The sequence below is a fragment of the Arachis stenosperma genome, chromosome 2 (genome assembly GCF_014773155.1).
Source record: "Arachis stenosperma cultivar V10309 chromosome 2, arast.V10309.gnm1.PFL2, whole genome shotgun sequence".
NCBI lineage: Eukaryota > Viridiplantae > Streptophyta > Magnoliopsida > Fabales > Fabaceae > Arachis > Arachis stenosperma.
In genome coordinates this window covers 119,192,449-119,264,537 of record NC_080378.1, presented here as the reverse complement: position 1 = coordinate 119,264,537, position 72,089 = coordinate 119,192,449, and the positions used below count along the sequence as shown (strand labels likewise).

General features: G+C 32.5%; 1 protein-coding gene, 1 long non-coding RNA gene and 1 other non-coding gene across 4 annotated transcripts; 2 read left to right on the top strand and 1 right to left on the bottom strand.

The window, feature by feature from the left end:
* Positions 1 to 24,559: 24,559 nt before the first annotated feature.
* Positions 24,560 to 27,806, bottom strand: LOC130961286 (uncharacterized). Of its 2 annotated transcripts, none has more exons than XM_057887065.1 (2): positions 27,504 to 27,806; positions 24,560 to 24,858 (listed from the first exon to the last, which is right to left on the bottom strand). In XM_057887065.1, exons 1-2 carry the CDS (start codon positions 27,803 to 27,805, stop codon positions 24,591 to 24,593), a joined length of 570 nt encoding a protein of 189 aa, XP_057743048.1. In that variant the 5' UTR covers position 27,806; the 3' UTR covers positions 24,560 to 24,590. The 2 variants fall into 2 exon arrangements, 1 of the variants encoding a protein (XP_057743048.1); XR_009079467.1 differs by lacking the exon at positions 24,560 to 24,858 and adding an exon at positions 26,368 to 26,574.
* A 21,422-nt stretch (positions 27,807 to 49,228) lies between these two features.
* Positions 49,229 to 51,536, top strand: LOC130961289 (uncharacterized). The gene is made up of 3 exons (XR_009079478.1): positions 49,229 to 49,382; positions 49,474 to 49,528; positions 51,261 to 51,536. It is a non-coding gene; the product is annotated as an uncharacterized LOC130961289 (long non-coding RNA).
* A 7,776-nt stretch (positions 51,537 to 59,312) lies between these two features.
* On the top strand, positions 59,313 to 59,420 carry LOC130964323 (small nucleolar RNA R71). Its single transcript, XR_009080423.1, has one exon. It is a non-coding gene; the product is annotated as a small nucleolar RNA R71 (small nucleolar RNA).
* The last annotated feature ends 12,669 nt before the right edge of the window (positions 59,421 to 72,089 follow it).

The following is a 72,089-nucleotide window of genomic DNA, read 5'->3' as shown; positions in this document are numbered from 1 at the left end:
ACATGGCTCCCCCTTAATATATGCTATTTTATTAAGGGAAGCATAAACCTGTAACATTTAAATCAAGCTTCAAGTAACAATGTTATTTAGCAAATTTTATAATGCTAAATTGCTTGATTTATGAGCAGTTTTAATTGATAATCAAAACTCATTTGACATCATAAACTGATTTACTGTTCAAACTATTTTATACAACACAAAGCTATCCAAATATTTTTTCAAAAATTTCCTGTTTAGGACATCAGAGTAAAACAATATGATGAAAAATATTTGAAGAACAAAATAAGGCAGTTTTGATATGTTACACAATTAAAGGAACTGCCAAAAATAAATTTTTAAACCAACAAGTTTATCAATGATGAATCAATCAGCCAGGCATCAAAATAAATCAATCATTATATGCCAAATAAACTAATCATGATAAACAAAATGCAGTTCAAACAGCAATGACCATATTAAAACAAATGCAATAACAACATGCATTCTTTGAGCAAGGGTAATCATGAATTTTCAAAAGTGAAAATTTCAGCCCCTGTTCCCCTGTTTTTCCAGCCCCTGTTTCGTTCCAATTTCAATTTTGGAACTTAAATTTCTTCTCCCTTTTGTCATCAAAGGGGCACCTGCAGAAACCATGATTAACATAGCAAAATATTAAAGTTAAAGTAGCAGAAATGTATCAAAGCATCCTAGGGATAATCCTAAAGCAGTGAGTATCAAGTCATGCTTATACAAAAAAAGATTGAGCCTAATGGAGCCAATATCAAACAGAAAAAAATCACTAATCATCAGAGAATTGCATGTCCTCTTCTTCAGCGCCTCCTTCACTCTCTTCTTCTTCAACTGCGGGTTGTTTGTTCTTTCCTCGGCCTGAGCTCTTGTGAGCAATCACCTTCTTTCTCATGGTGGTTGTTTGTTTGGATGGTGGTGAAGGAGAAGATGATGAGGTTGAATGAATGTGGATATGAGTGTGGGTTTGAGGCGTTGATGGTTTCTGAGAAAGAAGAATTCTCTCACTCTTTCTTGGCGCGGTTTTCTTTTTCATAGTAATGGAGAAATGAGAATATGAAAGGGTGTGGTTGATAACCGAGTGGAGTGGGAGAGAAGCAAGGTGGGTGACGCATTAAATGTGGCTTGGAGAGAGAGAGTGATGGAAATAATGATCATTAGTGGGCGGTTAATGACCATTATGGGCGGTTATTGCCCAAAAGAAATGATTTCCCTTTTAACTTTTGAAATCAAAAACTGAAAAGTGGTTACCTTAAATCAAGGGATTAGATGGAGAGAAGGATTTGATTTGACAATAACCACTTCCAAGAAGATATTATGACACAAGAAGGAAGATTCTTAAGTACATAGAGAGATAACTAACAAAACTGTTAGGGTAGGGTTATGGAAATTTGGTGGGGCCCATTAAATTTGAATTCAGCGTTCCCTCCCCCTAGACCACAGCTCTTCCATTGTGCCATTTATTTTTATCTCGTCCAAACCTACGAGCAAAACAGAACAGAGTCACATATTCACAAAGTTTCAATAAAACTTAAATCAAACATTCCCAAACTTTTTCTCAATAAACAGAATCTGTCTTCACAGAGAGGTTTTGTAAAAATATCAGCAATTTGGTCTTCAGATTTTACAAATTGAATATCAATAGTACCCTTTTGCACATGTTCCCTAATGAAATGATATTTTATCTCAATGTGCTTGGTTCTTGAGTGTAGAACTGGATTTTTTGAAATGTTTATAGCACTCATATTATCACAAAATAAGGGTATACTATTGATTTTTAATTTGTAATCTTCCAATTGTGTTTTTAACCAAATTAATTGTGAGCAACAAGCAGATGCGGAAACATATTCGGCTTCAGCAGTGGATAGAGCCACTGTGGCTTGTTTCTTGCTTGACCACATGTTGAGTGAGCTTCCAAGGAAGCAACACATGCCGGAGGTGCTCCTCCTATCCACCCGATCTCCCGCATAATCTGCATCACAAAACCCTACTGCACAAAAGTCATCAGATTTAGGATACCATAATTCATAATTACAAGTTCCCTTAATGTATCTAATGATGCGTTTAACAGCCGTAAGATGGGATTCTTTTGGATGTGATTGAAACCTTGAACATACACCCACACTTTGGACTATATCCGGTCTAGAGGAGGTAAGGTACATGAGTGAACCTATTATTCCTCTATACCTTGTTTCATCCACATCTTGGCCATCATCATCCTTTTCAAGTTTAGTATTGGGATGCATAGGAGTGCCCATTGATTTGGAATTTTCTAGGCCAAACTTTTTGATAAGTTCTTTTGCATACTTTCCTTGGTGAATAAAAGTACCACTAGGAGTTTGCTTAATTTGGAGGCCAAGAAAGAAAGTAAGCTCTCCCATTAAACTCATCTCAAACTCACTAGTCATGAGTTATCCAAACTCTTCACACAAGGAAACATTGGCCGAACCAAATACAATGTCATCAACATAAACTTGAACAAGAAGAATATCATCATTAGATGCTTTAATGAATAAGGTAGTGTCGGTGGTTCCCCTTTGAAAATTATTTTCCAACAAGAAGGCACTAAGCCTTTCATACCAAGCTCTTGGAGCTTGTCTAAGACCATAAAGAGCCTTAGTTAATTTAAAAACATGATTTGGAAATTCTTTATGTTCAAAACCGGGGGGTTGAGCCACATACACTTCCCTATCAATAAAACCATTAAGGAAAGCACACTTAACATCCATTTGAAACATTTTGAAACCCTTATGGGCAGCATAGGCAAGAAGCAACCTAATTGCTTCCATTCTAGCTACCGGGGCAAAAGACTCATCAAAATCAATACCCTCTTCTTGATCGTAACCTTGGGCCACTAATCTAGCCTTGTTACGAACAACTTGTCCATCCTCACCAAGTTTATTCTTAAAAACCCACTTAGTACCCGTTACCTTCTTACCATCCGGATGAGGTACTAGTGTCCAAACCTTATTCTTGTCAAATTGAGCAAGCTCCTCTTGCATTGCTTTGACCCATGATGGATCCTCAAGAGCTTGTTTGACATTGTTGGGCTCTATTTGTGACAAGAGAGCAAGATTGCTAGGTTCGGTTGGCCTTTTGGTGGATGATCTTGTTGTTACTCCTTGAGAAGGATCACCAATGATGAATTCATGAGGATAACCCTTCATAGACTTCCATTCTCTAGGCTTTCGGACAGGTGTTGAGCTTTGATGAACTTCTGGTGGTCTCACTGTTTCAGTTTCTCGTCCCTGCTCAGGAGACAAATCGGGAGTTTCTCCTTCAATCTGACGAGACAAAACTGGACTGGCAGATTCTTCATTCTGGACAGATTTGGGATTTTCTTTGCTTGTTTCAGCTCCTTCTCCATCTGAATCATTATCTATCACAGTACTGGGAATTAAGTTAGAATCACAAAAAGTAACATGTATGGATTCCTCTATTGTCCTATGTTCTTTGAGATAAATTCTATAGGCCTTGCTTGTGGTGGAATATCCAACAAACATTCCTTCATAGGATTTTGGATCAAACTTTCCAAGATTTTCTTTATTATTAAGCACAAAGCATTTACATCCAAAAACATGAAAATACTTAAGATTTGGAGGGGTTCCTTTCCATAGCTCATAAGGAGTTTTCTTTAACTCTTTTCTAATGATTGTTCTATTCAAAATATAACATGCTGTGTTCACAGCTTCATCCCATAAGAATTTGGGAATTTCATTTTCACATAGCATGGCCCTTGTCATTTCTTGAAGGCTACGATTCCTTCTTTCAACCACCCCATTTTGTTGGGGGGTTCTAGGGCATGAAAAATTGTGAGAAATCCCTAAGTCATCACAGAATTTTTCAAAATCTTGATTTTCAAATTCTCTTCCATGATCACTTCTCAAATGGGCAATTTTCAAATCTTTTTCATTTTGAATTTTCTTACAAAGGGTGGAAAAGGCATAAAATGCATCATTCTTATGAGTAAGGAAAAGTACCCAACCAAATCTAGAGTAATCATCAACCACCACAAGACCATAGTGTTTACCTCCCAAACTTTGAGTTCTAGTAGGACCAAAAAGATCAATATGTAACATTTCCAATGGCCTTTTGGTTGAGATTCCATCTTTTGATTTAAAAGAGGATTTTACTTGTTTGCCCAATTGGCAAGCATCACAAGTAAGATCCTTATCAAACTTGATGTTCGGAATTCCTCTAACCAAATTCTTTTTGACTAGCTTAGAAATTTGGTACATGCTAGCATGTCCCAATTTTCTATGCCAAAGCCATTTTTCAGATTCAAGAGAGGTAAAACATGTTACATTTTGTTCCTTTAAATCCTCAAGAGTTAAACCATACACATTATTGCATCTTTTAGCTTCAAATAAAACATCCCCAGTTTTCTCACAAACAACCAAGCAAACAAACTTCTTAAAGATGACATCATAACCTAAATCACACAGTTGACTAACACTAAGTAAGTTATGTTTCAAACCATTTACAAGAAGCACATCATTTATACAGGAAGAAAAGTTTTTACCAACTTTCCCAACAGCCACTATTTTTCCTTTTGCATCATCACCAAAGGTAACAAGTCCTCCATCATATTCATCAAGCTTTATGAAGAAGGTTGTCTTTCCGGTCATATGCCTAGAGCATCCGCTATCCATGTACCACATATTTTCCTTTTTCTTAGATGCTAGGCAGACCTGCAAAATAAACTCAAGTGACCTTAGGTATCCAAATTTTCTTGGATCCTTTCACGTTAAACCACCTCTTGTGTCCCAAATCATTGTAATCAAAAACAACTTTGTAAACTTTGTCACCAATCATTCTTTCACCAAAGAAGCATTGAACTGGAAAATGACCACTTCGGTTGCACATTCTACAAAATCTTGGAGTTGTAGTTTTGTTAAAGTGAGTTGGGTCTTGATATGTTACATCATTTGAAGATGAGGCAATATTTTCAAAATGTGATTTTTCAGATTTATAAAATCCCAACCCAGCTTTATCATAAAGAGGTTTTTGACTAGCCAAGATTTGGTTCAAATTTTCAGAACTTTGAGTGAACATGGCTAAGTCATCTTTAAGTCTTTTAACCTCTTTGAGCAACTCTTCATTTTGCTTAAAACAGTTTACATATGCAAGAACAGAATGATCACTTTCACAGCTTCTGACTTGGGCTTTTAACTGCTTGTTTTCTTCCACGAGATCACAAGCAGTTTCGGCCTCTCTTAGTTTTTCTTTGAGGAAATCATTTTCTGCTTTAAGAATGAAATTTTGCTGTTCAAGATCTTGATTCTCAGCTAGAAAACATCTAATTTTTTCTGAAAGGTGATCTATCATGAGATGAAGGTCTTCAGTGTTAGAGTTTTGAAATGATACCTGATTTATCTCATTTGCCATGAGACAGTGCTGTGATTTGGTCTCAGACTCTTCATCATCATCATCTGAGTCATTTTCCAAATCTTCCCATGTGGCCATCAGTCCCTTCTTCTTCACTTTTTTCGGCTTTTCTTCCTTCTTCAACTTGGGACAGTCAGATTTGAAATGCCCCATTTCCTTGCAATTGAAACAGGATACCTTGCTAAGATCTTTCTTTGTCCTCCTGGAGCTGCTACCTTTGCTTTTGAGCTTTGCCATTTTCCTGAATTTTTTTGCAAACAACACAAACTCATTTTCAGAAGAGTTATCACTGGATTCATCATCCAGAGGGTTAGTCACAGAAGAAAATGCAATTCCTTTCTTTTTTGAATCCTTTTTCAAATAGGAGTTTTCAAAGGCAAGTAAGTTTCCTCTCAAATCATCAAGTGTCATGGAATCTAAGTTACTACTATCAGAAATGATTAAGGCTTTTGTTTCCCACTCTTTTGTGAGACACCTCAACACTCTTCTCACTAGCACAGATTCTGAATGTGTGATTCCAAGAGCATCTAAGCCAACAGTGATGGCATTGAACCGTTCGAATAGTTCATTGATGGACTCTCCTTCCTTCATTGTAAACATTTCATATTCCCTGTTCAACATATCTGTCCGAGTCTTCTTTACAATGGTAGTTCCTTCATGAGTGATTTGCAACTTGTCCCAGATTTCCTTTGCCGTTGTGCATCGTGATACTCGTCGGTACTCCTCAAAGCTGATAGCACAGTTAAGCAGATTGGTTGCCTTGGCATTTAACTCCACCGTCTTCCTATCTTCCTCGGTCCAGCTTGCTTCTGGTTTAAGAGAGACTACTCCTTGAGCATTTGTGGTAGTTGGAAATTTAGGACCTTCCAAGATGATCTTCCAAAGTCTGTAATCCACGGCTTGAACAAATATCTTCATCCTCTCCTTCCAATAGGTATAATTTTTCCCATTGAAGAGGGGAGGTCTGTTGCTTGATTGACCTTCAGCCAGGTTGTATGATAACACATTTGTGCCACTGTTTTCTGCCATGAGGATCTTTACTCCAAGCTGCAAAGCTTGATCTCTTTGAGACCAAGCTCTGATACCAATTGATGGTTTCAGTGGCTAAGAGAAGGGGGGGTTGAATCTTAGCCCCCTTTTTCGAAGCTACTACTTGCTGATCTTCAGAAGATACTTTTCTGTTTTTGCTCGTCACTTGACACGAGCAACTCAGTTTTGTCTCGTCCCTTGCCACGAGACTTTTTGTTTTGTCTCGTCACTTGGCACGAGATAATTCTGGCTTTTGCTCCTGTGTAATTGAAAACAGAATTGGAGTAGAAGAAGAAGAAGATTGCACCAAGATGTATCCTGGTTCGGCTGCTAAGTGCAGTGCAGCCTACATCCAGTCTCCATCACAAACATGATGGAATTTCACTATAATCAATCTGATTACAACTTGTAAAGTGCTAACCCAACTTACAAGGGGATTCCCACAGAATCATGATACACAACAAAGATGTACAAATGAACTCTAAGACATCAATGGCTTTTCTTTTAATTTTGCACTCTCTGCCTTTTTCCGCTCTATGGCTTTTTCATTACAAACCTCACTGTTTGCCTTTTACCATGAGACTCAAGACATGACAAAATTAAATAGAAAAATACAAAACTGAATACATTGAAGGAGAAGAGAAAACTGTTAGCTCAGGTAGCTCTGAGAACTCTGTGCCTTGCACTCTCAAATTTTTCTCCTTGCTTCCAACAGTGGTTGTTCCCCCTTTTTAAAGAAGAGGAAAGCCTCCACACTTGAAGCCAAAACCGAACCAACTTCTTCCTCCTTCAACTAACACAGAACCGGTTCGGCCACACAGAGAGAGAAGAGATAACCATGCATTAACCAACATGCAATTACCTCTAGTCCTTTCTTGATCATCACCCTTCATCAATCCGGGCTCTCCATTCTTGGCTTGCTCTCCAAGATGGATTTCTGGCCCTTGATGTCTCATGATGATAATGACTTCATCTGCTTCAATCTCTGCCTTCAACCATCACTTCGCCACTCTAGCTACTCCCTGTGGTGGTTGAGCAGAATCAAAGACAAGCCATGCTTCAAGAATCTCCTCTAGCTGGCCGAATCTTCTTCTTCCATTTTTGAGCATGAAAGGCTCAAGATAGCTTCACCAAAACTAACCACATTTGGTAAGCATCTTAGCCACAGCTCATCTTTCTTTTGGTATGTTTTCTTGCCATCATTAGCTTGATGGTCTTGATGCATGCTACTCTTTCCTTTTCTTCGTTGAAGAGCACGGCGTCCATGGTTTACTGGACAAAGACCAAAGAGAAAAGAAGAAAGAGATGAGAGAGAAATAAAGAATCTGAAAGAAAAGCAATACAAAGTGGTTGATCAAATTAATTAGGCATAGCTTGCTTTTACTTCCCTATAGAGTGGCGTGTTTGACATAATAGCCATCAATCACTTCAGCTGAAATTTTCTCTCTCATGTTCCCCATGCATTAATTAACAATGTAATAGATTTTGAAATCCATCACATGGTTGATACTTGGTTCCGTTGGAAGCACTTTGCTTTCATTTCTCTTTTGTTTCGGACCAAGCATGGAACCTATTCTCATTAGTATAATTTGGGCTTGTGACAATATGATCAAAGCTGGCCCATTTGATAAGCATTTGCTTTCCTGATATAATTGTGTAGCGGATCAAGCTTAGGAAGCAAATGTTTGGGCTTGCTACAATTTATTCTGGCCCAATTATAACTAGCTTTGATTACAAACACAAAGCTGAATTAATAATGCAACAGTTGGGCTTTTGTTAATTTTCTTTTGTTTCGGCCCAACAAAAATCTGCACAACAAAATTATTTTAATCAGCACATTAATCAAAATTAGCTTAATAATTTTACTGTTAATAATGTTTGATCATCATCAATTTGGTTTAGAGTTTTCCAAACTCATCAGACTTGATTTATAAAAAGACTTTAATGTTTAATATTTTTCGCATATCCTCTATGTATTTGGCTTATCATGCTTCTATGCATTTTTTATATGCATTTTCATCCTCACGACATTGCTTCCTGCACCATTCTATACACCAATTTAGGATTTTGCAAATCTCTCTGCATCTTTGTCGTATACTTCTTAATTTTTTTGATAATCTGGTGTTATAAGCTTCCTTGCATTTTCTGTAATACAAATTAAGATCGTAGGCATCATCAACACTTGGAATATACATTTTTCTATCATCACGAACAAAGCCATCAAGTTCAACATTAACATAAATCATTTTTCCAATTATCAATATTATTATTAGTGCATAAAATACACCATGTTTAGTCATCTTTCTTTTTGTAATTATAGGTTTATTATAAATGAAACTAGGCTTTATATAATCTAAAATCATTATTGTTAATATTATTAATATTATTATATGCCGTATGATTCTCAAATTAATTATTAAAATATTCTTTAACTGGATTGTGTCCCTTCCCTATCTTAAGAGTAGTAAATAGCTAATGTAAACGAAATAAAAAAGTCTTTACTTTAGTGCGTGGAATATTATTTTAGAATTCTTTATTATTATTTTAATTTTGTTTAACTCCTTTTTGAATTCAATAAATTAATTATAAAGGTCATCAAATTACTTGACCCAAAATATAGTCGAAAAGATTGCGAATTGTAACACCTTTATTATCAGAAGTCACGCTTCCAGCTGCGCTATTCTGATAGCAAAAAATATTACGACTACTTTACATACTAAATATTAAAATAGGAGTCTGTGACTCGATACTGTATCACTGACTTCTCGTAAACCGGAAATAAATACTTCATTTTAAGAAAAATACAAGCAGGCATAGATTCATATACAAGACTCTTTACATAATATCTCACAATATAATATACATATAAAACATACAACTCATATCCCTCTTACAAACTTGTAACAAAAAAGACGAGGAAAGAAAATAATCTAATTAATACAATAATATATAAACCAAACGCAGTATAACTCTCCATAATGCTTTATCCGGTTCCTGAAAAGGTAAAGCTGTAGGGGGTGAGAACCTAACCACATGGTCTCACCACGGAGTTTCAAAGTTGTCATAAGAAGATATTTAATAAGAAAACTGCTTTCAAGTTCAGTGATTATCATTGCCTTATGAATCTTTTAAAAACCAATAGGTAATCGTTCAAAACTTTTTCTAAGAAACAATGTTTAATCTTTCAGAAATCTGAAACCTTTCCTTTCTTATAGGAAAATCTCAATTAGAAACCAATCACGCAATCAAACAACATAATCATTAATCCAACACCAAAGTTCATTCTCAAATGTAGCACGCTAGGACAAACACAAGCAAGTCAAACAAGAAAAGCACAGGTTTAGGTAGCAGTTACAGCAAATAGTTCAAGTAGCAGTTAAGAACAGTTTAGCAATTAGGCAAACCAAAATAAGTTCAAATCCAAGTAAAGCGTACAAATGCATATGATGCATGCCTGTTGGTATGAAATTTGTAACCCATAAACTAACCGGCAAGTGCACCGGGTCGTACCAAGTAATACCTTACGTGAGTAAGGGTCGATCCCACGAGGATTGATGGATTAAGCAACAATAGTGTTTGATAGGATTAGTTAGACAAATAGAAAATAGTGTTTTGGTATTCAAAAAGCATTAAACAGTAAATTAAGAATTTCAGAAAATAAGCAGCAATGAGTTGTGAAATATATATGGGAAAACAGTTAAGGTTTCAGAGTTATCTATTTTTTGGATTGACTTTTCTTATTAACTAATTTTAATCATGTAAGATTTAATTCATGGCAAACTATTTGTGACTAGACCCTAATTCCTTAGACCTTTCTAGTCTCCTCTAAAATTCATCAACTGCCAATTCCTTGGTCAATTAATTCCAATTAGAGGGTGATGATCAAATTCTAGTTTAAATACCACAAGAATCCTAATTATCCAAAAATAAAGGAATTATATGTCACATATCCTGTTAAATACAAACAATTAGAAATTCAGGATAATATGTTTTCAAGCTATTGTTAGAGTAAAGAGCTTTTCCAAATTATACAAGAACTCAATCAGAATATGGATCATACTTCCGTTTCACCCAAATTCATAAAATAAAGAACGGAAACAATTATTGAAATATAAATCAAAACATGAATTAAAATAGAAAAATAATAGTATCAATCCATACAATAGACAGACCTTAACAGTGGAGGTTTAGTTGTTCATGGTTCAGAAAGAAAATAAGGATTCAGGTCAAATGTACTGAGTTCCAATCTCATGGGATTAAGTAGAAATCTCCCTTTTATAACTAATCCTAATAAATTTAAAATCTAATTTTTAAAATTAAAATTAAAATAATATCTTTTCCTAAAATCAGATTGAATATAAATTTGAATTAATTAACAAGTCTTGAGCTGATGGGTGGGGACTACTTGCTTTGTCCATTCTGCAGCTTATAATCTGTGTTTTCTGGGCTGGAAACTGGGTCAAAACAGCCCAGAAATCGCCCCAGCATTTTTCTGTGCTTTTTGCATGTGGGGCATGTCACGCGTACGCATCAGTCATGCGTACGCGTCGATGGTCTTTTTCGCGAGTCACGCGGATGCGTCGGTCATGCGTACGCGTCGCTGTGCAAATCTTCAAATCACGCGTACGCGTCAGTCACGCGCACGCGTCGCCATGGAAAGCTCCAAATCACACGCACGCGTCAGTCACGCGTACGCGTCGCTCCTCGCTGCCATCTCTTTTGATTCTTGTGCTACAGAAACTCTATCAAATCCAGCCGAATGCTACCTAAAATAAACAAAATTGCAAAAGACTCAAAGTAGCATCCATAGTAGCTAAAATATAATTAATTCTTTATTAAACTCAGCAAATTAGATGCAAAATCACTAGGAAAAGATAGGAAAGATGCTCACGCATTACCTGTCCTATGGCGGATGAGGCTCATCTGTCGGTTATCCAGCCAACCCGACAAGTCTGAATTGTCCTTAGACTGTCCCCCAACGTGCATCCCCAAGAGTCTATGCATAGTTTTTTCTCAAATAATCAATATTGCTCAATGGGGGTAACATTCCCGGGAATTTATATAGTGTCCGGTCACACGTGGTGGCAAGCCACGACACTTAATCCAGGGAACCTCGTATCTCAGATATTTCAAATTCATAAGCCATGTGAATAATTCAAAGTTCACGTCTCAACAATCTCAACATCATAATCATTCATCAATCCAAATCTCATTTCCAAGTTCATTTCAAAGCCATATTTCAAAAAAAATCCTCATCATCCTCCTTTTCATTCTGTTCATTAACAATCTCAATTCCAAAACATAATTTTTTCTCTGATAGACAAATCAATCATAAACGTATAATGCTTAAAAACAAATCTTTTTAATTAATTACTTTAAATAAAACTTCCAATTTTATAAAATTTCGTCAGCATCTCCTCTAAAACTCGGACACTGCCACCCTTTTCGGGTCCCATCCAAACATTTCTCAAACCTTTTTTCAACCATTTCCAAATCTCAAACATTTTCTAGAGTTGATCCAGTTCCAATATCAAATTATTTTCAAATCAAACCAATTCTACAATAAAACTCTTTTTAAAATCAAATCAGTTCAAATATTAAATCACTCATAAAATCAAATCAACTCACAATCAAACCGCTCCCAGAATCAATTTATTTTCATATCTCAAATTATTTCCAAAATCGATTCATTTATGTTACCAAGTAAACTCTAAACTGAGAAAATCCACCTTTCTTAATAATAAAGTAAATGACATTTCAAACCGGTTTTTATCCACAACCATTCACCACTTACGCAATCAAGCACCTAATAATTCAATCCAACAAACCATCATATCCATAAGACAAATATAGTCACAGAAATAAATATTTTTGCATCAATATCCATTTATCACAACTCTGTAATGTAAAATAGATTTTAAAAAAACCTACCTCAATTAACCGAGTTCGCACAAATTTATCGTGATAATTCCCTCTCCTTCTAATTCATGGCAGCAGATGCGACTCTCACGCAATTAGAACGGCAATGGCAGCAACCGAAACAGCGGTAGCGGTAATGTTAACCTTCACCGCAGTGGCCATGGTTGCAGCAAAATAAAAGATTCAGATTGGATAGAAATTAATAGCAATTACAACTCTGGGGATTCAAGACAAAGTAAGGACTAGAATTAAAATCAGAATATGAAAACCATAGCAGTGGTAAAATAGAACATACAGATGGACCAAACCTAAGGGAAAGATCAGACCAGCACCAGGATAACAAAATCAGAACTAGTAGCAGCTTCAACAATCCCGCGACAACACTAGCATCAAACCTAATTGTAGCGGAAAATAAAGTAAAAGTAGAGAAGTAGAACGAGTTTAAGGGAGCAAAGGACCTAAAGCAAAATATAGGCAGCAAATATACCTCTATCAGTGACTAACGGTAGCGTAGAGTTCAGTGGTGGTCACGGCGGTGTCCGACGGCGGCGCACCACAAAGAAACTCGCGGTGACAAGCAGATCTAGGCTTCAGTAGCGGTTTTTGGGTGGTAGCGGCGTAAACATCGTCCCCTTCCTCGCATTGGACTCCTCCTCCGTTAGTCTCCTCTCTTCGTGCACTCTCTCTCCTCGACTCCACCATGGATGGCGGTGACTCTGCTTGCGGTGAGGACAACTATGGTGACCTCAGCAGTGGCAGCGGCGGTAAGATGCGACGACAGCGGTGGCTTCTCCCCTTCACGTGCTCTGCTCCTCCCTTCCATGGCTCTGGTTCGAGCTCCTCTTCCTCTAACGGCGACACACGACGGCACAGACGCATCTGCGGCGGCGATGACCTCAACCGCGATGAAGAGCGGCGGAACAGCCTACCAGCTCTGGCGTGTCTTCCCCTTTCCACCAGTGCTCTTCCCTCTCTTTCTCTCCGTTTTCTCGGATTTCACTCTCTCTTCCCTGCTTCCCCTGTTTTCGTTTCTCTTCTCCTTTTCTTTCTTTTAGTTTATTCTGAAGCTATGTTTCTTCTGGAGAAAGGGGGTATGGCGGTGATGGTTAGGGGTTAGGGTAGAATTAGGGTTTGATTTTGGGGCTGATATAAAATTAGGGATTTTTGGACAAATTGGAGTTTTGTTAAATTTTAATAAAATTAAGAGATATTATATTAAATTAAATTCTAAATTAATCCTTTAAAATTATTGTAAAGATATTATTTAATTATCAATTTGTTGATTAGCTTTTAATTAAATATTCTAATTTAAAATATAAAATAATATAATTAATTTTCTTTGTTTATGTGAATTAAAATATTAAATTCTGAAATTTTAATTATTTAAACCAAATCATATAAAATTCTTATTAATTTTCTTTGTTTTGATTGTGCTAATAGATTAAGAGTTTAATTTTAATATATTAATAATATAAAACATTTATTATATATATTATATCTGTTATTTTAAATAATTATTTACGTAATTAATAAAATAATAATTATTTTTATTAATATAACGTTATGTAATTAGATAGTTGTTTGATATTACAATGCATCAAAATTTATAGAATAATAGTTAAAATAGTCTAAAATTACACTTGTTTAATATTTTTCTTTATTTTATTTTGGGTACTTTGGTATCTAATTTTTAATTAATTATAGTATTTAATTAGCAACATGAACCTGAGTCCAAGAATCATTACACCTATCTAACTTTTAGTAACACACACATATATATATTGTGACGTTTATTGCATCGGTGGATAACTAAAATATTTTTATTTTTCTTCGCTGACCTTTACACTAATACGTGATTAGATAATCAACTCATATATTTGTTTAAATAAATATTAAAAATTTGAATATATAATAATATATTAATTAATAATAAATTTTTAAATAAAATTTAAATTAATAGTAGATTAACTTTTTATTATTACATTAAAATAAAAAATGTCATAAAAAGAACGTATAATTCTGTATTAAATATACATTTAAAATAATTATTAAATTAGTTATTAATATAAATTATATATTAAAACATAAAATATATATTAAAAATAAATTAAGTAATACATATATTTATATGAAAATATATAATAATTAATTTAATAGTTTATATTTTTTTAATAAAGATTCCCACAACATGTCAAACGCTCTTTCTATGCATCTCACAGCTTTATCTCTATTCCCACCAGAGGATTCCATGCACCGTTTTATAATATCGTTTCCCGCTTTGCACAACATTCTGCAACTTTTCCATCTAATTTCCGCTGATTTGTCATAGCTTTGGTTGCATTTGTTGTAACATGTTTTTAGATCTAAGGCATCAGCCGCAGTTCGTGGAAACAATGGTTCTTCATGATCACGAATAAAGTTATCAAATTCAGCGATAACAGGACAAATAATTGTTCCAATTATCATTATTATTATTATTACATAAAACATATTGTGTTTAGTCATTTCTCTTTCTCTCTTACAATTACAAATTCATGATGATAAATGAAATTAGCTAGGCTTTTTATAAGCCTAAAATCATTGTTAATATTATTAATATTATTATATACCGTATGATTCTCTAATTAATTAGAATATTCCTTGCTCAGTTTGTGCCCTTTCCCTATTCTAAGAGTAGTAGTAAACTCATTAAAATAATAAAAGGTTATCAAATTACTTGACTCAAAATATAGTCAAAAAGATTGCAAAAACTTTAAAAAGTTAAAAATGTATTATCAATGTTAAGTATTATATGTATGACAATGAGGATAAAAGGAAAAAAAACTTTTTTTTTTACTTATTTTTGAAAAGATTAAATATATCTTTTATCCTTAATAAGTAATATTTTGGGGTATTTACAAATTCTCATACTACATCTCTGTTTATTCAATTTATTACATATCAAATCTTTTTAAATTTTAATATATAATGTCTTTTCAAGTTCCACAATTTAATATTTCTCCACCAATATTTTTTTATATAGTTAAATTTTTTGTTGCTTAATTATTTTAATTTCACTATAACTCCAACGCGGTTGCTACGACCCCTCATCGTTCTATTAACCAACTAATTATGTCTATATATAAATTAACATATTACTGGCAACAACAAATTGTAATGTTTTATAATCATTGTTATTGTGTTTTTTTGTGCGATCTAACTATTTGGAGTATTTCTGAAAAATTTCCGACATTGTAATGAGAACTAGGACTCGTTGGTTCATTCAACCATGAACCATGGTAGAAAATGTATTTACAAAGTATTTCGATGTTTAAGTTAACATTTATGTTAATAATTTATATCTAGACATAATTGGTTGGTTAATAGTCTTTAAATTGTAATTAATAGTCAAATTTGCCTTTAAAATATCGCTTATTTTTTAAATTAATTTTTAAATAATTTTTTTAATTACATTAATCATAGAAAGATAATAACATGTTATATTAAGTGCGACGTAACATAATAACATAATAGGTTAATGTCAATATTTAAGTTCTCAAATCTGTATTTTTATGTCGGAATGTATATATTATTTGGATTTCAAAATGAATGAGTTTGGAATAAATATTTTTTGAATTATTATATTTTATAATATTTTATACTATTAGGACCAAAATTAAAAGTAGTATTTATCATATCACATCAAGTACTAAGTGTATTAATTTTTCAAAAAACAAAACTCACAAAAATTCAAAAAAATAAAAATAAAACACATTAAATACTTACTATTAATAAAGTACTAGGTAGCGCTCATCAATATCTATTGTAAAATGTATAATGTTACACATTTAAGTCTTTTTATTAATCAAGTCTAACTACTAATAAAGTTGGTCTAACATAATAAAAATCAATTATAAATAACGTAAATTATTCTAAGTATTTTTATTTATTAATTTATAAAAAGACTTCAACGTGTAATATCTTTCCCATATCCTCTTTGTATCTCGCTTATCCATGCTTCTATGCATTTCTTATATGCATCTTCCTCTCCATGACATTGCTCCCTGCACCATTTTATACACCAATTTAACCTTTTGCAAGAGTCTCTACATCTTCGTCGTCTATTTCTTGATCTTCTCGATAATCTATTGTTATAGGCTTCGTTACATTTTCTGTGACAAAAGTCAAGATTGTAGGCATCATCAATACTTGGAATCCACATTTTTTCATCATCACGAACAAAGCCATCGAATTCAACATTAACATAACAAATAATTGTTCCAATTATCAATATTATTAGTGCATAAAGTACACGATATTTAGTCATCTCTCTCTTTGTCATTACAAGTTTATGATAAATGAAACTAGGTTTTATATAATCTAAAATCATTGTTAATATTATTATATGCAGTATGATTCTCGAATTAATTATTAAAATATTCTTTCACTAGTTTGTATCCCTTTCGTATCTTAAGAGTAGTAAATCGCCAATGTAAATGAAATAATATAAAAATTCTATACTTTAGTGGAATATTATCTTAGAATTCTTTATTATTATTTCAATTTTGTTTAACCCCTTCTTGAATTCAATAAAGTAATTATAAAACATCATCAAATCACTTAACCCAAAATATAGTCGAAAAGATTGCAAATACTTTTAAAAAATAAAAAATATATTATCAATGTTGAGTATTATATATATATAACAGTGACGATAAATTATTTAGATATATTTTGTTTTTAACAATTTTTAATTATGTCAGAATATTTATATTATTTAAATATCAAATCCGATGAGTTTGAAATAAACATTTCCTGAATTATTATATATTATTCTATACTACTAAGGGCCAAAATTAAAAGTAGTATTCATCACATCAAGTACTAGGTGCATTTATTTAAAGAAAAAAAAAACAAAACTCACAAAAATTTAAAAAATAAAATAAAACATTTTAAATAATAAATACTTACCATTAATAAAATACTAGCTAGGTGCACTCATCAATATATATTCTAAAATTTTCTATCTCTCTCTGAGTTGGATTTCCCTTTAAAAATTGAGTCCATTGTTTTATGCATTTCTTATATGCAACTTCATCCCTACGACAACGCGTCCTGCACCATTTTATAGCATCATTTAGCCTTTTGCACTTCTTTCTGCATCTATTCAATCTATTTCTTGATGTTTTCGATAATATGTTATAGCGTTCGTTGCATTTTTCCAAACACAAGACAATATTGTAGGCATCATCAACACTTGGGTGCCACACTTTTTCATCATCGCCAATAAAACTGTCGAATCCAACATTAAGAGAACAAATAATTGTTCCAATTATTAATATTATTAGTATATAAAACACACCGTGTTTAGTCATCTCTCTTTATAATTACAAGTTTATGATAAATGAAACTAGGCTTTATATAAACCTAAAATCATTATTATTAATATTATTAATGTTATTATATACAGTATGATTCTCGAATTAATTATTAGAATATTTTTTCATTAGATTCTGTCCTTTCCCTATTTTAAGAATAGTAAATCGTCAATGTAATCGAAATAAAACAATTTAACTCTAGTGGAATATTATATTAGAATTCTTTATTGTTTTTTTAACTTTATTTAACTCCTTAAATTCAATAAAGTAATAAAAGGTCATCAAATTACTTGACTCAAAATATAGTCGAAAAAATTGCAAAAGTTTTAAAAAGGTTAAAAATATAATATCAATGTTAAGTATCATATATAGCAGTGAGGATAGAGGAAAATTTATGTTTAATTATTTAGATATATTTTGTCTTTAACAATATTTTGAAACATTTTTAAGATTACAAATTATATATTTATTTATTTTATTTATATTTCTAATATTTTAAAATTTTTCATATAATTAGTGTCCTTTTAATGGTATGAAAATAGATAGCAGAAGCGAGAGGAAAAGGGAAAATGCAAAAGAAAGAAAGAGACTAATAGAATTTCCTCTCACTTCTGCTAAGTATTTTCACAAATAAAATTTAATATTTTTTTTCTACGGTGTTATTAACTAGCCAACTAAACAAATACGTAACGAAACAATTCAAAAACATATCTCTAAATATTTTTGTATAAATAGAAGATAATTATTGAGATTCATTATTTCACCAATTTTTATATTTTATCGTGCTAAATAATACTAAGTGATTCTAATTGATCATAATTATATTCTAATATTCTAAATTCTAAGATCAAAACAAAAATTCCTTTTGGGAGTTCCAAACATGAAAGAATTGAAGTGCATATAAAATAAAGAGCGAAAATTGGGATATAAAAGAAGCAAAAAGTTTGATAAATATAAAATACAAGATGAAATTTAACTTTGTATATATATTAATCAAATATAATAATATTTTACAGAATTTCAAAGTGTTTAATTATAATCTTAGTCTTTCAAGATTTTCAAAGACTTAATTAACAAAGTATAGAAAAAAATAATACAATAAGTTAAAAAGGATAAAATACAAAAATAGAAGAACGTAAAATAAAATAAACGATGGAGGAAATTCTAGACAGAAAACTACTTGGAATAATGCATAGGAATTTATAGGGATGAGTGAGTGTTCAAGTGTGTTTCTTTAAGATTATGAGTTTTGTCAGTTTTGTGTATCCTCCAATTTACTCAATTTCATTTGTTAATATCATAGTTTTATTATAAAATCAAAAAATATCTTAATATTTCTCTAATTATTTTGTATGATGACTACAATAATTTAAAAAATATTTATAATTTTTTTATTATATTAAGTCAAAATAAAAAATTCTAAACCTAAACATAAAATCTAATCTAATAATTAAATTAACAAAATTAAAACATATAAAATTAGATTAAACATTTTAATATTTAAAAATATAAACTAATAATTATTAAATAATACTTAAACTTTTATATCATAAATATTTAAAGCATGTCTTATGAGTTTAAAATTTTAATATAAGAAAAAAAAATTTCATTCCCTTCTTTTAATCCATTGTCATATCTTTATTTTTAGTAATATTTTAATAAAAAAATATAATATTAAAATGTACAAATTATACGTGAACGTACACCTTTTTTTTTATTTAAGCTAAGACTAATTGTGCATAATATAGTATTATGTATAAACAATTAGCACATTATACAAAATGCTTCCAATATTAAAGTTTTTTTTGGTTAATTTAGATTAGTCGAGTAGTTAATTTATTCGTCTATTTAAATAAGTATTGAAAATTTGAAATCTGTCTTATGCATGCAATAACTTATTAATTAATGATAGACTTTTAAATAAAACTTAAATCTGTGATAAATTATCCGTAATAAATTAGTTCTTAACTTATCGAGTTATTTTTGGACAACAAAAAAAAATATATTACCGTTCTTAACTCTTCATTTTTATGTCAGAATATATTATTTGGATGTCAAATCCAATGAACTTAGAATATATATTTTTTAAATTATTATATTTTATAATGTTTTATATTACTAGGACTAAAATTTAAAGTAGTATCATTACATTAAGTATTAGGTGCATTTATTTTTTAGAAAACAAAATCCAAAAAAATAAAAATAAAAACACATTAAATATTTATCATTAATAAAGTACTAAGTGCACTCATCATTTTTTTAATTTTCTATCCATCTCTGATGAATTGGATCTTCATGTATAGCTTTAGTCAAAAACTAAAAAAAATTATTTATATCTTTAGTCCTTTATTTTATGCATTTTTTATATGTATCTTCATTCCCTTGACATCATTTTATACACTAATTTAGACTTTTGTACAACTTTCCGTATTTATATAATGTCATAGACTTCATTGCATTTTCTATGACATGTTTTAAGATTGTAGGCATCATTAACACTTGGAATTCACATTTTTTCATTAACACGAATAAAACTCTTGAATTCAACATTAACATAATAAACAATTGTTCCAATTATCAATATTATTAGTACATAAAGCGCATCATATTTAGTCATATTTCTCTTTCTCTATAATTATAAGAGTTCATAATAAATAAAACTAGGCTTTATATAAACATAAAATTATTGTTAATATAAAATGTAAGTCAAATTGATGGTCATTTTAATCCGTTAATTCGATAATAACATATTACATTAAATACACGTAATATGATGACGTAGTAGATTAATGTCAATATTTAAGTTCTCAAATCTTTATTTTTATGTCAAAATATTTATATTATTTGAATGTCAAAATTGATGAATTTGCAATAAATATTTTCAGAATTATTATATTTTATAATATTTTATACTATTAGGACCAAAATTAAAAGTAGTATTTATCATATCACATCAAGTACTAGGTGCATTTATTTTCCAAAAAACAAAACTCACAAAAAATTAAAAAAAATAAAAATAAAACATATTAAATACTTACCATTAATAAAGTACTAAGTGCACTCATCAATATCTATTATAAAATATATAATGTTACACATTTAAGTCTTTTTATTAATCAAGTCTAATTAATAATAAAGTTAGTTTAAAATAACAAAAATTAGTTATAAATAACGTACATTATTCTGAGTATTATTATTTAATTTAGTTAGACTTAATTTATAAAAAGACTTAAATATATAATATCTTTCCCATATCCTCTTTGTATCTGGCTTATCCATGCTTCTATGCATTTCTTATAAGCATCTTTATCCTCACGACATCGCTCCCTGCACCATTTTATACACCGATTTAGGCTTTTGCAAGACTCTCTGCATCTTCGTCGTCTATTTCTTGATTTTTTCGATAATCTGCTGTTATAGGCTTCGTTACATTTTTTGTGACACGAGTCAAGATCATAAGCATCATCAACATTTGGAATCCACATTTTTTCATCATCACGAACAAATCCATCGAATTCAACATTAACATAACAAATAATTGTTCCAATTATCAATATTATTAGTGCATAAAGCACACGGTGTTTAGTCATCTCTCTTTATACATAATTACAAGTTTTGATAAATGAAACTAGGCTTTATATAATCTAAAATCACTGTTAATATTATTAGTATTATTATATGCATTATTAGTATTATTATATGCAGTATGATTCTCAAATTAATTATTAAAATATTCTTTCACTAGTTTGTGTCTCTTTCCTATCTTTAAGAGTAGTAAATCGCCAATGTAAATGAAATAATATAAAACTCTATACTTTAGTGGAATATTATCTTAGAATTCTTTATTATTATTTCAATTTAGTTTAACCCCTTCTTAAATTCAATAAAGTAATTATAAAACGTCATCAAATTACTTGACCCAAAATATAGTCGAAAAGATTGCAAATACTTTTAAAAAGTTAAAAATATATTATCAATATTGAGTATTATATATATAACAGTGAGGATAAAAAAAATCTATTTTCAATTATTTAGATATATTTTGTTTTTAATAATTTTTAAATATGTCAGAATATTTATATTATTTGAATGTCAAATCCGACGAGTTTAAAATAAACATGTCCTAAATTATTATATATTATTCTATACTATTAAGAGTAGTATTCATCACATCAAATACTAGGAGCATTTATTTTTTAAAAACCAAAACTCACAAAAATTCAAAAAAATAAGATAAAACATCTTAAATAATAAATACTTACCATTAATAAAGTACTAGCTAGGTGCACTTATCAATATGTATTCTATAATATTCTATGTCTCTCTTAGTTAGATTTCGCTTTAAAAATCGACTCCATTGTTCTATGCATTTCTTATATGCAACTTCATTCCTACCACAGCGTCTCTTGCACCATTTTATAGCATCATTTAGCTTTTTGCACTTCTTTCTGCATCTATTCAATCTATTTCTTGATTTTATCGATAATATTTTATAAGCTTCCTTACCTTTTCCGAAACACAAGGAAATTTTGTAGGCATCATCAACACTTGAAAGCCACGCTTTTTCATCATCGCAAATAAAGCCGTCGAATCCAACATTAAGAGAACAAATAATTGTTCCAATTATTAATATTATTAGTATATAAAACACACTGTATTTAGTCATCTCTTTTTGTAATTACAAATTTATGATAAATGAAACTAAGTTTTATATAAACCTAAAATCATTGTTATTAATATTATTAATGTTATTATATACAGTATGATTCTCGAATTAATTATTAGAATATTCCTTCACTAGTTTCTGTTCTTTCTCTATTTTAAGCGAAATAAACAACTTAACTCTAGTGGAATATTATATTAGAATTCTTTATTATTATTTCAATTTTATTTAACTCATTGAATTCAATAAAGTAATAAAGGGTCATCAAATTATTTGATCCAAAATATAGTAAAAAAATTTGCAAAATTTTTTAAAAGATTAAAAATATAATATCAATGTTGAATATATAGCAGTGAGGATAGAGAAAAATTTATGTTTAATTATTTAGATATATTTTGTCTTTAACAATATTTTAGAACATTCTTAAGATTGCAAATTACATATTTATTCATTTTATTTATATCTCTAATATTTTAAAATTTTTAATATAATTAGTGTCCTTTTAATAGTATGAAATAGATAGCAGAAGGAGACTAATAAAATTTTCTCTCACTTCTGCTAAGTATTTTCAGTTTTTCACAAATAGAATTTAATATTTCTCTTCTACGGTATTATTAATTAGCCAACTAAACAAATACGTAACGGAACAATTCCAAAACATATCTCTAAATATTTTTGTATAAATAGAAGATAATTATTGAGATTCATTATTTTACCAATTTTTATATTTTATCGTAGAAGATAACTTTTTGTTCATGTTCTAAATTCTAGGATCAAAACAAAAATTCCTCTTGAGAGTTCCAAACATGAAAGAATTGAAGTGCATATAAAATAAAGAGCGAAAATTAGGATATAAAAAAGCAAGAAAGTTTGATAAATATAAAATACAAGATGAAATTTAACTTTGTATATATATTAATCAAATATAATAATATTTTACAGAATTTCAAAGTGTTTAATTATGTTCTTAGTCTTTCAAGATTTTCAAAGACTTACTTAACAAAGTATAGAAAAAATAATACAATAAGTTAAAAAGGATAAAATACAAAAATAGAAGAACGTAAAATAAAATAAACGATGGAGGAAATTCTAGACAGAAAACTACTTGGAATAATGCATAGGAATTTATAGGGATGAGTGAGTGTTCAAGTGTGTTTCTTTAAGATTATGAGTTTTGTCAGTTTTGTGTATCCTCCAATTTACTCAATTTCATTTGTTAATATCATAAGTTTTATTATAAAATCAAAAAATATCTTAATATTTCTCTAATTATTTTGTATGATGACTACAATAATTTAAAAAATACTTATAATTTTTTTATTATATTAAGTCAAAATAAAAAATTCTAAACCTAAACATAAAATCTAATCTAATAATTAAATTAACAAAATTAAAACATATAAAATTAGATTAAACATTTTAATATTTAAAAATATAAACTAATAATTATTAAATAATATTTGAATTTTTATATCATAAATATTTAAATGAGTTTAAAATTTTAATATAAAGAAAAAAATAATTTTCATTCCCTTCTTTTAATCCATAGTCATATCTTTATTTTTAGCAATATTTTAATGGAAAACATATAATATTAAAATGTATAAATTATATGTGAACGTACACATTTTTTTTATTTAAGCTAAGACTAATTGTGCATAATATAGTATTATGCATAAACAATTAGCACATTATAGAAAACGCTTCCAATATTAAAGTCTTTTTTGGCTAATTTGGATTAGTCGAGTAATTAATTTATTCGTCTACTTAAATAAATATTGAAAATTCGAATTCTATTTTATGCATGTAATAACCTATTAATTAATGGTAGACTCTTAAATAAAGCTCAAATCTACGATGAATTATTCGTAATAAATTAATTCTTGACTTATCGAATTACCTTTTGGACAACAAAAAAAATATATTACAATTCTTAACTCTTCATTCTTATGTCCGAATATATTATTTGGATGCTAAATCTGATGAACTTGGAATATATATTTTCTAAATTATTATATTTTATAATGTTTTATACTACTAGGACCAAAATTTAAAGTAGTATCATTACATTAAGTACTAGGTGCATTTATTTTTTAGAAAACAAAACCCACAAAAATAAAAATAAAAACATATTAAATACTTATCATTAACAAAGTACTAAGTGCACTCATCATTTCTTAAATTTTCTATCCATCTATCTCTGATGAATTGGATCTTCATGTATAGCTTTAGTCAAAAACTAAAAAAAAATGATTTATATCTTTAGTCCTTTGTTCTATGCATTTCTTATATGTATCTTCATCCCTATGACATCGCTCCCTGCACCATTCTATATACTGATTTAGGCTTTTGCACAACTTTTTGCATTCATATAATCTATTTCTTGATTTTTTCGATGATGTGTCATAGGCTTCATTGCATTTTCTTTGACATGTTTCAAGATTGTAGGCATCATCAACACTTAGAACCCACACTTTTTCATTATCACGAATAAAGCTGTCGAATTCAACATTAACATAACAAACAATTGTTTCAATTATCAATATTATTAGTACATAAAGCACATCATATTTAGTCATATCTCTCTTTCCCTGTAATTACAAGTTCATGATAAATAAAACTAGGCTTTATATAAATCTAAAATAATTGTTAATATTATTATATGCAATATAATTCTCGAATTCATTATTAAAATAATTCGTCACTAGTTTGTGTCCCTTCTTTATTTTAAGATTAATAAATTGCCAATGTAAGTGAAATAAAAAATCTTCACTCTAGTAAAATATTATCTTAGAATTCTTTATTATTATTTCGATTTTGTTTAACTCTTCCTTGAATTCAATAAAGGGTCATCAAATTACTTGACCCAAAATATAGTAAAAAAGATTGCAAAAAGTAAAAAAAAAAAGGGGTTGAAAATATAATATTAATGTTGAGTATCTTATAAAACAGTGAGAATAAAGAAAAACTTATTATTATTGAAAGAATAGGCTGATGCATTAGAAAAGAAAATTGAACAAGAATGACATTGAAATTAAAAGACAAGATGGTTGAAATGCTAGAGTAATGTGTTTTTTTTCTTAAATTTTGTACTTAGCTTTTGTTTTTGCAAAACTAATGTCTAAGTGATAAATAGCTAGTCTTTGAAGTGTTTGTTAGCACTGATACATATTCCATCAAAAGCTGCATTTAAATTGTACAAACAACAAAATATCACCACATAATAATATATGTTGTACTATCTTACTATTTGGAGAATTTCTGAATTTCTCGTAATAAAAACCGGAATTCATCGTTGGCTCGTTTGGCCACAAACCATGGCAAAATAAATATTTGCAAAATATTTTGATGCTAAAATTTGTCTTTATGTTTGTGTTCTAATGTGCATCGAGATTTTATGTCACTTTTTTCTTGAGTTTGGACAACACTTACGATGAAGCTATATATATATATATTTCAATTAGATTTTTACATTACTTTTAATTTTATAATTAGATCATTTTCATGTCAAAAACGTTAAAATAAATAGAATATTTCTTCAAAAATACATACGGTCAATTTGCGAAGAAATTTCAGTAAAATCTAATATTTTTTATATTAGGAATGACCTAACTATAAAATTAAAAGCAGTATAGGGATCCAATAGAAAAAAAAAATATAAAGACCTAATTGAAAATTTGGTAAAACTAGAGGGACCAATAGAGTAATTAAACCTATAAATAAAGATGTTTAATTTCCCGTAATATGTTTCTTTTATTTAACTATTTACTATCAAGAATTTAATTTTGATGTACGGACACTATAAGTCATACAATCTTTTAGATGATTATTCACGAGGTCAATGTGACAAATAGTTATTTTTATTGATGTAGCATTATATAATTAAATGCATGCGTAAAACTACTTTACAGTGATAATGCATCAAAATTAAATTATACTATTAAAATTTTAAAAGTCAAATGTATTAACTGAAGTACATGATGCAATTTTTTTCCCAATATTTATGAAGACGCTTGAATCTAGATGGGAGAGAAACAAAATTACATTAAATTCTTAAAATCCATACAAAGATGAGTATACTACGTTTCATAAAACTTAAAAAACTAAACCATTAATAAGAATTAAACCAACACGCAAAGTGAACAGAATGAGATACTCCATAAATCCAACTCTAACAGCGGCTTATCCTCGGCCCCTTATGGCTTCTTTCCTCTAATACAATAAAATGTGGAAACTAATTAAATCACTCTTTTAACTATCCATTTTTTATACTATTAGGGCCAACATTACAAATAATATTATAACCAATAAAGATATAATAATTTATGTTGTCTTTTTTTTTTTTTATCCATTCAAGTTTTTAAAAGAAATGATTTCATAATATATTATTAGAATTTTATGGTAAAAAAATTTACAGTTCGATCCTTGGTGAATCACAAAAGAAAAAAAAATAGTACAAGACAAATAAAAAAAGCCTATGCAAAAATTAAAAAAATTCAAAAGAGTCTTTTATTCGAAAAAAAATATTAAAGATATAATTATTCATGTTATTTGATCCTAAGTGCTATCAGTTTAAGGTTTTAGAAAAAAATAGTATCATGTCAATAATAATTCGTTTAGTTTTGTTATAACACTACTTCTTCTAAAAGTTTAAACTAATAATAAGATCAGATACATGAAATCAATCATAAAAATTTTGATATTATGTCATGATATTACTTTTTTTAAAAACTTAAGTTGAGACATGAATATTTTAAATGTTTTTCATAATTCTTTTTTCTCATTTATCACATAAAAAACCCTAAACGAACTAATATAATATTATTTAGACTTTATTATTAGAAATTCTATTAATTCCACTTGATCTAATTGAAATCATGTAAAGAGACTACAGTAGAGGTCTCCCAAGGTGTAATTTTTATACCTAAACTAAAATTTTAGACGACTATCTAAAAAAAAAAAAATAATTACCAAACCAAATTGCACGCTAATATTTCTCACAGCAAAAACTAAAAAAAAAAATATTAAATACCTACTATTTATAAAGTACTATATTTGATAATAAATTAAAAAACAAACTCACAAACATAAAAAAATAAAATATATTAAATATTTTTAATAATGTAATAAGCGAGATGCACCTTTTTTTATTATGTTCCTTCGTCCCCCAAATATTCTCTATAAGTTTTTCCTCTAATTCTCTGCACACTTGTCTGCATCTTTTCCATCTAGATTTTGAGGTTGATGACGAGAATTTGTCATAGATTTGGTCGCATTTTTTGTAACAGGCATCTCGATTTAGAATTAAATCAGAATCACCAAGAGATGGATACCGCGGTTTTTCATCATCACGAATAAAGTTATCAAATCCAACAATAACAGAATACATAATTGTTTCAATTATCATTATTATTAGTACATAAAGCACACCGTATTTACTCATCTCTCTCTTCACAATTACAAATTCATGATAAATTAAACTAGACTTTATATAAAGCTAAAATCTTTCTTAATATTATTAAGATTACTATATACATTCTCAAATTAATTATTGGAATATTCTATAACTAGTTTGTGTCCCTTCCTTCTTCTAAGAGCAATAAATTGGCAATATAAGCGAAATAAAAAATCTTTACTCTATTAATTAGTAAAATATTGTTATTGTCATAGAATACTTTATTATTTCAATTTTTTTTAACTCCTTCTTGAATTCAATAAAGGATCATCAAATTACTTGACTCAAAATATAGTAAAAAAGATTGCAAAAAATATAAAATGTTAAAAATATAATATCAATGTTGAGTATCATGTATAACAGTGAGATTAAAGAAAAACATGTTTTTAATTATTTATATATCTTTTGTCCTTACCAATAGTATTATGCATAAACAATTTAATACATATATAACACATTTTCTGTATTGAAGTTCTCGTACTAACTTGAATTAGTTTAGTGGTTAACTTACTTATCTGTTTAAGTAAGTATTGAGAGTTTAAATCCTGTCTTATATATACAACAACTCATTGGCTAACGACAAATTCTTAAATGGAGCTCAAATCTGCGATAAATTATCCGTGACGAATTAATCCTTAGTTTATTGAGATACTTTGAACAATATATATATATATATATATATACTAAAGTTCTTAACTCTTCATTCTATCTTATGTCAGAATATTTTATAAATTATTATATTTTATAATGTTTTATACTACTAGAACCAAAATTTAAAGTAGTATTCATCACATCAAGTACAAGGTGCATTTATTTTTTAGAAAACAAAACTCACAAAAAAACCTATTAAATACTTACCATTAATAAAATACTAAGTGCATTCATCATTTTTTAAATTTTCTATCCATCTTTAAATTGGATCTTCATTTATAGCTTTAGTCAGAAACTAAAAAAAAAATATTTATATTTTTAGTCCTTTGTTCTATGCATTTCTTATATGCATCTTCATCCCCACGACATCGCTCCCTGCACCATTCTATACACTGATTTAGGCTTTTGCACAACATTTTGCATTCATATAATCTATTTCTTGATTTTCTTGTTGATGTGTCATAGACTTCATTGCATTTTGTAGGCATCATCAACACTTGGAACCCACGCTTTTTCATTATCACGAATAAAGCAGTCGAATTCAATATTAACATAACAAACAATTGTTCCAATTATCAATATTATTAGTACATAAAGCACATCATATTTAGTCATATCTCCCTCTTTGTAATTACAAGTTTATGATAAATAAAATTAGGCTTTATATAAACCTAAAATCATTGTTACTAGAAAAAGTATATGAAACCAAGAGGTTAGCAGACAAAAACTAAACAAAACCACATTAATTATATTAATAATTAATTTTAAATTTTTTAAATTCAAATTTTAAAAAATTTAAAATTAATTAAGTAAACCTAATTAAAACCTATAAAAGCCTTCATTTTCTCTCTTACATCAACCTACCCACCTCCAACAATCACACACATAGACCTCTCTCTCACCTACGGATTCGGCGACGATGGTGGTGCTTTGCTTTCATATTTCAACGATTGGGATCTACACGGACAATACAATCACCCTTTCAATTTAACTCCAAGTAATGCTTTTGATCAGTTTGACGCCGACACATTTGGCTTGCATGCACATACGGTTTCGAATTCCGGAAGCTTGGAAGCGTTTGTTCCACCCTCTTCCCCAAGTCGTGTGGAAAAATCCATGCCGGGTTCAGCTTTTGGGGCTGTGGCTTCTATGCCGGATCCTTCCGTGGAAGACACGGACTTTTCTTGAGGATTATAGCACATGCAAGGCTTATCCTCAAAATTCTCTTCCAAGGATTATAACCGTTTGTTCTCTGTGTTTTGGGATATTAGGTGCCATTTTGATGATTAAAGAGACTGCAAACTACACAATTACAGAATTATAAAAACATTCATTTAATATGAAAAAAAAAATCCTAATACTTAACAAAAGAAATATCCAGTTATATTTTAGCAAAAATAATTAAATATCTATACAATTTAAAAAAAATATAAAATTCTTAAAGAAATAATAGAGACATTCACATTTGCAATACAAAAAAATTCGAAAAATATATAAAAGAACATCCATTTAGTATGAAAAAGAAACATTCTGATATTTAGCAGAAGAAACATCTATATATATTAACTGGTAGAGATTTTGGATTCACCCAAAGGTATTTGGCTGATTTTTGGCTAATACCCTTTTGGTTTCCTAGCATTGCTCTTGTTAATATTATTATATGCAATATGATTCTCGAATTAATTATTAGAATATTCCATCACTAGTTTGTGTCCCTTCTTTATTTTAAGAGTAATAAATTACCAATGTAAGTGAAATAAAAAATCTTTACTCTAGTGAAATATTATCTTAGAATTCTTTATTATTATTTCGATTTTGTTTAACTCTTCTTTGAATTCAATAAAGGGTCATCAAATTACTTGACCCAAAATATAGTAAAAAAGATTGCAAAAAGTAAAAAAAGAAAAAAGGTTGAAAATATAATATTAATGTTGAGTATCTTATAAAATAGTGAGAATAAAAAAAACTTATTATTGTTGAAAGAATAGGCTGTTGCATTAGAAAAGAAGATCGAACAAGAATGACATTGAAATTAAAAGATAGGACGGTTGAAATGCTACAGTAATGTGTTTTTTTCTTGCTAGGATTTGTGTTTTTTTTCTTATCTTAAATTTTGTACTTAGTTTTTGTTTATGACTTTATGCAAAACTAATGTCTAAGTGTTTGAACAAGTAATGAATGATGAAGTTATAAATGATGCAATAAGTTTCATAGAAATAAATTCAAATTAGAGATACTTAAGCTAGAGTACCATAATAGCATTTCATAGAACTAACATTTTAAACATTTGGATACTTCAACCAAAATAGTGATAAATAGCTAGTCTTTTAAGTGTTTGTTAGCACTGATACATATTCTAGCAAAAGGTGCATTTAAATTATACAAACAACAAAATATCACCAAATAATAATATATGTTGTACTATCTTACTATTTGGAGAAAACCATGGCAAAATAAATATTTGCAAAATATTTTGATGCTAAAGTTTGTCTTTATTATGTTTGTGTTCACTTTTATTCTCCTTATTAGAGTAACAAGGTTATTCCTTAATGTGCATCGTGATTTTATGTCACTTTTTTTTTAGTTTGGACAACACTTACGATGAAGCTATATATATATATATATATATAAGAGAATTATGTTATATAATCAGAGCACTCATGATTACAAGTATTGATTGATTAAAACCAATAAGCTTGTGATCAATAATAAAAATTAAGGTTTAATTATTCTATTGGTTTTTATAATTTCACCACATTTTTAATTAAGTTCATATATATTTTTTTTCTTTTCAATTAGACCCTTATACATTGCTTTTAATTTAATAATTAGATCATTTTCATATCAAAAACGTTAAAATTAACGGAATATTTCTCCTAAAATACATGCGGTCAATTTGTGAAGAAATACTAAGTAAAATCTAACATTTTTTCACACTAGAAATGACCTAACTATAAAATTAAAAGCAGTGTAGAGATCCAATAGAAAGAAAAAAAAGTATAAAGACCTAATTGAAAATTTGGTAAAACTAGAAGAATCAACAGAATAATTAAACCTAAAAATAAAGATGTTTCCTGTAATATGTTTCTTTTATTTAACCATTTACTATCAAGAGTTTAATTTTGATGTACGGACAGTGTAAGTTGTATAATCACATTCATTCTTTTAGATAATCATTCACAAGGTCAACGTGAAAGATAGTTATTTTTATTAATGTGGCATTATGTAATTGAATGTATGCGCAAAACTACTTTACACTGATAATGCATCAAAATTAAATTATACTATCAAAATTTTGAAAGTCAAATTTATTAACTGAAGTACATGATGCAATTTTTTGCCCAATAATATTTATGAAGACGCTTGATTCTAAATAGGAGAGAAACAAAATTACATTAAATTCTTAAAATCCATACAAAGATGAGTATACTACGTTTCATAAGACTTAAAAAACTAAACCATTAATAAGAATTTAACCAACACGCAAAGTGAACAAAATGAGATACTCCATAAACTCATAGAGTGGTGGACTTTGGCGGAACAGGAGGGATGGATGGACATATCCCTTTGTCAACTCTAACAGCAGCTTATCCTCTTATGGCTTCCTTCCTCTAATACAATAAAATGTGGAAACCAAAATAACAGTTTTAACTATCCATTTCTTATACTATTAGGGCCAACATTACAAATAATATTATAATCGATAAAGATATAATTATTTATGTTGTCTTTTTTTATCCGTTTAAGTTTTTAAAAGAAGCTATTGCATGATATAGTATTAGAATTTTATAGTAAAAAAATTTAGTTCGATCCTTGGTGAATCACAAAAGAAAAAAAAATAGTATAAGACAAATAAAAAAAGGCCTATGCAAAAATTAAAGAAACCCAAGAGAGTTTCTTATTCGAAAAAAATGTTAAAGATATAATCATTCATCTTGCCTGATCCTAAGTCCTATCACTTTAAGGTTTTGGAAAAAAATAGTATCATGCCAATAATAATTCATTTAGTTTTGTTATAATATTGCTTCTTCTAAAAATTTAAACTAATAATAAAATCAGATACATGAAATCAATCATATAAATTTTGATACTATATCATTATATTACTTTTTCCAAACACTTAAGTCGAGATATAAATATTTTAAGTGTTTTTTTATAATTCTTTTTTTTTCATTTATCACTTAAAAAACCCTAAACGAACTAATATGATATAATTTAGACTTTATTATTAGAAATTCTACCGATTCCACTTGATCTAATTGAAATCCTGTAAAGAGAGCAGAGGTCTCCCAAGATGTAATTTTTATACCTAAACTAAAATCTTAGACTATTATCTAAAAAAAATCAAAATAGTTACCACCTTAACCAAATTGCACGCTAATATTCCTCACAGCAAAAACTTAAAAAATATATTAAATACTTACTATTTATAAAGTACTATATTTGATAATACATTAAAAAACAAACTCACAAACATAAAAAAATAAAATATATTAAATATTTTTAATAATGTATTAAGCGAGGTGTACCTTTTTTTAATATGTTCCTTTGTCCCGGAATACTCTCTATAAATTTTTTCTCTAACTCTCTGCACACATTTCTGCATCTTTTCCATCTAGAGTATGATATTGATGACGAAAATTTGTTATAGATTTGGTCGCATACTTTGTAACAGACATCTCGATCTCGATATAAATGATAATCATCAAGAGATGGATACCGCGGTTTTTCATCGTCATGAATAAAGCTATCAAATTCAGCAATGACAGAATAGATAATTGTTCCAATTATCATTATTATTAGTACATAAAACACACCATATTTACTCATCTTTCTTCACAATTACAAATTCATGATAAATCAAAGTAGCCTTTATATAAACCTAAAATCTTTCTTAATATTATTAAGATTATTATATACATTCTCGAATTAATTATTGAAATATTCTATAACTAGTTTGTGTTCCTTCCTTATTCTAAAAGTAGTAAATTGCCAATGTAAGCGAAATAAAAAATCTTTACTCTAGTAATTAGTAGAATATTATTAGTCATAGAATACTTTATTATTTTAATTTTGTTTAACTCCTTCTTGAATTCAATAAAGGGTCATCAAATTACTTGACTCAAAATACAGTCGAAAAGATTGCAAAAAATATAAAAAAGTTAAAAATGTAATATCAATGTTGAGTATCATGTATAACAGTGAGATTAAAGAAAAACATGTTTTTAATTATTTAGATATCTTTTGTCCTTACCAATTTTCTAGAGCACTTTTAAGAACATACATTACATATTTATTCATTCTATTTGTATTTTTAATATTTTAAAATTTTTAATATAAATAGTATTCTTCCAATAAAATTTAATATTTCTCCCCACCATCGTATTAACCAAACAACTAAGCAAATATGCATCACTACAAAAAATTATCGGAATACTGATTGATTTAGCGACCAATTCTGGTGGTCGCTAAAATCTTGTTCACTAATTAGAAAATAACGACCAACTTCGGTCGCTAACCGTTAGCGACCGATTTTAGTAACCGATTTTTGAACAAGGCCACCAAATCCCTCACCAAAGAGTATCAGTCACTAAATCGATCGCTAACATAATCGGTTGCTAAATCGTAACCAAATATCGTCGCTAAATCAGTCGCTAAATAGCGACTAACTTTTCAGTAATTAAATCAGTCGCCAATGAAATTTGTTGCTAAATCTTTTACTTATTTTTGAAAAGGTTAAATATATCTTTTATCCTTAATAACTAATATTTTGGGGTATTTACAAACTCCCATACTACATCTCGGTTTATTCAATTTTAGGTAAAGTATATTTTTTGTTTCTGAAATTTGACAAAAAATTTTAGAAATATTCTTAAGTTTTATTTTGTTTCAGTTTTATCCCAAAAGTTTTTTATTTGTGTCAAATATACCCCTAATGGCTAATTTTTCAAAAAATTTAAGACCAATTCAATAATATTTTCATAAGAACAACCCTCAACAACATAAGCAAATCAAGCATAATTTTTATGCATTATTGTTAAATTGGTCTTAAATTTTTTGAAATTTTAGCCGTCGAGAATATATTTGATGCAAATAAAAAATTTTTAGGATAAAATTAAAACAAAATAAAATTTAAAAATATTTTTAAAACTTTTGCCAAATTTTAAAAATAAAAAATATACTTTATCCTTCAATTTATTACATATCAAATCTTTTTAAATTTTAATATATCATGTCTTTTCAAATTCCAATAAAATTTAATATTTCTCCTCCAATATTTTTTTTAGAGCAATGCTAGGGGGCCAGCAATTTTTGTGATTGTTAGCCATCAACTAGCCATCAATGATGATTTAATGGTGTGAGATTCGTGTGAAATTTCATCCAATGGTTCACCTTCCTCTGCTGGTTACATGTTGGCCAAAATTCAATAAAACTACTGGCCCCCTAGACTTTTCCTTTTTTTTATATAGTTAAATTTTTTGTTGCTTAATTATTTCAATTTCACTATAACTCCAACACGGTTGCTACGACCCCTCATCGTTCTATTAACCAACTAATTATTTCTCCATATAAATTAACATATTACTGGCAACAACAAATTATAATGTTTTATAATCATTGTTAATATGTTTTGTTGTACGATCTAACTATTTGGAGTATTTCTAAATTTCCAACATTGTAATGAGAACTAGGACTCAGCTCGTTGGTTCGTTCAACCATGAACCATGATAAAAAAAAAATGTATTTACAAAATACTTCAATGCTTAAGTTAATATTTATATTTGTGTTTAAAATTATTAGATTTCGTCTTTTTTTTTCCTCTTCTCTTCTATAGGGTATTATTTTTCTTCTCCTTATTGGACTAATGACTTCTTTCTTAATGTACATTGTGATTCTTAGTTATATCATGGTTCAAAATCACTTTCACATATTATTATGAGAAACTCTTGATTCTGAGATTCAACACATCTTCCTAACTCAATGTTCTTTCTACTATTATCTTCTTGTCTTACTTTAAAATTTCTTCAATTGATCCAATTAGGTTGATTCTTTCTTTACACTCTACCATTGCTTTTAATTCTTGCCCTATACATATACCTATTAGGCATTAATTTAGAAGTATATGAGGCTCTTTCCCTTTCAAAACATTCAAATTATCTTGGGGTTAAACTCGTTTCTTCTTGAGTTGTTATTATCTCATATTTTTATAATGATCGCTAATCTTTTTGAGAAAGTTGACTGTCAGCATTTTTGTTAAAATTTGGCTAGTACTTAACTATCAAAAGAAAAATTATTAATTTTACACCATTAGATTTCATCTCACATCATTGAAAATATTGATAATGGCTAAACATTACAAATTCTGCTGACCCCTAGCACTCTTCAATTTTTTTATATATTTTTTATATGTTTTTTAGATCAGATTTGATTTAAAATTTAAATATAAAAAAATATTTAATAAAAAGAATATAATATTAAAATGTTAATAAATTACTTGTGAACATACACCCTTTTTTTTACGCGAAGGCTAATTGTGCATAATAGTATTATACATAAACAATCATTAACCCATTATAGAAAACGCTTCCAATATTGAAGTTCTCAAATCTTTATGTTTATGTCAGAATATTTATATTATTTGGATGCCAAATTTGATGAACTTCGAATAAACATTTCTGAATTATTGTATTTTACATTATTAGAACCAAAATTAAAAGTAGTATTCATCATATTACTAGGTGCATTTATTTTCCAAAAACAAAACTCACAAAAATTAAAACAAATAAAAATAAAATACATTAAATACTTATCATTAATAAAGTATTAGGTGCACAATATTTATTATAAAATGAATAATATTATATATTTAAATCTTTTTATTAATTAAGTCTAGCTAATAATCAAGATGATCTAACATAAAATATTATTCTAAGTATTTTTATTTAACTTAGTTAAACTTAGCTCATAAAAAAATTTAAAAGTGTAATAGTTTTTTCAAATTCTCTTTGTATCTTGCTTATCCATGCTTCTATGCGTTTCTTATACGCATCTTCATCCCCATGACATCGCTCTCTGCACCATTCTATACACCAATTTAGGGTTTCGCAAGTATTTTTGCATCTTTGCCGTCTTTGTCTTAATTTTCTCGATAATGTGCTATAGGCTTCGTTGCATTTTCTGCGACATGAGTCAAGATCGTAGGCATCATCAACTCTTGGAATCCACCTTTTTTCATCACCACGAATAAAGCCGTCGAATTCAACATTAACATAATAAATAATTGTTCCAATTATCAATATTATTAGTGCATAAAGCATACGGTGTTTAGTCATCTCTCTCTGTAATTACAAGTTTATGATAAATGAAATTAAGCTTTATATAATCTAAAATTATTGTTAATATTATTAATATTATTGTACGCAGTATGATTTTTGAATTAATTATTAGAATATTTTTTCACTAGTTTGTGTCCCTTCCCTATTTTAAAAGTAGTAAATTGTCAATGTAAGCCAAATAAAAAAGTCTTTATTTTAGTGGAATATTATCTTAGAATTTTTAATTATTATTTCAATTTTGTTTAACTCCTTCTTGAATTCAATATAGGGTCATCAAATTACTTCACTCAAAATATAGTCGAAAAGATTGCAAAAAATATAAAATATTAAAAATGTAATATCAATGTTGAGTATCATGTATAATAGTGAGATTAAAGAAAAACATGTTTTTAATTATTTAGATATCTTTTTTCCTTATCAATATTCTAGAGCACTTTCAAAAACATACATTACATATTTATTCATTCTATTTATATTTTTAATATTTTAAAATTTTTAATATAAATATTGTTCTTCCAATAAAATTTAATATTTCTCCCCCACCGTTGTATTAACCAACCAATTAAACAAATATGTAATGGAACATGTTCTAAACTTTAGATCTCTAGGTGACTACTCATCCGGAAATTTTTTCCCATTTGAATTGGAGATGATAATTGAGAATCATTGTTTACCAATTTTTATATTTCACAATCAAAGATAACTTTTTGTTCATGATCTAAATTCCAGGAGAAAAACAAATTTTTCTTATGAGCACCAGAAAAAAAAAAGTGCATCAAATAGAGAACAAAAATTGGTATGTGTAACACTCTACCACACAGAGCTAGACGCTTAAGTTGTAAAACAGATGTGGTGTGCTATTACGACCTCTAAAATAAAATATATACATATAATAGTAGAAAGAATGTAATATACGAGGATTCTTGAGAAACAGGTAAAATCAAAATCGCCAAAATTAAAAATGCAACGCTCAGGAAGCGAGATTACTTGCGTGCGAAGAAAACTAAAATTCACTAACATATATATACAAAAGACAAGAGTAGAGGCTCAAGAGTACAAAATATCAAGCTCCTAACTCAACCTGCGAAGCCAAGGCTGGCCAGAGAATATTTACATACATATATACATATCCCAAAATCCAAAATACATAAATAAAACCCTAGTTCTCCATAATCCTCTAGGAGGAGCAAAATAAACAAGTTGTTCGGAGAAAGTTAAGTACATATATATACATAAACTATACATCAAAATAAAAACCCAGGAACCACTTCGGTACAGAAGTCCAGACACATATCGAGGTGCCTCTCGACCTGCATATAAAAAATAACAACATAGTATGGGATGAGAACCGGAGGTTCTCAGCATGGTAAAGGTGCTATGCATATAAGATATAAGGTCCTGGGAATGCCAGAGGTAATCTTAGAACGCCGACACTCAGATATAGAGCTTAAGGAACTAAAAATAGAACCCATAAATGGGTGGTCATCTAAGGTTCTCAAACCTAACTAAACTTAACATGTACACTAAAATTTTTCACCTTTCCTCCGTTCCTCCATCTCCTATGAGTTGCATAGACAAACAAGCAGAACAAGGCAAACACAAGTAGTTCACATGTAATACAAATAACAATTATAACAAGTAGCAAATTATAATTACGTAAGCAATCTCATATAGTTCACAAGCAAGCAAATTAGATAATATGCACATGACGTATGCCTGTCATATGGCTGATGAGTCTCATCTGTCGGTTATCAAGCCAACCCAACAAGTCTGGCTGCTAAACCCTGGACTGTCCCTCGACGCGTATCCCCAAGAGTCTATGCATATCTTTTTCTCATATTTATGTAAAATTGCTCAATGGGGGTCAACATTCTCGGGGATTTATAAGTGTCCGGTTACACTTACGTCGAGTCAACAGAGTATCGAGTTTTAACCTGGAACACGTGGTGGCAAGCCACGGTACTTTACCTAGGGAAACTCGTATCTCGGATAACATTGAATATATAATCCACATAAGTATTTTTAATCATTCATATTCATTATATAATCGTTCATCGTAGCTATGGCATCATATGTCCTTCATGCATACACATTCTCCTCATATGACTCATCATTTTTAACGTTTACTTCGTCCTCAAATTACCTCTATTTCCTAGCTTCAACTTATTACTAGGCTTACTAGCAAGATCTAGGATTTAAAAGAATAAAAATAGAAGTTTAGAAATTTAAATTTGAGCTTTAAAACACAAAAATCTATTTTCTGCTAAAACAGGGGTCACGCGTATGTGTGGGCGTGTACCTTGGACCATTTTGCATACGCATTCCCTTTTCACGCGCACACATGCGCGTCAAACAGAATCGCATGCTGCGTATGAGAAGGTTTGCGTACGCATATACCCCAGGTTACGCATACGCGTGGGCGTACATTTTGCCAAAATTAAAAGTAGTATTCATCACATCAAGTACTAGATACATTTGTTTTTTAAAAAAACAAAACTCACAAAAATTCAAAAAGATAAAATAAAACATATTAAATACTTACCATTAATAAAGTACTAAGTACACTCATCATTATTTATTCTATAATTTTCTATCTGTCTCTCAGTTGGATTTCCTCTTAAAAAGTGTCTCCATTGTGTTATACATTTCTTATATGCAACTTCATCACTATGACAGCGCGTCCTACACCATTCTGTAGCATCATTTAGCCTTTTGCACATCTTTCTGCATCTACTCAGTCTATTTCTTGATGTTTTCGATAATGTGTTATAGCCTTTGTTGCATTTTCTGTAACACAAGACAATATTGTAGGCATCATCAACATTTGGATACCACGCTTTTTCATTATCATGAATAAAGTAGTCGATTTCAACATTAAGAGAACAAATAATTGTTCCAATTATCAATATTATTACTACATAAAGCACACCCTGTTTAGTCATTTCTCTCTCTCTCTGATTATAAGTTCATGATAAATGAAACTAGACTTTATATAAACCTAAAATTATTGTTATTAATATTTTTGTTATTATATACAGTATGATTCTCGAATTAATTATTAGAATATTCCTTTACTGGTTTCTGTCCTTTCCCTATTTTAAAAGTAGTAAATTGTTAACGTAAGCGAAATAAAACATTTTAATTCTAGTGGAATATTATATTAGAATTCTTTATTATTATTTCAATTTTATTTAACTACTTGAATTCAATAAAGTAATAAAGGGTACGGTCATCAAATTACTTGACCCAAAATATAGTCGAAAATATTGCAAAAATTTTAAGAAGGTTAAAAATATAATATCAATGTTGAATATTATATATAACAACGAGGATAAAGAAAAACCTATTTTTAATTATTTAGATATATTTTGTCTTTAACAATATTTTAGAGCACTTTTAAGATTGTATATTGCATATTTATTCATTTTATTTATATCTCTAATATTTTAAAATTTTTAATATAATTAGTGTCCTTTTAATAATGTGAAATACGTAGCAAAAACAATAGAAGAAATAAAAAAGAAAGAAAGAGAGAAAAAAAAAAACAGAATTCTCTTTCTTTTTTTATTTTTCTTTTTCTTTATAATTTTTGTAATACCCTCACTACAAGAAAGTCACGCTTCCGGCTGCGCCACTCTGATAACAAGAAGTATTACGACTACTTTATATACTTAATATTAGAATAGGAGCCTGTGACTCAACACCGTATCGCTGATTTCTTTGAAAATCGGAAATAAAATCTTTTCAAATAAAAAAAACCAAACAAGCATAGATTCATATACAAGACATCTTACATAATAACTTATAACATAATATACATGTAGAACACAAAACTCCTATCCCTCTTACAAAATTGTATTAACAAAGGCGAGGAAAGAAAATAATCTAATTAATACAACAACATATAAATCAAACGCAGGATAACTCTCCATAATGCTTCTTCATCTGGTTCCTGAAAAGGTAAAGCTGTAGGGGGGTGAGAACCTAACCACACGGTCTCACCACGGAGTTTCAAAGTTGTCATAAGAAGATATTTAATAAGAAACTGTTTTTCAAGCTCAGTGATTATCATTGCCTTATGAATCTTTTAAAAACCAATAGGTAATCGTTTAAAACCTTTTCAAAGAAACAATGTTTAATCTTTCAGAAATTCGAAACCTTTCCTTTCTTATAAGAAAATCTCAATCAGAAATCAATCACGCAATCAAACAACTCAATTATTAATATAGCACCAAAGTTCAATCTCAAATGTAGCACGCCAGAACAAACACAGGCAAGACAGACAAGGAAAGCACAAGTAGGCAGCAGTTACAGCAAATAGTCCAAGTAGCAGTTACAAACAGTTTAGCAATTAGGCAAACCAAAACAAGTTCAAACTCAAGCAAAGCATACAAATGCATATGATGCATGCCTGTCCTATGGCTGATGAGGCTCATCTGTCGGTTATCCAGCCAACCCGACAAGTCTGAATTGTACTTAGACTGTCCCCCGACGTGCATCCCCAAGAGTCTATGCATAGCTTTTTCTCAAATAATCAATATTACTCAATGGGGGTAACATTCCCGGGAATTTATATAGTGCCCGGTCACACACTTACATCGTAGGGTCAACAGAGTATCGAGTTTTCAACCTGGTACACGTGGTGGCAAGCCACGGCACTTAATCCAGGGAACCTCGTATCTCAGATATTTCAAATTCATAAGCCATATAAATAATTCAAAGATCATATCTCAACATTCTCAACATCATAATCATTCATCAATCCAAATCTCATTTCCAACTTCATTCAAAAACCATATTTCAAGGAAAATCCTCATCATCCTTCTTTCCATCCCATTCATTAACAGTCCTAATTCAAAACATAATTCTTTCTTTGATAAATAAATCAATCTTGAAACATAGAACGTTTAAAAAACAAATCTTTTTAATTAATTACTTCAAATAAAGCTTCTAATTTTATAAAATTTTGGCAACATTTCCTTTAAAACTCGGACACTGCCACCCTTTTCGGGTCCCATCCAAACATTTCTCAGATCCTTTTTCAACCATTTCCAAATCTTAATCACTTTCCAAAATTCAACCAATTCCGGTATCAAAGTATTTTCAAATCAGTCCAATTCCAATAATAAAACTCTTTTTAAAGTCAAACCAGCTCAAGTATTAAATTATTTATAAAATCAGACCGACTCAAAATCAAACAGGTTTAACTTCAAACCAAGAAAACCACTTTTTATAATAATCAAGTAAATAACTTTCCAAATCCATTTCTTATCCACAACCGTACTTCACTCAAGCAATCAAGCACCCAATAATCCAGTCCAACAATCCATTACATCCACAAGACAAATATAATCACAGAAATATATCTTTTTGCATCAATATCTATTTATCACAACTCTGTAATGTAAATTAGATTTTAAGAAAAACCCTACCTCGATGTCGCAACCGCATAATTTTAACACAACAGTCCCGCTTAGCCTAAACCCACAATAATAGTGGCGATTCCAACACAACCGGGGCGATGGCAGCATCACCAACTCCGATTACACTCACAGCAACATCGAATTTGATGGAATCAAATGTAGAAACGACTCTAAAATCCAAGGCAACACCGAAAATAAAATGGAATTAAAGTCATAACAAATAGATAAACGATACCAAGGCAGTTCAGAGTATAAAAGTGAAACAGAGTCAGGAGAAAGACTAGACCTAGGGCAGTGACACTGAACTTGAATTGGGGCAAGTCAGCAGAAAGGGTAGCAACGTTAGAACTGGCGGTAGCAATTTCAGTCACCCCAGTAGCAACAATTCTTAAGGAGCATCAACCATCACAGCCCACAGCTGCAACGGCTTAACCCTAAAACATCAATGCCTTAAAGTTCTCAATCAACGAATAGCAGGACAGTAGCAGTGAAGATTCAGAAACAAAAATAACTTACAGTAACTAAGGAAAACAAGGAAACGAAGCGTAGCAGTAGCAGCACGGTGACTGCAACAACACAGAGAAGATGGCTTCCTCCCCCACCTCAGCTCGTGACTCCGGTGGCGGTGAGCTCTACAGACGGCGACGGTGGAGAAAGCAGCGGCGGCAGAAACGCGGCAGAAACCCCCTGCGACGCCTTCTCCCTCTTCGCATGCGTTCTGTCTTTCTCTCTCCTCGCATCGTTCTCCCTCTTCTCTTCTGGTCAGATCGGCGTCGACGGCAGTGAGGAAAGCTTCGGCGGCGGCACAACCAGGAACGAACGCGCGGCTTCGGCGGCGATGGTGGTCGCGATTCCCCACGGCGCGATGGTGCGGCGAAACCGGAATCAACGCGCGACGATGGCTTCTCTTCTCCTCCTGCTTCGCGAGCTCCATCTCTCCCCTTGTCAGCGACGGCGGCGCATGAACAGCGGCCATGGCGCGGCGACTGGACGACGACGGCAGTAGCTCGTCTCCTCTCTCTATCCTTCCTATGCGCTCCCCCTTTCCTCTTCCCCGCTCGGTTCTTCCCACTTCTCTCTTCCCTTTCTTCGTTTCTTCTGTAGGTGGGTGTATAGGGTTTGGGGGCTGCTGAAGGAAGCATAGGAGGGTATGGGTTGTCTGTGTGTATTGGAGGAGAAAGGGTAAAAGGGAAAGGTGAATGGCGGCTGTGGAGGCATGGCGGTGGGGATAAGAAGGATAGGGTTAGAGTTTTCAATTTGGGAATTAGGATTTGTTTTTGGGAAAAATGTGAAATTAGAAATTTTTGAGTAAATTGAAATTTGATAATTTTAATTAAATTAGGGTATAGAGTATTAATTAAAAATTTAATTTAATCCCTTAAAATTATTTTAAAAATATTATTTGATTATCAATTTGCTTAGCTTTATAATTTAAATATAGAAAATAATTCGATAGTTATAAAATCAATTAAAACTTTAAATTATTTTTTAACTCAATTAATCAAAATTTATTTTAATTGTCTTTAATAAAATAATTTTCTGAGGTTAAGGTATTTAATAAATAAATAAATCAAATTAACTCTTAATAAGATTTTTTTTTCTGAAATTTCTGGATCTTACAATTTTTGCTACGTATTTTCACAATAGAATTTAATATTTCTCTCCCACTATATTATTAACTAGCCAACTAAGCAAATAAGTAACAGAACAATTTCAAAACTTATATCTCTAAACAACTATTTACTTGAAAATATTTTAGTATAAATCGAAGATAATAATTAAAAATCATTATTATACCAATTTTTATATTTTATCATGGAAGATAGCTTTTTGTTCATGATCTAAATTCTAGGATCAAACCACAAATTCCTCTTGTGAGTTCCAAATGTGAAAGAATTGAAGTGCATAAAATAAAGAGCTAAAACTTAACTTTGACAAATATAAAATACAAGATGAAACTTAACTTTATATAAATATTAATCAAATACAATAATATTTTACAGAATTTCAAAGTGTTTAATTATGTTCTTAGTCTTTAAGGATTTTCAAAGACTTAATTAACAAAGTGCAGAAAAAAACTAGTACAAGTAAAAAAGAATAAAATACATAAATGAAATAACATAAAATAAAATAAATGATGGAGGAAAATCTAGACAGAAAACAACTTGGAATAATGCATAGGAATTTATAGGGATGAGTGAGTGTTCAAGTGTGGTTCTCAAAGTAAGATTATGACTTTTTGTCAGTTTTGTATCCTCCAATTTACACCGTCTCATTTGTTAACATTATAATTTTATCACGAAATTAAAAAATATTTTAATATCTTTTTAATCATTCTATAGGATAATTACAATAGTTTAAGAAATATTTATAATTTTTTATTATATATATTAAGTCAAAATAAAGAAAAATTTTAAATTTAAACATAAAATTCAATCTAATAATTAAATCAACAAAATTAAAATATATAAAATTAAATTAAACAATTTAATATTTAAAAATATAAATTACTAATTGTTAAATAATACTTGAAATTTTTATATCATGAATATTTAAAGCATGTCTTATGCGTTTAAAATTTCTATATAGAAAAAAATAATTTTTATCCCCTTATTTTAATTGATCGTCATATCTTTATTTTTAGTAATATTTTAATGGAAAAAATATGATATTAAAATGTATAAATTATATGTGAACGTACACTTTTCTTTTTTTAAGTGAAGACTAATTGTGCATAATACTATTATGCATAAACAATTAACACATATATAAAACATTTTTAGTATTAAAGTTTTCGTACTAACTTAAATTGGTTGAGTAATTAACTTATTTATTTACTTAAGTAAGTATTGAGAATTTAAATCCTGTTTTATATATGCAATGACCCATTGGCTAATGACAAAATCTTAAATAGAGTTCAAATCTGCGATGAATTATCCGCGATGAATTAGTCCTTAATTTATCGAGTTGGGAGATATTTGAACAACAAAAAAAATATATACTGAAGTTCTTAACTCTTCATTCTTATGTCAGAGTATATTATAAATTATTATATTTTATAATGTTTTATACTACTAGAACCAAAATTTAAAGAAGTATTCATCACATCAAGTACAAGGTGTATTTATTTTTTAGAAAACTAAACTCACAATAAAACCTACTAAATACTTACCATTAATAAAGTATTAATTGCACTCATCATTTTTAAAATTTCCTATCCATCTCTGAATTGGATCTTCATTCATAGCTTTAGTCAGAAACTAAAAGAAATGATTTATATCTTTAGTCCTTTGTTCTATGCATTTCTTATATGCATCTTCATCCCCACGACATCGCTCCTTGCACCATTCTATACACTGATTTAGGTTTTTGCACAACTTTTTGCATTCATATAATCTATTTCTTGATTTTCTTGTTGATGTGTCATAAGCTTCATTGCATTTTCTGTAACACGTGTCAAGATTGTAGGAATCATCAACACTTGGAACCCACGCTTTTTCATTATCACGAATAAAGCCGTCGAATTCAACGTTAACATAACAAACAATTGTTCCAATTATCAATATTATTAGTACATAAAGCACATCATATTTAGTCATATCTCTCTCTTTGTAATTACAAGTTCATGATAAATAAAACTAGGCTATATATAAACCTGAAATCATTGTTAATATTATTATATGCAATATGATTCTCGAATTAATTATTAAAATATTCCATCACTAGTTTGTGTCCCTTCCTTATTTTAAGATTAATAAATTGCCAAGGTAGGTGGAATAAAAAATCTTCACTCTAGTGAAATATTATCTTAGAATTCTTTATTATTATCTCAATTTTGTTTAACTCCTCCTTAAATTCAATAAAGGGTCATCAAATTACTTGACCCAAAATATAGTAAAAAAGATTGCAAAAAGTTTAAAAATGTTAAAAATATAATATCAATGTTGAGTATCTTATAAAACAGTAAGAATAAAGAAAAACTTATTATTGTGGAAAGAATAGGTTAATGCATTAGAAAAGAAGATTGAACAAGAATGGCATTGAAATTAAAAGACAGGATGGTTGAAATACTACAGTAATGTGTTTTTTTCTTGCTAGAATTTGTGTGTTTTTTTTTATCTTAAATTATGTACTTAGTTTTTGTTTATGCAAAACTAATGTCTAAGTGTTTGAACAATTAATGAATGATAAAGTTATAAATGATGCAATAAGTTTCATAGAAATAAATTTAAATTAGAGATACTTAAGTTAGAGTACCATAATAGCCTTTTATAGAACTAAAATTTTAAACATTTGGATACTTCAACCAAAATAGTGATAAATAGCTAGTCTTTTAAGTGTTTGTTAGAACTGATACATATTCTAGCAAAAAGTGCATTTAAATTGTACATAAGGGTGTACACGGATCGAATCGGATCGGATATGGTCGAAAATTTAGTTCGATCTGCACAATTCTCATCAGATCAGATCGGATATGATATCCGCATTTTTTAGTGCCGGATCAGATCGGATATCGGATATATTCGCATAATTAAACTTTCTCTTTTTAATCATATTTCTATGTAAAAAATTCAATAAAAATATTTCTTTCACACTTTTAATCTTATTTATTCCTAAAATATTTTTAATCAAACTTTCTCAAATAACAAAAATAAAATAATACAATATATGAATAATAATTACTAACTAAAACATATAAACAAGTAAATATAATATCAAAACATATATATATTTATTTATTTTTTAAATTATTATTGTACGGATCAGCAGATCCGTGGATCATATATGCGGATGTAGAGCAGATATCCACGATCCAATCCGTAAAGGGTGTGGATCGGATCTTATCCGATCCGATCAATCTACAGATCGTATCGTATCTGTAATTTTCGAATCGGATGCGGATATTTACTGCGAATCTGCAAATATGATCTGATCCATGAACACCCCTAATTATTGTACAAACAATAAAATATCACCAAATAATAATATATGTTGTACTATCTTACTATTTGGAGTATATTTGAATTTCTGACATTGTAATAAAAATTGAAACTCATCATTGGCTCGTTTGGCCACAAACCATGGCAAAAGAAATATTTTCAAAAATATTTTGATGCTTAAGTTTGTCTTTATGTTTGTGTTCACTCTTATTAGATTTGGCCTTTTTTGTCTTGTTTCCTTTTATATATGATGTTTTTATTCTCCTTATTGGAGTAACGACGTATTCCTTAATGTACATCGGGATGTTAAGTCACTTTTTCTTGAGCTTGGACAACACTTACGATGAAGCTATATATATGCAAGAGAATTATGTTATATAATCATAGCACTGGTGATTACAAGTATTGATCGACTGAAACCAATAAGCTTGTGATTGATTAATAATAAAAATTAAGGTTTAATTACTCTATTGGTTTCTATATGTTGAATTTAGTGAACTAAAATATGATTAAAATGATGACTAAATATTATTGGATTAAATTGTTTGTGTGATATATCTTGTTTAGTGTGCAGAAATTGAAATTAATCACATTGGTCTAAGAAGAATGAAACATTAGCCCACACACAAACACATTCTGGCCCAATATGGATTCAGCAAAGCAATCACTTTTGATCCAAAAGTTGAGTTGCTGAACTTTAAGAAAGAAAGAAAGAAATCCCAAATCCATCACAAGCCGATTCGGTGGTCCAACACCCAAAATCATACAATTTACTTAGTCACTAACTAAGTATGTAAAATTAAATTTGGTTAAATCATTTCACTCCACATCCACCGAAAGAAAACTCTCTTCCTTTTCTTTCTTATCACATCAACTCTGAAACAAGAAAGAAAAAAGAAAAAAGATATGAAACTAGGACAAAAAGAAGAACCAAAAGCTAGCTTCCATTTTCAAGCAAGAAAGGAAAGTATAAGGGCTACAACAAAAGGAAGATCTCAATGCGACAGAAGATCACAAAAATGTGGTTTTTCCATTTATGCTTCAACGAGAAACCTTGAAGAAATCTTCTGAGTCTCAAGTATCCTTCAAGCAACAATGAAGACAGTGAAATCAAAGGTGCTCAGTGGCTCATCAACGATAAAAAAATCAAGCTTGTGGCCAAAGCAAGAATACACGGGCCAAATTTAAGAAGTTTGAAGAAAAAGGATGAAAGAGAATGGTAAGGTTGCATGTCACTGCTTCAGCCTTCTCTCTCTCTCCTCTGACCATGCCAATGCTGGTTCTGATATTGGAGAAGAAGATAACCCAAGTGTTGGACTTGGTTCAAACCTTTAAAGCTTCACTCCTCTATAATAGGGGTGAACTGCAAGGATTGAGCAAGAGAGAAAGAGCACTTGCTTCGATTTTCATAGCTCCTTGAACGGTTCTTGTTCTTCTCCTTCATGGCTTTCATTGAGTATTTCTTTTTCTCAGTTTAGCCTGTCTGAGTTTCATTTGAAAAAGGCAAATATGGTGAGATTTGTAAGAAAAAGCTAATGAGTGGAAAAAGGTAGTGAGCTAGACTTGGAGAAAAAGCCATAGTTATCTTAGAAATTCTTTGTAAGTCTTTTTGTTTTGTGTCATGATCCTGAGAGGATTCCCTTACAAGTTGGGTTAGCACTTTGCTGTTGAAAGCTAGGATAAGTCCTAGTCAAGTTTAGGTTGGAGTTAGAATCTAGACATGTCCCAGATAGGATTGTGTAGATCCTAGAAAGAATTGGTGATTGTAATCTGTTGAAAAAGATAGTGAAATTTGTAAACCCCGGTTAAATTAGTAGATAATTAGTCAATAAATTAATTTTTAATAAGGAAGATTATAAATGTGAATATTATATTAAATTAGGATAGAGCTCATCGAAACGAGAATTTTGACACCAATTTCGAAGAAATCGGTCCAAGATTGGACCGAACGGGTCGAACCGGTTGAACCAGATCCAAACCAGGCCATCGGTCCAACCGGACCAACATATTAAATGAGCTTGAAGCCCATTTCCTTCATAAAACACAGCAGAGGCAGCAGCGCTCCAGGGGAGGAAAAGAAGGGAAAACATTCCCGTAAGGGTTACGGTGAGTTCCCGCTCCCGTAACTTCTCCGTCCGAGCTCCGATCGCCGCACCGTTTGCGGCCACGCATTCACTGCGTCGAGCTCTACATTTCTACCGGAACAATTTCTTTGGTAAGCCATTAATCACTTCCAGCCACTCTTTTCCCCCAATTTTCAAATAATTGGAAGAGATGTTGAATTTCTTTGTTTTCTGATGTTTTAGGATCTAATTAGCTTGAGGAAAACGTTCATTCTTGCTTATGTGAAGCTTGGGTAAGGTGAGGATACGATAATTCTATTTTATTTTCTTTGAATTCGAGCTTTGAGTATTAAATTGGACATATATATGTTATGAATGTGTATTAGGTTGTGAATAAATAATTGGAGCTTGAAATTGTGAATATTAGAACTTGGAGGAAGCTGATTAGTTGAATTTTGAAGGGGCTGCCTTGGTTTTAAATAATTTGCTTTGGTCGTTACGTGGAAATCGGCCAAGGTATGGTTTAGGTTTCTTGCATTTAATATATAATGTTCTGTGAAAACTTAGGCTAGACGACCATAGGATAAGTTGGAATGCAGGTGTATGTTTAATGTTTAGTAATTTGTCGATGAATATATTTGGTTGAAGTTTATTGGATAATTAGTTATTAATTTTGGATGGTGAATGTTATTATATTAATTTGGAGAGAATTATGGTTGAATGTTATTGTTGATGAACATGGTTGGTTTGGTGCTTGTTGATTAACTAATGATCTGGTGAATTATTGATTTGAGGTATAACTATTGTGGAGGTTGTTGTGATAATGAGGTATTTTGTGCTAGAAGCCTAGGATTAGTAAATTATGATCCTTAGTTGAATTTTGGTTGTTGGATTTGAATATTGTATGAGTATAATTGTTGATCTAAGGTAGATTTATTGTGGTGACTGTTATGATGATGAGGAAGGGTATGTTGAATTGAAAAGAAAGCAGGTTTGGACCCGAAAAGGGTGGCAAAGTCCGAGTTTTAGAGGAGATGCTGCTGAAATTTTATAAAAGTTAGAGATTTTGTTTATATGATTATTTAAAAGAGAATTAGACTTAAAGGGTATATGATTTGATTTTAAGTTATTAAGAAAATGAGTATGTTTTAAGTTTGAAGTTTAATTCATTTAGAAAAGGATAAATTATGTTTTGAATTGGAACTATTGATGGATGGAATGGGAGATGTGACGATGAAGGATAAGGATTGAATATGTTTGATGTATGATGATGAATGAGATGTAATTGAGAATAATGTGAATGTTGATGAATTATAATTGAATTATTTATATGGCTTATGAATTTGAATAATCTGAGATACGAGATTCCCTGGATCAAATGCCGTGGCTTGCCACCATGTGTACCAGGTTGAAAACTCGATACTCTGTTGACCCTACGACGTAAGTGTGACCGGGCACTATATAAATTTTCGGGAATGTTACCCCCATTGAGCAATATTGATTATTTGAGATAAAGCTATGCATAGACTCTTGGGGATGCACGTCGGGGGGGCAGTCTAAGGACAATTTAGACTTGTCGGGTTGGCTGGATAACCGACAGATGAGCCTCATCAGCCATAGGACAGGCATGCATCATATGCATATTACTTGAATTACTTGCGTGTGTATTAACTGGGTGTGCCTAAATGTACTTGCCATTATTAAATGTATATTTGTTATCTGCAGTACTTGTAACCTTCTTGTGCTTGCTTTTGTCTATTTAGTTGTCTGTGAAAATGCATGATGGAGTTGGAGGTAAGGAGGTATGGCAGAATGGGAATTTAGATTTAAGGTTAAGTTAAGTTATGTTTAAATATCCTTAGTAAACCACCTTTTATGGCTTCTGTTTAATACTTTAAGCTCTACAATCTGAGTGTCGGCGTTCTAGGATTGCCTCTGGCATTCCCAGGACCTTATATATTATGTGTGTGGCACCTTTACCATACTGAGAACCTCCGGTTCTCATTCCATACTATGTTGTTGTTTTTCAGATGCAGGTCGAGAGGCATCTCGTTAGGCGTCTGGACTCTTGAAGCGGAGTGGTTACTGGGTTATTTTGTTATGCTATGATGTATATTTACGTACTTAGCTTTCTCTCCACATAACTTATTCTTTTTTATCCTCCTAGAGGTGTATGGAGAGGCAGGATTTTGTTTATGTACATTTGGGTTTTGGATATGTTTATATATGTATATATGTGTGTATATTCTCCGGCTAGTCTTGACTTCGCAGGCTGAGTCAGGAGCTCGTTATTTTGTGTCTTTGACTCTCTGTTCCTATTTTGGGTTACTTTACACTTGACAGCTGTGGCTTTCTTAGCATGCAAGTTAACTCATTTCTCGAGCGTTGCGCTTTTATATTCGCGATTTTTATTTCCTCTATTCTTCCAGGCTCCTAGTATATTATAATTCTTCTGCTATTATGTGTACTCATTTTATTTTAGAGGTCGTAATACCACACCACCTCTGTTTTACGGCTTAAGCGTAAAGCTTAGTGTGGTAGGGTGTTACATTATGGTATCAGAGCAGTTCGTTCCTATAGAGCCTGAAAGACGAACTGATTGTACTTCTGTGCATTCTCTGTATATGTGTTTATGTGCTATTAGGATATCTGACTGATATATATGGCATAAACGTTTGTGAGCATGCATTTGGAACTTAAAGCATTAGACTTGCGATATTTAGACTGATCAACTTAATATCACTTGTTTAGTGTGTATAAGGACCAGATGTCGACTCGCGGACACAGTCGCAGGTGAGGTAGAGGTAGGATAGGCACCGTTACTCCTGGTTTGGCAGGGAATGATCTAGTAGACTTTATGGCTGCCTCAGGAAATATGGCTGCAGCTATGCAGGCAACAGCTGAGGTGCTGGGTAACCAGATAAATCAGAGTAATCATGGGAACAATAATGATAAAGACAATTCTATGACACTTGCTATATTTCTGAAAGTTTACCCTCTGACTTTTAGGAGAACCTCAAATCCCACTGACGCAGATAATTGGATTCAAGCTATGGAACAGATGTTGGAGGCCCAATAGGTTCCTAAGGAGCAATGATTTGAATTTAGAACTTATCAACTGCAAGGTAAGGCTCAGTATTGGTGACAGGGGACACGATGTATCCTGCAGGCAGGTGGCGCTGTGGTCGGGAGATTGGTTATTTAAGAATCATATTTTGCTTGATTGTTCTGAGAAGTCAGTACAGTTTATGCTGGAAGGGTCAGAAGCACTAGTTGTGGTGAATAGTTACTATTTAAATTCTATGATAGTAAACTATTCTGGAACTAAATGTTAGGGTATTATGTTATTAACTGCGGGAGTATCAGGTGATGATCAGAGTTTAGAGCAGATTCCGGTTGTATGTGAATTTTTAGATGTGTTTCCGGATGATATTAATGAATTCCCACCTAATCGAGAGGTTGAATTTGCAATCGAGTTGGTACCTGGATCTGGTCCAATTTCAATTACTCATTATAGGATGTCACCTTTAGAAATGGATGAACTGAAGGCTTAGCTGGAAGATTTTTTGGGTAAGCATTTTATCCGACCAAGTGTTTCTCTGTGGGGAGCGCCAGTGTTACTGGTAAAGAAGAAGGATGGGAGTATGCGGCTGTGTGTCGACTATCGGCAATTGAATAAGATCACTATGAAGAATAAATATCCGTTGCCTAGAATCGATGATCTAATGGATCAGTTACAGGGTGCCGGTGTGTTTTCTAAGATTGACCTGCGATCCGGTTATCATCAGATATAAGTTAGAGACGAGGATATTCCGAAGACTGCTTTCAGGACGCGTTATGGTCATTATGAATATACAGTAATGTCTTTTGGGTTAACTAATGCTCCGGCAGTATTTATGGATTATATGAACAAGATTTTCCGACCGTATCTGGACAAGTTTGTTATTGTCTTCATTGATGACATTCTTGTTTATTCTAAGACTGAAGAGGAACATACTGATCACTTGCGAACTGTGCTGCAAATTCTGAGAGACAGGAAGTTGTACGCTAAGTTATCTAAATGCAAGTTCTGAAAGAGTGAGGTGAAGTTTTTCGGCCACGTGGTGAGTAAGGAGGGAATAGCTGTGGATCCTGCTAAGGTTGAAGCAGTGATGAATTGGGAGCGACCAACTTCAGTGACAGAGATCAGGAGTTTCTTAGGTTTGGCGGGGTATTAACGCAGATTCATTAAGGGATTTTCACAGCTCGCCTGGTGCGCGAAATTGTGAACTATACTTTTTCACAACTCTCATAATCCCTGGTAATGGCTCCCAAAAACTTGGTGCGCCCAATACCATGGCATTACACAACTTCGCACAACTAACCAGCAAGTGCACTGGGTCGTCCAAGTAATAAACCTTACGTGAGTAAGGGTCGATCCCACGGAGATTGTTAGTATTGAAGCAAGCTATGGTCATCTTGTAAATCTTAGTCAGGCAAACTCAGATATATATGGTGATGAACGAAAATAACATAAAAGATAAAGATAGTGATACTTATGTAATTCATTGGTAGGAACTTCAGATAAGTGCATGAAGATGCCTTCCCTTCCGTCTCTCTGCTTTCCTACTGTCTTCATCCAACCCTTCTTACTCCTTTCCATGGCAAGCTCGTATAGGGTCTCACTGTTGTCAGCAGCTACCTCCCATCCTCGCAGTGAAAGCTAATGCACACACTCTGTCACAGTGCTGCCAGTCACCGGTGTGGTTCCCTCCCCTACCGGAATAGAATAACTCTTTTGCGTCTGTCACTAACGCCCAGTAGGTTACAGGTTTGAAGCACGTCACAGTCATTCAATCATTGAATCCTACTCAGAATACCACAGACAAGGTTAGACCTTCCGGATTCTCTTGAATGCTGCCATCAGTTCTTGCCTATACCACGAAGACTCTGATCTCACGGAATGGTTGGCTCGTTTGTCAGGCGAGCACTCGGTTGTCAGGCGATCAACCATGCATCGTGCAATCAGGAATCCAAGAGATATTCACTAAGCCTCAGATGCTTGTAGAACAAGAATGGTTGTCAGTCACCTTGTTCATGAGTGAGAATGGTGATGGGCGTCAATCATCACCTTCATCATGTTGAAGAACAAGTGATATCTTGGATAAAGAACAAGCGAATTGAATGGAAGAACAATAGTAATTGCATTAATACTCGAGGTACAGCAGAGCTCCACACCTTAATCTATGGTGTGTAGAAACTCCACCGTTGAAAATACATAAGCATAAGGTCTAGGCATGGCCGAATGGCCAGCCTCCCAATGATCTAAGAACTAAAATGTCCAAAGATGATCTAGAGATCTAAAAGTGATCAAAAGATTTCTATACAATAGTAAAAGGTCCTACTTATAAGAAACTAGTAGCCTAGGGTGTATAGAAATGAGTAAATGACATAAAAATCCTCTTCCGGGCCCACTTGGTGTGTGCTTGGGCTGAGCAATGAAGAAATTTCGTGTAGAGACTCTTCTTGGAGTTAAACGCCAGCTTTGGTGCCAGTTTGGGCGTTTAACTCCCATTTGGGTGCCAGTTCCAGCGTTTAACGCTGGGATTCCTTGAGGTGACTTTGAACGCCGGTTTGGGCCATCAAATCTTGGGCAAAGTATGGACTATTATATATTGCTGGAAAGCCCAGGATGTCTACTTTCCAACGCCGTTGAGAGCGCGCCAATTGGGCTTCTGTAGCTCCAGAAAATCCGCTTCGAATGCAGGGAGGTCAGAATCCAACAGCATCTGCAGTCCTTTTTGGTCTCAGGATCAGATTTTTGCTCAGGTCCCTCAATTTCAGCCAGAAAATACCTGAAATCACAGAAAAACATACAAACTCATAGTAAAGTCCAGAAAAGTGAATTTTAGTTAAAAACTAATAAAAATATACTAAAAACTAACTATATCATATCAAAAACATACTAAAAATAATGCCAAAAAGTATACAAATTATCCGCTCATCACAACACCAAACTTAAATTGTTGCTTGTCCCCAAGCAACTGAAGATCAAATAAGATAAAAAGAAGAGAATATGCAATGAAATCCAAAAACATCTATGAAGATCAGTATTAATTAGATGAGCGGGGCTTTTACTTTTTGCCTCTGAATAGTTTTGGCATCTCACTCTATCCTTTGAAATCCAGAATGGTTGGCTTCTTTAGGAACTTAGAATCCAGATAGTGTTAATGATTCTCTTAGTAAAGTATGATGATTCTTGAACATAGCTATTTATTGAGTCTTGGCTGTGGCCCAAAGCACTCTGTATTCCAGTATTACCACCGGATACATACATGCCACAGACACATAATTGGGTGAACCTTTTCAGATTGTGACTCAGCTTTGCTAAAGTCCCCAATTAGAGGTGTCCAGGGTTCTTAAGCACACTCTTATTGCCTTGGATCACAACTCTTATTCTTTTTTTTTCTTTCTTTTTTTTTCGGTTTTTTTTTTCGTTTGCTTCCTTCTTTCTCTTTTTTTTTTTTTGTATTCACTGCTTTTTCTTGCTTCAAGAATCATTTTTATGATTTTTCAGATCCTCAGTAACATGTCTCCTTTTTCATCATTCTTTCAAGAGCCAACATTCATGAACCACAAGTTCAAAAGACATATGCACTGTTCAAGCATACATTCAGAGAACAAAAGTAATGCCACCACATCAAAAATAATTAAACTACTATAAAATTCAGAATTCATGCAATTCTTCTCCTTTTCAATTAAGCACGTTTTTATTAAGAGAGGTGATGGATTCATAGGACATTCATAACTTTAAGGCATATACACTAAGACACTAATGATCACAAGACACAAACATGGATAAACATAAGCATTAAAATTCGAAAAACAGAAGAACAATAACAAGGAAATCAAAGAACGGGTCCACCTTAGTGATGGCGGCTCTTTCTTGCTCTTGAAGATCCTATGGAGTGCTTGAGCTCTTCAATGTCTCTTCCTTGTCTTTGTTGCTCCTCCCTCATGATTCTTTGATCTTCTCTAATTTCATGAAGGATGATGGAGTGTTCTTGATGCTCCACCCTCAGTTGTCCCATGTTGGAACTTAGTTCTCCTAGGGAGGTGTTTAGTTGCTCCCAATAGTTTTGTGGAGGAAAATTCATCCCTTGAGGAATCTCAGGGATCTCATGATGAGTGAGATCTCTTGTGTACTCCATCCTTTTCTTGGTGATGGGTTCATACTTTGGTCATGGTTCTTTGTGATCCATGCATTGGCATAGAACTCTTGAACCATCAAGATTCCGACTTGTTGAATGGGGTTGGTAAGAACTTCCCAACCTCTTCTTCGGATCTCATGGCGGATCTCCGGATATTCACCCTTTTTGAGTGAAAAGGGGACCTCGGAGATCACCTTCTTCAAGGCCACAACTTCATAGAAGTGGTCTTGATGCACCCTTGAGAGGAATCTATCCATCTCCCATGACTCGGAGGTGGAAGCTTTTGCCTTCCCTTTCCTCTTTCTAGAGGTTTCTCCGGCCTTGGATGCCATAATGGTTATGGAAAAACGAAAAAGCAACGCTTTTACCACACCAAACTTAAAATGTTTGCTCGTCCTCGAGCAAAAGAAGAAAGAAGAGAGTAGAAGAAGAAGAAATGAGGAAGAAGGGAGATGGTAGTGTGTTCGGCCAAGAAGGGTAAGAAAGGGGGTTTAGGTTGTGTGAAAATGAAGAGTTGAAGAAGGGTATTTATAGGAGAGAGGGGGGTAAAGGTTCGGCCATTATGGGTGGGTTTGGGAGGGAAAGTGGTTTGAATTTGAAGGGTGAGGTTGGTGGGGTTTTATGAAGGATGGATGTGAGTGGTGAAGAGAAAGATGGGATTTGATAGGTGAGGGGTTTTTGGTGAAGAGGTGTTGAGGTGATTGGTGAATGGGGGAAGAAGAGAGAGAGTGATGGTAGGGTCCTGTGGGGTCCACAGATCCTGTAGTGTCAAGGAAAAGTCATCCCTGCACCAAATGTTGCTCAAAATCACGTTTTGAGCCATTTCTGGCGTTAAACGCCGGGCTGGTGCCCATTCCTGGCGTTTAACGCCAGGTTCTTGCCCTTTACTGGCGTTTAACGCCAGTCTGGTGCCCCTTTCTGGCGTTAAACGCCCAGAATGGTGCCAGACTGGGCGTTAAACGCCCAACAGCTAGCATTACTGGCGTTTGAACGCCAGTTTCTTCTCCTCCAGGGTGTGCTGTTTTTCTTCCTGTTTTTCATTCTGTTTTTGCTTTTTTTCATTGTTTTTGTGACTTCTTATGATCATCAACCTACAAAAAAGATAAAATAACAAAAGAAAATAATTAATTATAAAACATTGGGTTGCCTCCCAACAAGCGCTTCTTTAATGTCATTAGCTTGACAGAGGGCTCTCATGGAGCCTCAGAAATGCTCAGAACCGTGTTGAAACCTCCCAACACCAAACTTAGAGTTTGAATGTGGGGTTTCAACACCAAACTTAGAGTTTGGTTGTAGCCTCCCAACACCAAACTTAGAGTTTGACTGTGGGGGCTCTGTTTGGCTCTGTTTTGAGAGGAGCTCTTCATGCTTCCTCTCCATGATGACAGAGGGATATCCTTGGGCCTTAAACACCAAGGATTTTTCATTCACTTGAATGATTAACTCTCCTCTGTCAACATCAATCACAGCCTTTGCTGTGGCTAGGAAGGGTCTGCCAAGGATGATGGATTCATCCATGCACTTCCCAGTCTCTAGGACTATGAAATCAGTAGGAATGTACTGGTCTTCAACTTTAACCAGAACATCCTCTACAAGTCCATGGGCTTGTTTTCTTGAGTTGTCTGCCATCTCTAATGAGATTCTTGCAGCTTGCACCTCTAAGATCCCCAATTTCTCCATTACAGAGAGGGGCATGAGGTTCACACTTGACCCTAAGTCACACAAGGCCTTCTTGAAGGTCATGGTGCCTATGGTACAAGGTATAGAAAACTTCCCAGGATCCTGCCTCTTTTGAGGCAGTTTCTGCCTAGACAAGTCATCCAGTTCTTTGGTGAGCAAGGGAGGTTCATCCTCCCAAGTCTCATTTCCAAATAACTTGTCATTTAGTTTCATGATTGCTCCAAGATATTTAGCAACTTGCTCTTCAGTAACATACTCATCCTCTTCAGAGGAAGAATACTCATCAGAGCTCATGAATGGCAGAAGTAAGTCCAATGGAATCTCTATGGTCTCATTTTGAGCCTCAGATTCCCAAGGTTCCTCATTGAGGAACTCAGAGGAGAGTGGTGCACGCCCACTGAGGTCTTTCTCAGTGGCGTCTTCTTCCTCTCTTTCCTCTCCATATTCGGCCATGTTGATGGCCTTGCACTCTCCTTTTGGATTTTCTTCTGTATTACTTGGGAGAGTACTAGGAGGGAGTTCAGTAACTTTCTTGCTCAGCTGACCCACTTGTCCTTCCAAATTTCTGATGGAGGACCTTGTTTCATTCATGAAACTTTGAGTGGTCTTTATTAGATCAGAGACCATTGTTGCTAAGTCAGAAGTATTCTGCTTAGAACTCTCTGTCTGTTGCTGAGAAGATGATGGAAAAGGCTTGCCATTGCTAAACCTGTTTCTTCCACCATTATTGTTATTGAAACCTTGTTGAGGTCTCTCTTGATTCTTCCATGAGAGATTTGGGTGATTTCTCCATAAAGAATTGTAGGTATTTCCATAGGGTTCTCCTAGGTAATTCACCTCTTCCATGGAAGGGTTCTCAGGATCATAAGCTTCTTCCTCAGATGAAGCATCCTTAGTACTGTTTGGTGCATTTTGCATTCCAGACAGACTTTGAGAAATCAAATTGACTTGTTGAGTCAATATCTTGTTCTGAGCCAATATGGCATTCAGAGTGTCAATCTCAAGAACTCCTTTCTTCTGACTAGTCCCATTGTTCACAGGATTTCTTTCAGAAGTGTACATGAATTGGTTATTTGCAACCATTTCAATCAATTCTTGAGCTTCTGCAGGCGTCTTCTTCAGATGAAGAGATCCTCCAGCAGAGCTATCCAAGGACATCTTAGATAGTTTAGAGAGACCATCATAGAAAATACCTATGATGCTCCATTCAGAAAGCATGTCTGAAGGACATCTTCTGATTAATTGTTTGTATCTTTCCCAAGCTTCATAGAGGGATTCTCCATCCTTCTGTCTGAAGGTTTGGACTTCCACTCTAAGCTTACTCCATCTTTGTGGTGGAAAGAACTTTGCCAAGAAGGCATTGACTAGCTTTTCCCAAGAGTCCAGGCTTTCTTTAGGTTGAGAATCCAACCATATTCTAGCTCTGTCTCTTACAGCAAAAGGGAATAGCATCAGTCTATAGACCTCAGGGTCTACCCCATTAGTCTTGACTGTGTCACAGATTTGCAAGAATTCAGCTAAAAACTGATGAGGATCTTCCATTGGAAGTCCATGGAACTTGCAATTCTGTTGCATTAGAGAAACTAATTGAGGCTTAAGCTCAAAGTTGTTTGCTCCAATGGCAGGGATAGAGATGCTTCTCCCATAAAAGTCGGGAGTAGGTGCAGTAAAGTCACCCAGCACCTTCCTTGCATTGTTGGCATTGTTGTTGTTTTCGGCTGCCATGGGTTCTTCTTCTTTGAAGAATTCGGTCAGGTCCTCTAAAGAGAGTTGTGCTTTGGCTTCTCTTAGCTTTCTCTTCAAGGTCCTTTCGGGTTCAGGATCAGCTTCAACAAGAATGCCTTTGTCTCTGCTCCTGCTCATATGAAAGAGAAGAGAAAAAGAAAATGTGGAATCCTCTATGTCACAGTATAGAGATTCCTTGAAATGTCAGAGGAAAAGAGAAATAGAAAGAAGAAGGAGAAGAAGAGTTCGAACTTTAATTAGATAAGGTTCGAATTGTGCATTTAGAAGGAGTGGTACTCCATAAATAGAAGGATGTGAGAAGGAGGGAAGAGGATTTTCGAAAATTCAATTAAAAGATTTTGAAAACATTTTGAAAATTTGATTGATAATTTTCGAAAATTGAAAGTGGAAGAGAAATCAAGTGATTTTTGAAAAAGATTTTGAAATTAGAAACTAAAAAGATTTGATTGAAAACTAATTTGAAAAAGATATGATAAAAAAAATATGATTGAAAGGTTATTGTCTTAAAAAGATGTGATTGAGAAGATTATGATTTGAAAACCATTTTAAAAGATATGTTTTGAAAATTATTCTAGAAGATTTGATTTGGAAAATTAGTGACTTGCCTAACAAGAAAAGATATGATTCAAACATAAAACCTTCCTTAACAGAAAAGGCAAAAAATGTTCAATCAAATCATTAATTGTTAGTAAGTATCTTTGAAAAAGGAAAGAAATTGATTTTGAAAACATTTGATTGAAAAGATATGATTTGAAAAAGATTTGATTTTGAAAAACTTAAAAAAAATTGATTTGAAAACAAAATTCTTCCCCCTAGCACCATCCTGGCGTTAAACGCCCAGAATGGTATACATTCTGGCGTTTAACGCCCAAAATGCTACCTCTTTGGGCGTTAAACGCCCAACCAGGTGCCCTGGCTGGCGTTTAAACGCCAGTCTGCCTTCTTCACTGGGCATTTTTGAATGCTCAGCTTTTTCTGTATAATTCCTCTGCAGTGTGTTCTGAATCTTCAATCCCTTGTATCATTGACTTGAAAAGACACAAATTAAAAATATTTTTGGATTTTTAATAATTAAAATGCAACAAGAATCAAATAGCAATGCATGCAAGACACCAAACTTAGCAGTTTGTGTACTACTGACACTATATGAGACACATGAATACTCAAGCCAAAAAAATTCAAAGATCAGAGTAAGAAATCATCAAGAATTACTTGAAGATCCTTAAGACACATGAATGAATACATGCAATTGACACCAAACTTAGGATGAGACACTAGACTTAAGCAAGAAACATCAAATATTTTTTGTTTTTATGATTTTGTGATTTTTTGTGTTTTTTCGAAAATTAAGTGGAAAAAGATATCAAAATTCTTAATGAGAATTCCAGGAATCAGTGCAATGCTAGTCTAAGACTCCGGTCCAGGAATTAGACATGGCTTCACAGCCAGCCAAGCTTTCAAAGAAAGCTTCGGTCCAAAACACTAGACATGACCAAAGGTCAGCCAAGCCTTAGCAAATCACTGCTCCAAAAGCAAGATTGATACGAAATCAACAAGCTCTTGTGGTGATAAGTTGAAACCTCGGTCCAATCAGATTAGACATGGCTTCTCAGCCAGCCAGATTTCAACAAATCATCATGAAACTCTAGAATTCATCTTCAAGAATTTCGAAAAAAAATACCTAATCTAAGCAACAAGATGAACCGTCAGTTGTCCAGCCTAAACAATCCCGGGCAATAACACCAAAAATTTGATGTTGTTGCCGGATCTTGGCACTGATGTTACCAAAGGCTTGCTCAAAACTAGAACAATCCCCGGCAACGGCGCCAAAAACTTGGTGCGCGAAATTGTGAACTATACTTTTTCACAACTCTCATAATCCCTGGTAATGGCTCCCAAAAACTTGGTGCGCCCAATACCATGGCATTACACAACTTCGCACAACTAACCAGCAAGTGCACTGGGTCGTCCAAGTAATAAACCTTACGTGAGTAAGGGTCGATCCCACGGAGATTGTTAGTATTGAAGCAAGCTATGGTCATCTTGTAAATCTTAGTCAGGCAAACTCAGATATATGGTGATGAACGAAAATAACATAAAAGATAAAGATAGTGATACTTATGTAATTCATTGGTAGGAACTTCAGATAAGTGCATGAAGATGCCTTCCCTTCCGTCTCTCTGCTTTCCTACTGTCTTCATCCAATCCTTCTTACTCCTTTCCATGGCAAGCTCGTATAGGGTCTCACTGTTGTCAGCAGCTACCTCCCATCCTCGCAGTGAAAGCTAATGCACACACTCTGTCACAGTGCTGCCAGTCACCGGTGTGGTTTCCTCCCCTACCGGAATAGAATAACTCTTTTGCGTCTGTCACTAACGCCCAGTAGGTTACAGGTTTGAAGCACGTCACAGTCATTCAATCATTGAATCCTACTCAGAATACCACAGACAAGGTTAGACCTTCCGGATTCTCTTGAATGCTGCCATCAGTTCTTGCCTATACCACGAAGACTCTGATCTCACGGAATGGTTGGCTCGTTTGTCAGGCGAGCACTCGGTTGTCAGGCGATCAACCATGCATCGTGCAATCAGGAATCCAAGAGATATTCACTAAGCCTCAGATGCTTGTAGAACAAGAATGGTTGTCAGTCACCTTGTTCATGAGTGAGAATGGTGATGGGCGTCAATCATCACCTTCATCATGTTGAAGAACAAGTGATATCTTGGATAAAGAACAAGCGGAATTGAATGGAAGAACAATAGTAATTGCATTAATACTCGAGGTACAGCAGAGCTCCACACCTTAATCTATGGTGTGTAGAAACTCCACCGTTGAAAATACATAAGCATAAGGTCTAGGCATGGCCGAATGGCCAGCCTCCCAATGATCTAAGAACTAAAATGTCCAAAGATGATCTAGAGATCTAAAAGTGATCAAAAGATTTCTATACAATAGTAAAAGGTCCTACTTATAAGAAACTAGTAGCCTAGGGTGTATAGAAATGAGTAAATGACATAAAAATCCTCTTCCGGGCCCACTTGGTGTGTGCTTGGGCTGAGCAATGAAGAAATTTCGTGTAGAGACTCTTCTTGGAGTTAAACGCCAGCTTTGGTGCCAGTTTGGGCGTTTAACTCCCATTTGGGTGCCAGTTCCAGCGTTTAACGCTGGGATTCCTTGAGGTGACTTTGAACGCCGGTTTGGGCCATCAAATCTTGGGCAAAGTATGGACTATTATATATTGCTGGAAAGCCCAGGATGTCTACTTTCCAACGCCGTTGAGAGCGCGCCAATTGGGCTTCTGTAGCTCCAGAAAATCCGCTTCGAATGCAGGGAGGTCAGAATCCAACAGCATCTGCAGTCCTTTTTGGTCTCAGGATCAGATTTTTGCTCAGGTCCCTCAATTTCAGCCAGAAAATACCTGAAATCACAGAAAAACACACAAACTCATAGTAAAGTCCAGAAAAGTGAATTTTAATTAAAAACTAATAAAAATATACTAAAAACTAACTATATCATATCAAAAACATACTAAAAATAATGCCAAAAAGTATACAAATTATCCGCTCATCATCGCCTTACCTTTAACTAAATTGACTAGGAAGGATACGCTTTTTATCTGGACTCCGGGATGTGAAGAGAGTTTCCAAGTATTGAAGCACAGGTTGACTACTGCACCTGTATTGGTATTACCTGAACCAAGTGAACTGTTTGAAGTGTATTGTGATGCATCTCTGAAAGGTTTGGGGTGCGTTCTAATGCAGCACCAGAATGTTGTAGCATACGCCTAACGGAAATTAAGGCCGCATGAAATGAACTATCCGACACATGATTTGGAACTTGCTGCTGTTGTGTTTGCTTTAAAAGATTTGGAGGCATTATCTTTATGGCGTTAAGTTTCATGTTTTCTCAGACCATAAGAGTTTGAAGTATCTTTTTGAGCAGAAAGAGTTGAATATGCGTCAGATGAGATGGATGGAGCTTCTGAAAGATTATGATTTTGAATTGAATTATCATCCAGGAAAAGCGAACGTTGTGGCGGACGCTTTGAGTCGGAAGTCTTTATATGCAGCTTGGATGATGCTACGGGAGGAAGAGTTACTGAAAGCATTTCAAGGTTTGAATTTGGGAGTTAGAGAAGAATTTGGAATTCTATGTTTGAGTCAGTTGCAGATTTCAAGTGATTTTAAATTAGAACTTTTGAAGGCTCATCGAGATAGTGAAGCATTACGTAAGGTATTACCAGCAGTTGAATAGGGGAAGCAGTGGAGAGTGTCAGAAGGTCAGGATGGTTTATGGAGGTTCAAGAACCGGATTATTGTGCCTAATATTGGAGACCTGCGGCAAAGTATCTTGAAAGAAGCTCATAAGAGTGGGTTCTCAATTCACCCAGGGAGTACTAAAATATATCAAGATCTAAAAGCGATGTTCTGGTGGCCAGGGATAAGGAATGATGTGGCATTGCATGTATCTAAATATTTAACGTGTCAGAAGGTTAAGATTGAGCATTAGAAACCATCAGGAACCCTTCAGCCTTTAGAGATTTCACAATGGAAATGGAAAAGTATTGCAATGGATTTTGTGATAGGTTTGCCTAGGACCCGATCTGATTGTGGCACTATTTGGGTGGTTGTGGATCGACTGACAAAATCAGCTCACTTTTTTCCCATTCGAATAAGATGCCCAATGGAAGAATTGGCTCGAATGTATATTAAAGAGATTGTCAGATCGTACTGCGTGCCTTCTATCATTATATCTGACAGAGATCCTCATTTCATATCAAGGTTCTAGGAAGCTTTTTAGTGTGCATTTGAAACTCAGTTAAGTTTGAGTATTGCGTATCACCCTCAAACAGATGGTCAGTCAGAGAGAACTATTCAGACCTTGGAGGATATGCTAAGGGCTTGTGTTTTAGACTAGCCAGCGAGCTGGGATCGGTATATGCCATTAATAGAATTTGCTTATAACAATAGCTATCATGCGAGCATTGGAATGGCTCCATATGAGGCTCTGTATGGCAGAAAATGTCAATCTCCATTGTGTTAGTATGAAACTGGAGAAAAGAGTTTATTAGGGCTTGAGGTGATAGCTGAAACGACTGAACAGATAAAGAAGATTCGTAGTCGAATGCTTATAGCCCAGAGCCGCCAAAAGAGCTATACTGATCAGAGGCGAAAGCTTTTGGAGTTCGAAGAAGGGGAACATGTCTTTTTGAAAGTTACACTAACCACTGGAGTGGGAAGAACCATTAAGACTAAGAAACTAAATCCCCGTTATATTGGACCGTTTGAAATTCTAAAGAGAATTGAGCCAGTGGCTTATAGAATTGCCTTACCGCCATATCTTTCGAATTTGCACGACGTGTTTCATGTGTCTCAGCTTAGGATGTACACTCCTGACGCAAGTCATATTCTAGAACCGGAACCAATCCAAGTGAGAGAAGATCTAACACTTCCAGTAGCTCCGGTAAGAATTGATGACACCAGGGTTAAACGATTACGAGGAAGGGAAGTATCATTGGTAAAAGTAGCTTGGAGTCGAGCTGGTATCGAGGAACATACCTGGGAGCTCGAATCAAATATGCGAAAAGACTATCCATATCTCTTTTCAGGTAACTAGATTTGAATTTTGAGCGCAAAATTCTTTATTAGGTGGGTAGGATGTAAACCCCGGTTAAATTAGTAGATAATTAGTCAATAAATTAATTTTTAATAAGGAAGATTAGAAATGTGAATATTATATTAAATTAGGATAGAGCTCATCGAAACGAGAATTTGACACCAATTTCGAAGAAATCGGTCCAAGATTGGACCGAACGGGTCGAACTGGTTGAACCGGACCCAAACCAGGCCATCGGTCCAACCGGACCAACATATTAAATGAGCTTGAAGCCCATTTCCTTCATAAAACGCAGCAGAGGCAGCAGCGCTCCAGGGGAGGAAAAGAAGGGAAAACATTCCCGTAAGGGTTACGGTGAGTTCCCGCTCCCGTAACTTCTCCGTCCGAGCTCCGATCGCCGCACCGTTTGCGGCCACGCATTCACTGCGTCGAGCTCTACATTTCTACTGAAACAATTTCTTTGGTAAGCCATTAATCACTTCCAGCCACTCTTTTCCCCCAATTTTCAAATAATTAGAAGAGATGTTGAATTTCTTTGTTTTCTGATGTTTTAGGATCTAATTAGCTTGAGAAAAACGTTCATTCTTGCTTATGTGAAGCTTGGGTAAGGTGAGGATACGATAATTCTATTTTATTTTCTTTGAATTCGAGCTTTGAGTATTAAATTGGACATATATATGTTATGAATGTGTATTAGGTTGTGAATAAATAATTGGAGCTTGAAATTGTGAATATTGGAACTTGGAGGAAGCTGATTAGTTGAATTTTGAAGGGGCTGCCTTGGTTTTAAATAATTTTCTTTGGTCGTTACGTGGAAATCGGCCAAGGTATGGTTTAGGTTTCTTGCATTTAATATATAATATTCTGTGAAAACTTAGGCTAGACGACCATAGGATAAGTTGGAATGCAGGTGTATGTTTAATGTTTAGTAATTTGTCGATGAATATATTTGGTTGAAGTTTATTGGATAATTAGTTATTAATTTTGGATGGTGAATGTTATTATATTAATTTGGAGAGAATTATGGTTGAATGTTATTGTTGATGAACATGGTTGGTTTGGTGCTTGTTGATTAACTAATGATCTGGTGAATTATTGATTTGAGGTATAACTATTGTGGAGGTTGTTGTGATAATGAGGTATTTTGTGCTAGAAGCCTAGGATTAGTGAATTATGATCCTTAGTTAAATTTTGGTTGTTGGATTTGAATATTGTATGAGTATAATTGTTGATCTAAGGTAGATTTATTGTGGTGACTGTTATGATGATGAGGAAGGGTATGTTGAATTGAAAAGAAAGCAGGTTTGGACCCGAAAAGGGTGGCAAAGTCCGAGTTTTAGAGGAGATGCTGCTGAAATTTTATAAAAGTTAGAGATTTTGTTTATATGATTATTTAAAAGAGAATTAAACTTAAAGGGTATATGATTTGATTTTAAGTTATTAAGAAAATGAGTATGCTTTAAGTTTGAAGTTTAATTCATTTAGAAAAGGATAAATTATGTTTTGAATTGGAAATATTGATGAATGGAATGGGAGATGTGACGATGAAGGATAAGGATTGAATATGTTTGATGTATGATGATGAATGAGATGTAATTGAGAATAATGTGAATGTTGATGAATTATAATTGAATTATTTATATGGCTTATGAATTTGAATAATCTGAGATACGAGATTCCCTGGATCAAATGCCGTGGCTTGCCACCATGTGTACCAGGTTGAAAACTCGATACTCTGTTGACCCTACGACGTAAGTGTGACCGGGCACTATATAAATTCCCGGGAATGTTACCCCCATTGAGCAATATTGATTATTTGAGATAAAGCTATGCATAGACTCTTGGGGATGCACGTCGGGAGACAGTCTAAGGACAATTTAGACTTGTCGGGTTGGCTGGATAACCGACAGATGAGCCTCATCAGCCATAGGACAGGCATGCATCATATGCATATTACTTGAATTACTTGCGTGTGTATTAACTGGGTGTGCCTAAATGTACTTGCCATTGTTAAATGTATATTTGTTATCTGCAGTACTTGTAACCTTCTTGTGCTTGCCTTTGTCTGTTTAGTTGTCTGTGAAAATGCATGATGGAGTTGGAGGTAAGGAGGTATGGCAGAATGGGAATTTAGATTTAAGGTTAAGTTAAGTTAGGTTTAAATATCCTTAGTAAACCACCTTTTATGGCTTCTGTTTAATACTTTAAGCTCTACAATCTGAGTGTCGGCGTTCTAGGATTGCCTCTGGCATTCCCAGGACCTTATATATTATGTGTGTGGCACCTTTACCATACTGAGAACCTCCGGTTCTCATTCCATACTATGTTGTTGTTTTTCAGATGCAGGTCGAGAGGCATCTTGTTAGGCGTCTGGACTCTTGAAGCGGAGTGGTTACTGGGTTATTTTGTTATGCTATGATGTATATTTACGTACTTAGCTTTCTCTCCACATAACTTATTCTTTTTTATCCTCCTAGAGGTGTATGGAGAGGCAGGATTTTGTTTATGTACATTTGGGTTTTGGATATGTTTATATATGTATATATGTGTGTATATTCTCCGGCTAGTCTTGACTTCGCAGGCTGAGTCAGGAGCTCGTTATTTTGTGTCTTTGACTCTCTGTTCCTATTTTGGGTTACTTTACACTTGACAGCTGTGGCTTTCTTAGCATGCAAGTTAACTCATTTCTCGAGCGTTGCGCTTTTATATTCGCGATTTTTATTTCCTCTATTCTTCCAGGCTCCTAGTATATTATAATTCTTCTGCTATTATGTGTACTCATTTTATTTTAGAGGTCGTAATACCACACCACCTCTGTTTTACGGCTTAAGCGTAAAGCTTAGTGTGGTAGGGTGTTACAAAATTCCATCATTGTTGTGATAGAAACTGGATGTAGGTTGCATTGCACTAAGTAACCAAACCAGAATACATCGGTGTATCTTGTAACACCCTAAGTTTTATCCTATCATGAAGGTCTTTAAAATACGGTGCCGCACTCGACAAAGAAGAAGAAGAATGACTTAATCGTTACGCAAGGAAGGAGAAAGTGCGCCCAGAGTGGAAAATGAGTAGCACTAAAACGTTTGAATTTGAATAAATGTGGAATAATATCTTAACCATGAGTACGGTTCAAAATGAAATACTTAGAGGAAATTATAACAAAAAAAAGAAACTAATTACGTCCTAAACTAATGTCGAAGAAGCTCCCATACTTGTATCCTGTCCTATCCTTGATCAGGACCCTTCAGTTATTCATGGATCGAGGTACCAGGGGTCTCCCTCCAACACCTTTTCACACAGTGAAGATCCGGTTCTGTTGGGTGGGGTGAACCAAAACTCAACGGGGTGCCGAAGTGGGGGAAGAGGGCACATATTCCACCTTTGGACTTCCGTAAGGGTTCAACTCCTCCTCTGGATCCTCCTCCATGGTGTCTTTCTTCTGGCCAGTGTTGTCGGATTTCTCTCCCTCGGTCTCGGAGTAGGACTCGAGGTGTACCACCTTAGATTACCACTTCCTAGATGCTGAAGTGTTCCTATCTAGGAAGGTTACGACGGGCAGCTGGGGTTCTTCTTCCATGAACTCTCGACCTAAGTAGATAGTTTGGAGCACGGTAGTAGTGGTCGCAACTACCCACGCGTGCTTCGAGGGGTCATACTCAGAAATTACCTTCGGGGGGCACTGTGTCGTCTCTATCCGCTGTGCCATGTTCCTCTGGAGACAGTATGGGAAAAGAAAGGGAGTGAGAACTTAACGTCTCAGTAGGAGTGCTATGCAACACCTCCATATCCATCTCCAGTCCACGTGCAAAATTTTTAAAAAGGGGCGTATGATATGGCATGTAATATGATTCTTTCTTGTAAAGCACATAGGTAAAAAGGGAAAGCACATAGGAAAAATAGTAACATACGAAACGTCGACATGTAAATAAAACATCATTATGATCAAACTTTGCCTTATACTTTCTCTTTTCATTAAGTTATAACTTTTCATGAAAGGTATTGAGCTCAAACCGGTATAAATGAGAGTCCCCTTCCCTTACCGAAGGATCATCTCGATCGATCACCCTCCCTTACCGAGGGATCATCTCGATATCTTGTCTTTGGGGGTCACCTTCTCTTACCGAATGATCATTCTCTCAGTTCAATTTACAATCAAGGTTATTTAGACATACACAAGAAAAGAGTTATATCAACAAAGATATCTTATTATATAAAATTGATGGGAGTCTCCTTCCCTTACCGAAGGTTCCCAAAAGTTTACCGATCACCTTCCCTTATCGAAGGATCATCTCGATTCGATCACCTTCCCTTACCGAAGGATCATCTCGATTATCTTGTCTTTGGGGTCATCTTCCCTTACCGAAAGATGATTCCCTCAATTCTTTAACAAGTAGGGTTATTTAGGCATATACAAGAATGGATCATGCAAGATGAGAGACATATATCATGATAAAATAAGCATGTTTGAATAAGATTTTATACGAAAGTAGGTACTCTCGTCCCTAGAGGGGTATTAATAATATAAAATAAATGTACATTATAAAAATAGGATATTTTAAATAGTTGAATAAAATAGTTATAAGAGAGCATGTACTCTTTAACTCAAGAAAATATTAATATTAATCTAATGGTATAAAAATCAATATAATTTCATGTAATAAAATGGGGGATATTAATTAGTTGAAATAAAATAATTATAAGGAAACATGTACTCTTGACTCTAAGAAGATATTAATGATATAATGTATAAAATATAATCTAAGTGCATGTAATAAGAAAGGGGATATTTGAAATACTTGGATTAGATATTATAAGAAGTATGTACCCTTGATCTTTAAATTAAAGGAGCAATAATAACATAATAATATAAGAGGTCATTTAGTTACACATAATAGAATAGGGTACCTTGAACAAGACACAAAAAGGAGCATGTACTCTCAACATTAAAGGGATAATAATAATGTAACGGTATCAAAGGTCATGTAAGGGCACATAGTGAAATTAGGACATGTTAAATAATTAAATAAAACGTTATAAGGGGCATGTACTCTCAACATTAAAGGAACATTAATAATATAATGATATGAAAAAGTTATGTAAATGCACATGGTAAAAATTAGGGTATATTAAATAATTAAACATGGTAAAAAGATATGTACTCTCAACATTAAAGAAACCTTAATAATATAATGATATGAAAAGTCATGTAAGTGCACATGGTAAAATTAGGGTATATTAGATAATTAAATCAAACATGATAAAAAGATATATGCTACTGAATCAAGAGGTCATGAATGACAAAATAGATAAACATGATCAATATGGATAAGGGATGAGAACAAGATACTCAATGCCATGTAACACATGAAGGATGGTAATCATGCATGGATGGAAGGAAAATAGAATAGAGCATACTACATGCCAACATAAGTAAGAAAGGCATAATTCCCTACTCTTTTTCCTAACGCTTCTTCGAGCTTGCCTCTTGTGTTTGCCCACAGAATATTATTTCTTTGTAGAGAGAGAAGGAAGAGGATTAGTATTTGAGAGGAGTGATTTTCTACCTATGGGTGCTCCCTTATTTATATACAATTGGGGATAGGGTGGTTGGGATATTTTAAATTTCAAACGGAGGGTGGTTACTAGGTTCATATCCATAAATTCAAAATTCTAAGCCTATCTCCTAACTGATTTTCAAATTTCGAATTCAATTTTGTTTCTAGAAGGGTGGTTGTTACATATCTCTCTCTAGTCTATCAAGAGTTTTTTACTCTGTTTGTTTAGGAGACAAAAATAAATTATCTGCTGATTACTCTACTAATAAGCCTCACACTCTATACAACACTCCCTACAAGAAACATTGTTCTATATCGTACTGTATCAGGAGACAGAACCAAAATATCTCATGCACTCTCTCAATGGAAAGCAAGGTTAAAAGAAAAGCAAAAGATGACAAAGATTCAATCCCGTTCTCTTAGCCACTGATTACCATCATTATAGTTTCACCAAATTTTCAATTAAGTTCATATATTTTTTTTCTTTTCAATTGGATCCTTACATTACTTTTAATTTTATAATTAGATCATTTTCATGTCAAAAATGTTAAAATTAACAGAATATTTCTCCTAAAATACATGCAGTCAAAAATCTAGTTAGGTTTTTAATTATGAATACCTTCAATTTGCGAAGAAATATTAAGTTAAATCTAACATTTTTTACACTAGGAATGACCTAATTATAAAATTAAAAGTAGTATAGGGATCCAATTGAAAGAAAAAAAAGTATAGAGACCTAATTGAAAATTTGGTGAAACTACAAGGACCAACAGAGTAATTAAACCTAAAAATAAAGATATTTCCCGTAATATGTTTCTTTTATTTAACCATTTACTATCAAGAGTTTAATTTTGATGTACGAACAATATAAAGCGTTTCATACAATCGTACAATCACATCCGTTCTTTTAGATGATCATTCACGAGATTAATGTAAAAGATAGTTATTTTTACTGATGTGGTGTTACGTATTAATTGAATATATGCATAAAACTACTTTACATTAATAGTGCATCAAAATTAAATTCTACTATCAAAATGTTTGAAAGTCAAATGTATTAACTGAAATACAT

Coding starts and splice junctions, on each gene's coding strand:
- LOC130961286 (XM_057887065.1), bottom strand. CDS start 27,805: ATGAGTAAATACGGTGTGCTTTATGTACTAATAATAATGATAATTGAA. Junction 24,859..27,503: donor AAGGAACATAATAAAAAAAG/GTGCATCTCGCT, acceptor TGAATTCGACAG/CTTTATTCGTGATAATGAAA.